The sequence below is a fragment of the Eutrema salsugineum genome, unplaced genomic scaffold, assembly GCF_000478725.1.
Source record: "Eutrema salsugineum unplaced genomic scaffold, Eutsalg1_0 scaffold_6, whole genome shotgun sequence".
Taxonomy (NCBI): Eukaryota; Viridiplantae; Streptophyta; class Magnoliopsida; order Brassicales; family Brassicaceae; genus Eutrema; species Eutrema salsugineum.
In genome coordinates, this window is record NW_006256547.1 from 6,655,166 (window position 1) to 6,725,829 (window position 70,664).

Sequence of the window (70,664 nt, forward strand, 5' to 3'; positions counted from 1 at the left end):
AACCTTATACACCGAATTCAAATTATGATTTAGCAACTATAAAGTTTTCAATTTTAGATGAACAACAGAGTTTGAACACTAACAATACGACTCGTATTCGTATTCTACTAATTCCTTCATCATCAAATTTCTCCAAACTTAACATGACGAAACAAACAAAGTAAAGAATAACAGTAAAAAAGCAAACCTGAGAGCGGGAGAGAGGAGAATTTAGCCGGAGCTCCGGTGAAGTATCTCGACGGCGTTAATCGATCGCCGTTAAATAAAGAACGGGATTGAGAAATACTGAACAACATTTTCTACTAGTGACTGAAAAAATTTGGAAGGGTCAATATGGAGAAGAAAACTTTAATGGGCCGTTAACTAATTAGGCCCATTATAATAATTATTATAGTAATTTATTAATTCATCCGTACATTGCATATTAACACAAAATTTGTTCAACGCTTTAATTACTTTTGTCATTTGTTAGAACAAAAATAATCTTTTTTTTTGAACAGAACCAAAAAAAGGTTAAAAATGACAAAAGAGGAAGAAAAAAGGTTAAAGAACAAAAAAAAAAGGAACAAAAATAATCTCGGCAAGAAGAAGAAGTTAAAGACCAAAAAAAAGGTTAAATATATTTTCTTTTTTTTGTTCATGAAATTACAAAAAACAAACAAACAGAGAAAGAGTTGTTAAACTGTTGTTACAAAGGCATCGAAGACGCGTCGCTTCTTATAACACCTTAACGACAACATCTCCGTTTCCTCTTCCTTCACGACGGCGTTGTTTAGCGACTTTGAAATGTCAACGCCGAACAATCTCATGACAACCCGGCCCGTATCCTGATCCGACCCGGATTTCGACTCCCACCCAATATACAACTGTCGATCCTGACCGTTGGATCTTCTAAAACTGATCAAATCACCGGCACAGAGTCTCTTCTCTTTAACGAACCTGCTCCAACCTTTAGTCAACACATAGCTTTGACTACTGTTCCAATACGAGTAACGGAACCTCCACACTTTCCCGTTAACGTCCTCGAAATTCAACAGCGTCCCTTTCACGGAGACGTCGCCAGCTAACGGTAACGGAAAATGTTTCTCCGCTTGATGTTTCGGTATCACTAAACGGTTTAATTTCCCGACGTCACTAGGCGTAACCGCTTTCTCAAACAGAGACTCCGCCGATTTAAACCCCGTCACAGCCGTTACAAACGCCGTCTCTTTCCTTTTACCGTTACCGTCACGGTTCCGTTTCCTCTGTTCTAACTCCTCTTTGTAAGTGTGTTTCCTCAACATATCGACGATCTCGGATTTCGAATGCGCGTTCAAGAAATCGACCTCGTCTTTGTCTCCGTTAGTTTCCGCCGTGAAATTCGTGACGGCGTCACGGCCTCGGAAACGGTAAGCGGCGACGTCGTAAGCACGCGCCGCTTCGTCTTCTTCGTTGAAAGTGCCGAGCCACACGCGCTGGTGCTTCTCGTAAATCTGAGCTCCCCATCTTCCGTTTGGCTGAGGAACTACGCCTTTGAATCTCGACGACGGGAGTTTTCTTGATTCGGCTTCTACGCCGTTATCGGAATCCAAAACGACGCTTGATCCGCTTCCCATTCTGTGTAAACTCGCCGGAGATGACGACTTTCTTGACGACGTCAACGGCGGAATCTTCGCCGGAGTGTGGATTGAATCTGTGCTCGTCGAGCTCTCGTCTACGCTACTCACAGCGTCCATTGGTTTTTGATTTGAAAAACGGAAGAAGAAAATAAAGAAATCACAGGAAAATTGTGAAATTTTGGGAATCGAGAGAGAGATTAGTGTATGTGTGAACGTGTGTGAATATATGCGTGTATATATAGAGAGACAAGAGGGAAATAAGAAAACATCAAGTGCATGTATGTATTAATATTTAAATTTTTATTTTCTTCCCTTTATTATGATTTGTATTGTTTTCTGTAAGGAGATAAGAATACTAATATATGGGGAGGTGTATGGGAATAATATGGGTTTCTGTGTGTGTGTGTATGGGAATAATATGGGTTTCTGTGTGTGTATGTTGTGGGTCAACTTAAATTCCCATGAAAGTTCATGCAAGAGACAAAAAGAATTTTTGTTTTTTAAGAAAAATATCGCATATTAACATTTCCATTGGTTTCAGCATCAATTTAGCGATTATAGAAAAAATAGATCAACAACATCCTTATTATGTTAAAAGATTATTAGATGAATGGTATTCACGTTGTGAATTTGCATTCCATTGCACTTGACATACCAATTATAACCAGAAGTCTTTGCTAGATAATTATTATTTTCTTGCAACTTCCATATTAAAATAAATCCCAGAGTTTGGTAGATAAATTTAAAACATGGAAAATTATGACTATTAAAGGGAATATTACTGTAGCGTTATATTCATGACGGAATAAAAAGGTTATGAATATGTTGTGGGCTGCATGGGGAAGTGGGGCCCGAAAAGTGAGCCAGGATAGATAAAAAGAGATTCACATGCGAAATTGAGAGATTATTTTAGTGAAAGTTCATTCCCCCTGAGCTTTGATATGCTTATTTACAAGCATGGTGTTCAAAAGAAATCGATTATTAATAATCATAAGCAACGGAGATTAGAGAATTCGTTGCTACGACATTATTCCTTTCTCACTCAATATTAATATGTTTTATTACAAAATTGAATGAGTTTTTTTTTCTGCCGTGAGGAATCTTAATGCAAGCATGAATATACAAGAAAATGCAATGGTCAATATCTTTATTCCATTCTTAGAATATCTTTCATGCTGGTAAGCATCTTTGCTAGAATGGGAAGCATGAATATCTTTTGGTATGAATATGAAACAATTGTTTGTATAGTGCTATTGTGGTGTATTTTACATTTGTATGCCATAGAACCAAAAAATCCAGGTTTAAAATTATTTTTTTTTTTAACAACTCATCTATTAGACCACATATGACTAAGGTCCTGTTCGTTTTTTTATCTAGATGGTGCATCTAGATTTTGCATTTAGATCAGCATCTAGATACAATATCTAGATATTGTTTGTTTTTGAAACTAGGTTTTGCATCAAGATGCTACGTCTAGATACTAAATTGTTCGTTTGTGAATTTAGAAAAATAGTTGGATGCAAAATATATAAAATAACTAAAAAGAATTATTATTTTTTAATAAATAATATTTTTACCAAATTAAGTTTTAAAAATACATGAAATTTTTTTTTTTTGCATTTTTTGTGGGAAAACATGACTTTTTATACTTTACGGGAAATTTTTTTACTAGAATTTTGAGTTTTTGACGGAAAATAAAGATATTATGTTTTTGGCAGGAAATCGAGATTTCATGTTTTCGGCGAGAAACCAAGAGTTTTCGTTTTAAATGGAAAATCGATTTTATGTTTTTGGCGAGAAATCGAAATTTTGCGTTTCGGCGAGAAACCGAGATTATTTCTTTTTTAGCGAGAAATCGAGATTTTGCGTTTTTGGCGAGAAATCGTGATTTTGCGTTTTCGACGGAAAAGCGAGAGTTTTTTGTTTTTGGCGAAAAATCAAGATTTTGCGTTTTTGGTGAGAAACCGAGAGTTTTGTTTTTGACGGGAAATCGAGATTTTGTATTTTTGGCGAGAAACCTAGATTTTTTATTTTTGATGGGAAATCGAGATTTTGTGTTTTTGGCGGGAAATCAAGATTTGCGTTTTTGCGGAAAAGCGAGAGTTTTTCGTTTTGGCGGAAAATCGAGATTTTTCGTTTTTGGCGAGAAATCGAGATTTTGTGTTTTTGACGAGAAACCGAGATTTTGCGTTTTTGGCGAGAAACCGAAAGTTTTCGCTTTTGGCGAGAAATCGAGAGTTTTTGCTTTTAGCGGAAAATTGAGATTTTGTTTATTGGCGAAAAACCTAGTTTTTTGGTGAAAAACGTAGATTTTTCGTTTTTGGCGGAAAATCGAAATTTTGCTCTTTTGACGAAAAATCGAGATTTTTGTGTTTTTCGTCGAGAAACCGAGATTTTTCTTTTTTGGCGAGAAATCGAGATTTTGCGTTTTTGGTGAGAAACAGACATTTTTTGTTTTTGGCGGAAAATCGAGATTTTTTGTTTTTGGCGAAAAATCGAGATTTTGCGTTTTTTGCAAGAAACCGAGAGTTTTCGTTTTTGGCGAGAAATCGAGATTTTGCGTTTTTGACGAGAAACCAAAATTTTTCGTCTTTGGCGGGAAACGGAGAGTTTTTGTTTTTGGCGAAAAACCAAAAATTAACATTTTGGTGGAAAATCAAGATTTTTCGTTTTTTACATGAACCAGATGCAAACGCTGCATCTGAACTCTCTATTTCTCAGCATCTATAATATCCAGATTTTTTAGATGCTAATCAATTTGCATCCAGATGCTGCATATGAACACAAATTTTGTTTTGAAAAAACGAACAACATTTGAATATTTGCAGTTAGATGCAGCATCCAGATACAGAAACGAACAGAACCTAAATAATAGGAGGATGCCTAAATAATAGGAGGAATGTTCAGTGAACATCTTCTACAAGTTCTGTATGACTACCTATATGAGAAAATAAAAATCTTGTGTTCGACCTCCTTTTACAAGATCAGTATCGACATCAACATTTAAAGCACGAGAGATGAAAAATAAACATAAAATCTTCAAATGACTCTTTAAAAATATAGAATGAGTTTAGTTCTGCTTTAAGAGCTGGCCAATCCACCAAAAGCTCGATCTTATAATAATGCTTATATTTTCAAAAGAGTTGGCTTAAAAGCTGTATACAAATATGGAGTTGAATAACTACGTGAAATTGATTTCCACGATCGTATATGGTATTTCATTTAATTTTGTTGTGCCATTAGCTAGTATAGTATTATAGTATCTTGTTTTTAAAAATGACCAATTGGAACACTGCAAAATATTTGAACGCCGGAAAAAAGACATTGCCTCTCTCAACAACTACAGTATAAAATTCTGATTATTTAATTAATTATCCATGTATTTTGTAAACTGCTACTAACTTCAAAACTAATTGGATACCATATTGTATGGACATATAAATACGAGAAAGTAAAAAAAAAAAAAAACAAACAAACAAAAGCATCGTGAGATATACAGATGTATTATGTATGAATGTTGTTGTGTACCCACAATTTTCTCATATTGATGAGAAGGACTCCAGAATATGATTCGTATTTGTATTTGGTAGTATTTAAAGTTTAATATTATTTAAGTGACGATATGATAGCTTTTCAAAAGGATTTGTAATTTCATATATTTTGAAAATAAGAGAATCTGTAACAGAATGCAATTAGTCCAAAAAATGAGAGAACACGTGGGAAGAAACCGGTTTAATCAAGATTGGAAAAATGAGAAAGAAAACAGGTCCACGAAGAAGAAATAGAAGGAATATTGATATTTCCTACTAATTAACCAAAAATCTGATTATATCATGTTTAATATGGACCAAATGCCGGCTATAATGATCCTAATAAATTGGTTTAGTAGAACATTCTTTTTATAAATCATAATGTGAATACTTGACCCATGACAATAAATATCCGACTCAAGAGTAAATAAATATCAAAAAGTAAAATTTAAAATATATGTCATCGATGCAATATGATGAAAAAAGCAAAAGCAAGTGTTTATCCACATTTATCTATATATCTTGTTTGAATTAGTTTAATAGCCCTCGAGATTATCTTAACTTCTTTAGTGTTAAGCATCATATACATAACACTCGATAGTTTAATTGTTGGTGCGACATAAAACTTGCTTAGTTAGAGATCTATTATAAGTCCGTCAATTAATATAATATAATGACACTTTGCTGACTACATATGTCTGCGCGAACTCATACCCTACATCTACTGTCGGCAGCCGCATTATATGCTGGAGTATTTAATCGTTGTAAAATAGAATTTCTTTATAGAGAAATAGCAAAATCATTGATACATCTATAATAGTACTTTTGAATTTTAGTTAATTATATTGGGCTATTGGCTAGTTTGGTAATATACATATTCTGTAACTAGGTTTTATGTTTGTGTACAAGGCAAAACCTTAATATGTACGTATTATTTTAATCAATAATAAAAAAAACTTCACATGATATCAAAACTATAGCCCAAATTTAATAATTTTTGAACGCATCTTGTTTTTCTCAGATTATGTACGAGTGTTACGATTAAGATAGATCTCGTTGCATATATTTTTTTCTTTGACGACAGATCTTGTTACTATATTTACATGCGCGTTGATATCTTGATAATTTATTGTCCTTTATCTTTCGTGTCTTTGAAGTTATTAAGATAAGTTTTTGGATAAGAGATTAAGAGCTACTTAAAAAGATGGAGGGATTGAGTAAAGATTATTCCGTTGCCAATTCATAATATATCTGGTTGTCAATACTGATCCAGAGTAGTTAATCTGCTTGTTTTTTACGTCATAATACGAAAGGAAAATTACACATGTTACTCTTTACTAGATGTCTTTGCTTAACGATGATTTTCCATATCTTTAATTCTTTCTCTTTAATACTCCTATAAGAGGCAGGGTTAAAAGTAATAAAATGAAAATGGTTTACAATGCTGTAAAACCGATGACATCACAAAACGTTTTTTTTTTGGTCGCCCATCACAAAACGTATATATTGGTCACCTAAACGACGTGTGTTATACATGATCATATAAATTGGAGAAAATAAATCCTCATTGATAATCAATCATTTTATTTAATTATAATTTTGCTGCCTTAAAATTTAAAAAATTCTCATTGGTTAACAAAAAAGTCCGAATAGTTGAAAAAGAAATACACTTGTCTAACGAAAGGTGTGGCAGCGCTAGGTGTAAATAAATATAATAATGTTTCTTGTTACATTCAGCAAACAAAGAAATAATTTTAGATGCGGAAAAGAAATAATTTTTAATTTTATCTTTTATGGTAGCGATCTTCAGGTTGTTGTTGATTTCGTTTTTAATTTTCTTTTTTGAAAAAGGAAAGATATTGGTATTTTGGGAGAAATGGAAACTTCGTGCCACGTCAATGTCACGCATTTTCTTTCCCACTTATGTGTTTGTGATTAGCCAACTTGTCTCTTCAGGCTGTTTAGTGTTCACATCACACGTAAGAATTAACTCCAAAAATAAGAGTTCGTACGGCTTCCTAATTATTTATATACCATCTTAATTATACTGCTAATAACAGGTTTTCAAATCCGTCGCTTACAACGGTACAGGTTGCAATGGATTTTCGTTTACTTTACATTGACCGTTTAGAATATTGTTAACAGTATGTGCAATGGCAAAGCCTGAATTTTTTTTCATTAAGAGCAAATAAAGGTATATACGATTTTATAAGTGAGAACATTGATATTAGATTTTCATAAATTACACTAATTTTTTAAAATTTGTTGGGTGCGAATGATCCTAACTTACTACATGTGGCTAAACCACTTAGTATTTGAGAGATTTTTTTATGTAAGAAAATATAGAAAATTATATTAAGTAAGAGAATATATTTCTTCTATTTTATAATAATGTATTTTATAATTTTTAAGTTGAAATATGGTGTTTTTCGTTATTGTATAAAATTAAATTTTTAACTATGTATTATTATTGTTTGAATTATGTTTAAATTAACTATAGTTATTTATTTAATTTTGATTAAATCCAATTGAATCTTTTTTTAATCTATGTGAAAAATATATAATTATATATTATTCTGAAACCAGATAAGGTTTAGAAAAAGCAAAGTATCAGTAGACATAAAAGCATGTAGATCAAAAAATTAAGTAATACGAGAGAAACCTAAAAGTTGCCTAACTATGCTATTTTGTCGAATTCAGCATCAAATAATTACGTAATATTTAAAAACATCAAGTCGCGGATTTTGCAAGATTCTACCTGATTTATATAAGTGGAAAGGTATCAAAACACGGGCCACTTGTTGTGGACCAGATATAGTTAACACCCCTATCCAAGTCATAAATCAAATCAAATCAAAGTAAGCCATTAAAAAAACAGTAATTAAAGAACAACTTAATCAACTTAATAATGACTAATTCAGCTTTTTTTTTTTTAAGAACTCGTTCTAGTTAGTTTCTCATTTGTTGACTAATTTTTAAAGATAAGAGAACGATAATTGGTCGAGACCGTGGCCTGGGACCAACCCCATTCATATCTTTTGCCATTGCTTGAGAAGCTGATAGGCACATTATTGTCAGATTTAAATTCTTAAACTTCCAAAAGTTTTAAAGTGTAAATTCACACAATGATTTAATTTACTCAGTTTTTGGTCTATAAATGCGTTTCATATTTTGTATAATACTTACACGTGTGAAAATTTTCTAAATGTTACTTTTTAAGACAAAGTGATTACCGTATATAACACTACAAGTTTGTTTCAACATTAAAAAGTCAAATTTAATAGAAACAAATGAATGAAAAATATTATTTTCATGCAGAAAATCTTTTTTTTTTGTCAAAGGGCATTCGTACATGCAGAAAATCTTTCTAATTCAGTAATTCTGAAAAGAAATTTCAAAAATATCCAATTAAATATATATATATATATATATATATATCTCTATATTAGTCGCACTACAAAAATAAGGACTGCTGCCAAAAAATTAAATATTTTATATTAGTAAAATTGAAATATAGTTTCCTTAATATTTGACTATTTGTTATAAGCAGATTCACGATGCCGACACGACACCCATGAAAATACATCAAACTTGCTATAGCAACCTTTTTTATATGGGAATTTGATTTAACTTAGCAACTTGCATATGCATATAATTACTCTGGAAATTTTATAAGGATTTTTTTCTGTTGTAAACGAGCTTCCCGTGCTCCCACTACACATATATGTCAGAACTCATAATAATAATCATAAATTATTGTAGCTACGCTCTTATTTATTTATAGTTTTATTGATAAATAATGACGAACGCGGTGATGTCACCACAAGAGATAGGGAAAGTTCAAAGTCAACTAAGTCAACGAGCTCTACGTATAGTAGGCACATATTTACCAAATATTTCACTATGTACGACACTCCGTACAAATGGACGGACATGTTTTACCTTCTTAAGGCATCACAAGGTGTTACGCTACTGACTTTTTCGAAGCTCAAAACGTATTGTTTGCTATACTACAACTCGCGGTGAAGTGAAAAATGAGAAATGACAATTAATTATAAAAACCTTTAGATTATATGGATATTTTTAGATCGTTATGCTTTTGATACAATAGAGGATTCAGAGTTTCAGACTCGATATTACAAAGAAATTTGAAATTAAATCATCGCATCATAATGAAATTAATGATCACCATGCATAAATGAGTATAACTATAACTTATAGCATCACAAGCCTGCCTCAATATGTAATATTACAGCAACCATCGTATTTGTTACACGATCTCTAAGTATAATTTTATCTATTAATCAACAGGACACTCTTACAGTCGTAAACTACTACTCTTCGAATCTTAGAATAGTCAACTCATAAGAGCTGGTGCAGAATGTGGGAAAAAAATGGAAGAATAAAATAGTAACGATATTTTGTATTTATACGTCCATAAGAAATAATTAAGAAAAATAAATCAAGAATTGACCAGAAATGCGACCTGCATAATATTTAATCCCAAATCTAGAATCTAAAAGATTCAATTCTGTTTGAACCGTTAAAACATTTGACAAACAGTTTCCGTTGGAACAAATCAACACTTCTAGGAGACGCATTTTGTAAAATATCATCATTATTTTTCCAAACTAAACTACTTGGCACTTCCGTTAAACAGAGTTAAACTAACATATACTATTTTTACCAAAAAAAAAAAATACAGATACTTTTTGCATGTGTCTTTGTGTGATATGTCCAAGTAAATGCGCTAAGCTACTTGTTAATGTCAATGGGCCAGATATTACTTCGTATCTTCAAGCCCAAAAACGCAAAGCGCTTTTGAAACTTGATATATCTGGAACTTATTATTTATAAAAACGTGTACAAGATGTACCACAGATATTGGACCGGGATTTGTAATTAGTGATAGTATTGTCATCTTATCGTAAGTTTGATTAAAATAAAGTCTACTACACACCAAACTCTATTTAGCCGTATTTTATTAGTTGAGTTTGGGCCAAAAAAACTAAGAGAGGTAGGCTGGCGATATAACAATGAATGCTCATAAGTCACTCAACCAATATATCATTAAAGCAAACTCATAATAAAATAGTCTCTCTGCTCACGATCCACATCATCAATATATAAAATTGTGACATATAAGCAAACTCATAGTTATTCTAGAACGATTTAATATAATTTTTTGGTATATTGCAATTTAACTATCAAATTACCACTTATCAAAGATAACACTTTTTTTTAATAAAGTCAAGTCGATATTGATGTTTCACATATTTGACTAACTGATTAAACTTACTTTTGTTTGGTTATTGGTTAATCAATTTCAATTTTAGTGTAATTGTTTCAAGATTTCTAATAATGCTTCTTGTTAATATATTATATTATGCCTATTATTTAGTTTTTGCTCCTAATAAAAACAAGTTTTAGTTTTTGCTTTACGATCTCAATTAGTTATCTCCTTAATCTTGTTGTGGTTAAATTGCAATGGTTCTCGGTTGTAGTCTTGGGTGAAGATTTTTGTTGTAGGCTATGTTTCTTTGGAATGTTTAAGTTTAATTTTCGAAAAAAAATTTCTGTCGGCTTAGTTTTTGAAGAATTTTTTTTTGTATCGGCTTTAGTTTTTTGGTTTGTGTTTAACGCCGATTTTGGATATCAAACTTGTATTTCATCCATGTATTTCTTTTTCGTATTTTATAATTATAAAATTACTTAGACGAAAACAAAAAAATCTGCCACTGAACTAGCCCAATCCTTGGTAGTTGGCAGATTACACTTACTTCATTGGTTCTGAATGTTTTAATTATAGTTTATAGACACCCACCTTTTGTTTTAGCTAGTGTATAAGAACCATGTGACCATGTCATGCAGCTTACAAAATAGTCATTGCTCCGCTCCGTTGTCAATGCACCACATGATTTCAACTCGACTGGAAAGTTTATTACTGACGTGGATCCAACACACACAAATAAACTCAATTATTTTATACTGTCCGCAGGCGCAAAGGTCCCAAATAGTTGAATTTAATTTTTTTTTCAAATAAATTGAATTATACATATTATCACATTATATAAGATCATGATTCAAACATGTCCAATTGATAAATAAGAGACATCCCACATCAAAATTCCAGACATATTATCAGTCAAATATCAGCCCTTTCGAAATCACAGTTTCAGTTTGACTGCTAATATTTTGATCCAGTTTGTCCAGATTAAATCCAATCTTAAAATTGTGTTCCAAATTTCAAGATTTTTTATAATTCAGCTACGTTTGGACACAAAAGGACATACGAGATTATTAGTTTTAAGAGTTTCAATTATTATTTTTTGCTTTAAATTTTTGCTTTTTCTCGTCGACGAAAACTTTTGTATTATTTCAAATTATTGAAAATAAAGATGTCAAAAATATTTGGTGGATAATAAAAGAGGGAGCAAAGAGGGGCATACATGTTCGGGGTTTGTGACCATATAAAATAAAATAAAAGTATAAAACGATAGCTTATTGAAAATTTCACAATCAATAACAAATTCATGTTTAACTCTAAAATTCTTCCCCCAAAAAATATGTTTAACCCTAACGTAGGTATGTATGCCGAATGATTATAAGGAAAGGGAAGAATCCAAAAAAATCACGAGATGATAATTTTTAATATAATTTTATCGGAAACCGTATATTAATCACTAAATCATGTGAAATGAAAGAATTAAAATTGTATAATATCATAAGTCATAACATAATTGAATCCTGATTAATAGTACGATTGAAAAATAAAAGAATCGAAGAATTATACTGGCTTGTGAACAAGTACAAGTGTACAACTAATAAAAATTTGATATCTTAACATCGACATAAAATTGTTTACAACACATACATACATTTTATCCGATTTAAATTCTAATAATGGTACAACGGCAACATCGATACAAATCACTACTAAAAATTATACTCATCTATCTCTGAAGATTGAAAATGATGTGACACTTAACACAAGTGGATGGTGAAAGACAGTGTCGGGTGGGTTGGGGTGCACTTCCACGCGCGACTTCGACTTGTTGTCCCTACACAACTCTCTTCTTCTTCTTCTTCCTAGTCTTCTTCATTTTCTATATAAGACCTTTCTTTGTTCATAATATTTTCTCTTATATTCAATACTAAAACCTCTAAAACCCTTTTACCAAAGAAAAAAAAAAACCTCTAAAACGATCAAAGAAATACCCTAGAACATCGAAGATGGGAGTTTTGAAGAGAAGAGTGTCGAGTAGTAGAGGACTTGGTGGTGTTCTTAGAGAGCAAAGAGCTAAGCTTTACATCATCAAACGATGTGTTGTGATGCTCCTATGTTGGCAAGATTGATCTTGGTTGATTCGATTGGTGATACTTTGAAGCTGAACCGGATCAAACTGATATGATTGGAAGGAGATATGGAGGAGAAAAATGGTTTAGTTTGCTTGCCAATCGCCGTCGATCTTGGGGGATGAAATGTAATCAGTTTTGATATGGGTTATATGTTTTTAGTTGGTGGGGGTAAATTTGTATATATCGACAATAAAACTTTGGGATCAATTTTGTAATGGCTTTTGCCTTAGTTCTAGCTCCCGGTGTAAAAAATTCAGCTATCCCACACATAATCTAACCAAGATCAGTTCTTATTTCTTATTTCCTTATCTCCGTGCTTTCATAGTTTTATGAGCTTATGATCGATCAGTGTATCTGGTTTATTTTAGATTTTTTTCTCTCTATTATGTGAAAATCGCATTAACTGAAACAAAAGCTAACCGTCGAAGTTAAACTGAAACAATTTTAAATGTTAAGTAGTCGGTGTAGCTATACGGTAAATAGTCCAACAAATAGAGCACGATGTCAAATTTTCAACCAACCATATATTTTATTTGATAGCAATAAACCAACTATATTTTTTTTTTGTGCATGGAAGAAAATGATCAGTCGTCTTATTAATTACATGAATTTATAGAATTTACATCGCCGATGTTAATAAGTTTCCGTTAATAAAACTCAGTTATCAAAAAGTTTATATATATATATATGAAATCATTATATGAGAGCTACAAGTTTGCATAAGACATGCTTTCTTATGTATGCTTCCGTTGTCCTAATTTTAGTCAAACTAACAACCTCTTCTTAGTTCCAATGATTAGCCAATTGATTTGTAGATAAATTAAAGTTTTGAATTAAATATTCTTTGGTTACTTGTCTAATCATATGTAATGTAATGTTGGTGCTCCACGTATGAGATAACTCTACTTTAATTTAGTTGTTTGGCCTCACATAAAAATAATTCAACATATTATATGACTTAACTTGAAACTTTAATTATCATGATGCGTGTTTGTTTAGTTTCTATTGAATTATCAAATTAAACTAATCAACTTTTAATGACTGTAGATGTAGATCAAGGGACAGAACACAAGTCACATACCATTAAAATAAAGGTTCGGGTCCCTCTTATTTAATCTGACGTGACCATTAGGTGTTAAATGATTTATGATGGAAGAAGACATGTATGATGTAAGTCGAATTTATTCTATTCGAATATAAAGTGAATTTTCTTTTTTCTTTTAAATGCGTCAATATCGTATGAAGAGTGAAGACTAAAACCGATTACAACCAATCAATGTTCAAGCGTCTTTGCCAATCTTCATCTCAATTTAATTGAAGTAATTAAGGGTTTTGAATTAGAGTTGCGATTGGGTAGTGAATCATTTACAAGGACCGTTTCAACCAGTCCAACCACAAAAAATTGTCATTATAACACACTCTATTATTATTCGACGTTATAACAAAAAAAAAAATATAGATTGCTGACAAAAGAAAGTATGAAAATGGGGTCAAAGTGTCAGGTGGGAAGAAACTGAATCTGCATCATTGTCTCATTGATATTCTGTTGTCGGCCAACTTTAACTATGCAGCCCATATGTTTATGTACTCATCCACACCTATGTATTTATTTATTTTGTCATGTTTCTATACATTTTTTTGTATGATTTTTATACATTATTGTTTGATGAGTTGAAGAGTTTCATAACTACAAAACTCGGATTCAATAAACCCTGTTTTTCATCCTGATGATGTATGTTATACTGCAATTATCCACTATATTTTTTTTTCTCCTTTTTTTTTTTTACTGCAGTCACTAGAATGTGAATTCGGGTCTCTTGTGGTTATTCTGCATTCATCTATTGATCGTTAGATGATTTTATAATATCTCTGTGCAGTCAGAAAAAAATCTATGTGCAGTAAGAAAATCTTGACACACGAAGCTACTGAGGAAGAGACAAAAGACGTTGAACGGTCAAAAAGACAAGAGGATAAGCTCGACCACGTGCGGCGGGCCAACACGGCGGTCCTACCACCGTAGCCGTCGTGGCCAGAACCATCGAGCTCTTCTCTTGTCACTTTCTCACACCGGGGTCCAGATTTATTATTGTTGTTCACTTTATGAAATTTCCAATTTAGTGCTTTACTTTCAGCACCCAGTTAAGCTAAACATTCCTACATAAGTGTCAACTATTTTGTATTTCCATTTCAAGATTTGTTTTGAAGAATTCAATATCTTGATTCTTGAAAACAAATAATCATTATTGCAGTATGGAAAATTTTCATAAGTAATTTGTGTATATCTTATTTTTTCTTAACGATAAAAGTAATTTTCTTTTATGGAAGCTTTTTAAACATAATTCATTCTAATCCTTCAATATATAGAAACCTCCATAATTTCCATTCTAATCAAGTTCAGATTTGTTTCATGATTCGGCCATTTCATTTTTCATAATTTTTTTTTTGGTCCTTGTTATTTGTCATGTTATTTATTCAAAAAATTTAGGTGTTATTTCTTAGTCCTTTTTCAATTTTCATAGTTCATAGTTAAGTTATTTTCGTAGTCCTTTTTAGTCCCTTGTTATCATTCTACCATTTCACAATAATATCAAATGGAGCCAACGTATCTTTGTTTCACATTGATGTTTAAAGTTTTGAACCAAGTTCATTGTTGCGAATAATGAACATACAATTCCTATGGTGTTTCAAACTAATCACAAAATCCAACTAGCTAGATAAAGTATATTGGTCTGTATGTAAATGCTTTTCTCTTTGCATTGTTTGAGATATTATTTAAGAAAATGGTTCGACATTATTGGTCCACATATGGACTTCCTTGTACTTCAACATTATGGACTTCTCTCGAGGTGCATTTGTGTTCTTTCAATTATCTTTGCACATGATTTTCTTTCTTTTTATAGCTTTACATATGCAGATACAATGCATAAGGAAGTTTTTTTTGTTCCGTGTGAACTTTTAATAGGACAAATTCGTCACTTACTCACTTTTATTATCTTCTATTTGTAAGCCTAATAAGGTCGCGTTTTTAAAAGATAAATCTTTTGAATGAAGTAAAGTGTTCAGATGGCCTATTAGCTCAGTTGGTTAGAGCGTCGTGCTAATAACGCGAAGGTCACAGGTTCGAAACCTGTATAGGCCATTGTTTTTACATTTTTTTGGGCCTTTTGTCAATCCGCATTCCCCACCGGCTGAAGCTTTTTCATAAAAGGAAAGCATATCACGAAACATTACGATCTTTTGGGTCAAACGTAGGCCTACAAGTTGGGTTACATAGGCCCATAAAAACTCCTCACCGTTTGTCCTTAAGTATTCGTAATCGTAAAATTGATATTTAAAGTTTCAAACCATTTGAGTCAGTTTTATTTTTGGGTCAAAGCAATAGAGTCAGTTTCGAGTACATAAATCTACAACATACCAAATATTTATCCCATAAAATCAAACATTTCGAGCTAAACATACGGCCAAACTATAAACAGCACTGAGAAATAAGATAAAGCTTAGACATAATAAAATAATCTCAAAGGATAACAGCGGCCATTCTGAAAGTGTTGCATCTTCTTCAGGTCCGAATAATTAAAATCTCGAGACATAAACCACCTAGCTGACTAATTTTTGAATTTTTTTGTTATTGAATTAATATTTTTTTTTCTTTCTATGAAACGTATTGAATTAATAGATTATTGTCAAATATTTTTCATTTCCTTAGTTGAGTGAGAGTTGAGAAAAGTCAAAATTGTGAAACCCCGGTCTCAGTGAACAACAATTAAAACTTACCAACAAAAAAGTTCATATTTTACAAAAACAAAAAAATCATATTTTAATAAGTAATGTGTAATTTGATTCATGTAATAAAAGTAAAAAGAAAGCCTTTTTGTTTGGTCATATGTTGAGATTGAGCGAAAAAAAAAAACGGAACTAAACAAAAAAGAAAGAAACCTATAGATACAAAGTGACGAGAATATGATGTAATGTGCTTGTGGTAGCAACTGTATCTGTAATAATACTAATAAATATAACGTAAGACGAAGAGAGGAGACAGTAACGGCGAAAGAGACAGCATTGCAAAGATCCCGAAACTGAAGCCACAAGAGTTTCTATAAATAGAACAAAGATTTAAGTTTTCTCTTCCCACGAAAAAGATTCGATCTACTCCTCTCGATTTCATTTGTTATAAGTGTTACATTTCCCATTAAATAACTCTCTACATCAGCCTAATTTTGGAAAAATATAACATTCTTATATTGTATATATATATATATCGGTATATGTATATATGAAAATAAATAATGTAACGACTATGATCAATGCGTACAACGTCCACTATAAACTAAAATTAAAAATATATGGAGGCGAAATTTTCCCATGCACACTTAAAATGTGATTTCGACATTACAACTGTTTTGTGTTTTCGTCATAAGTAATTGAAAGTTAGAGAAGTACTTCTATATAGTGTTTAGTTGCATAGAAGAAGATATAATGAACTTAATATTGGTCATAATAAAAAAAAAAAACTTTCTTGATTCCACACCTCCATTAATAGAAACCCAAAGCTCTTTACATTTCCTATATAAATTAAGACGATAAAATGTCTTAATTATAGTACACTATATAAACCAAAGCCCATCGCTATAAAACCCTAAACAAAGGGTCCTTCGTAGATTAAAAACATAGAAGAAGAAACCCAAACCAAATTAAAAAGTAGAGAGAAAACTCAAATGATACTAAATATTAATACCACCAACCCATAATCCCATTTTTTTGCAAGTCTAATTAAGTAGACCTAATTACTTAAAGACTTGATGACTTAATCAATCAGGTAGAACTAATTATAGCATCGATTTACCATCTTACTAGTCCTCTGCCTCTTAATACTCCCTGAAGATGATTTCTCCAAGTTATTATTGTTCTCATTATTTTCATCATTATTATTGGCACACTTCTCTATAACCGCCTTTAACGCTTCTTCTATCGAAGTCACACGATTAAACCTGTTCTCTTCATCATAGTTCTCCACGTCATCTCCATCGAAGTTTCTACAATATCCATCATCTTCTTCTTCGATTTCTCGGCTCAAGAACAAGACGTTCTTGACTCGACCACCTACGGTTGCGATCTCGGCTTTTAGAGTTCGGAGACGAAGAGACTTTAAGGCATTGATGACGTCATGCATGAGGTCAGTCCTGTCATCGCAGCAAAAGGTTGCTCTTATCACCAAGTTCCCTTCTTCATCGTTGTAAGACGAATCGACGGTCAGATCATTGGACTCTGTTGGGACTTGACACGTGTCGGTGATCAGTGATGTCTGTCGTTTTAACTCCTTCATGTGTTGTATCACTTCCGCTAGCAACGAAGCTTTGTCCGTCTATACAACCACAAGACGAATAATACTTCATAATAATTACAGAAATACCACATCTTTGAGCTATATACCATACAAAATATAGCGTTCGAAAATTACTACTATCATAAACAATAGTAACTGAAAAATATAGTTTTTGAAATATCATTAACTTATTTGCATATATTTTTAAAAGTATAAATGAAAAATATTTACTTTGAAAATCCACATTCATATCTATAGCGACACACCAAACTTGACGCACTCATTATTTTTGAAAAATGAACAATGACTACTATACTACTAAACAATGGTAAGGGTTGCATAATTTAAGATAAATTTTCACAGAACATTAATAAAAGCTAAATCTTAAATCATTTAACGATATGGAAAGGGAAAGAGTGATAATTTATAACAACTTACTTTGGTTGTATTTGGTAAAATACTACGCAACTTAGCAAGATGAGTGTTGATTCTCTCTCGTCTTCTCCTCTCAGCTTCACTGTGACTCTTTGAAGCAGCCAAAGCCTTAGCATCAATTACCTCTTGTGCGCTCATTTTCCCCATAATCTCACCATCAAACCCGAAGGACGAGCCACGACGCATGATGGGTCCAAGTGCTTCGGATAAGATCCTTAGATGGTTCTGATGATGATCCATAGATGGAGGAGGAGAGACGAAACCATCCGTTGCATAGTCAAAGGAAGAAGAGGAAGACGAAGCTCTTCTGTTGAAATAGTGTACCGGGTCAGAGTAACGGGTCTGGTTAGATTGGAAATGGGTCGGATCAAACGAAGGTAAAGATGACCAGGGGAGGATTTGTGGATGGTGGTGAAGAAGAAACTGGTCTTGATAGTCTTGTAAGTTGTGAAACGTTTGTAGACAGTCTTCTTCTTTCATTGCATACATTTTTGGTTTTTTTCTGTCTTTGGAAGAAGGAAGGAAGAAAGAGAATTGTAGAAGAAGAGACAAAAACAAAAAGGTCACAAACATCCCATATGATATTGGATACACATATATATAGTGCTATATTATGTGTCTCTTGGTATTTTTTAGAGAAAAATTATTTAATATCAAGGATTACTTTCCGAATGAATAATTCATATTATGATAATAAAAAAAATTAACCGGTTTGTACAATCAGACCGCCATTATCTTTGATAAATACACATTGAGGAGTGATGCCAAAAAAATGTATATATACATTCATAATATTTTTTGTTATTGAGAAATATTGTTGATAAATTATGATAATGACTTTGTGATTCTAAAATTTTTAATAGTCACAAAAAATGGCAACCCCGATTTAGGTTCAATAATTTCATAAGATTAATGAAAACAAAATCCATCATTTCCCAAATTTTGTAGTTAAAACCAATCTGTTTTTTTTTTTTTTTTTAAGGAAACCAATATGAGTTTGTCTTAAATTTTACCAATGTTTCATTTTCTTTGATTTAGATGTTATAGATTTTTTGTTTGATACTTTTCATTTTGGGACCACTATTTTTTTCCTTATGGTATGTGTATTATGAATATTTAACAAATCAAATGAATCTGCAAGTGCTGCACATCTTCTTTACTTTTCTTTTACGACTTCTAAATGGGGAGCTGTCATCATCTTGTGGATTTCTCTGATGGATTTGGCTCCTTATGAACAATTATGAATTATTTATTTTATCCGAAAAACTATTAATTACTATGTTTTTAAAATAATGTTTTAATGTTAGCAAATGTATCTACTTTTCTAAGCCCTCTGTTTCACAGTAATTTGGCTTCTTTTTCCACTTACTATAATCATGTTTAGGATATATAAAAAAAAAATTACCCTATTTATACGAGGGAAAACAACGTCACTGCTATGCAAACCATATCAAATTATGTAACAGTCGAATTAGAGTTATTCCGTACATATACAATGTGTATAATCTATCTGACTATTATGAATTTATGATCTGTCAAGAATACTAATCCTAGTATTTATAATTCTCAAAAAATTATATTGTATTTATATTTCTCTTCTTCTCCCATGCTTTTTTCTCGTCCATCTCTCGGATCTTCATAAGGACCCTTAGACTTAAGAGTTCATACACATCACACATGTAAATATAGTTTTAGAGGTTTTTATGTGATGCAGCGATTACAATAGAGAGAAGATTAAAGAGGATTTATATAATCCATATAATTAAATGAAAAAGGACGAAGAAGAGGACATGATTATTGTTTTCATCAGATTCTTTAACAAAAAAGTTTTCATCAGGTTCTGAAACAACGCGTTAAAAGAATTTCATTTGGCTGCTTAATGTTTTGTGTTTCAGTGGAAAACATAATAATATATGGAAACTCGAAAACTAAACTAAAAAAAAAAACAAACACTGACCACAGGACACACGGATTGTCGACCGACCAGAGACCAAAAAGACTTTTACTTTTAATCATTAATAATCCCACTCGTTTCTTATAGCCAAACCCACTTACTTTCTTTTTTTCTTTCCCTCTTCAATCTAATCTAATGAAGATTTTCTAAGTTATAGATTTGTCTTAAGTGCACCGAAGAGATTCTCTTTTTTTTTTAACCTACTCGTACATATCCTATGAATATCTTATATTGTGATCTGAATATATCTTGATTTTATTAGATTGATGATATATACATATTTTCTATGTGTTAAACTAATGTTTTGTTTCCCAAAAATGTGGCATTATGTTTCTAAAGCAGAATTTTTAAGAAAAATTGCAGAGATTTACTTGAAAACGATATAGTAATAAATATATTTAATTATTTTTCTTATATTGTAAAAAAAATTAGGAGTTAGAACAACATTTGATTTAAAACGGATAGCATATTATATAAAAATTAAATGATAAAGTAAAACTAATGAAACATGTATCAGAGTTCTAAGTATTTGTGAATTTCTCATTACAGTTGATATTGGAATTTGTTTTCCGAATCGTGTTTTAATTTTTAAATGGAAAAGAGCTACTAGTTCATAGGATTTATAAATTTATATTCAATAAATTGGAAAAATGCTAAGAAAAATAGGATAGGGTATGAAGCTAGGGTTTTGGAGTGGTGCCGTGGTGGTGGTGCAGAGTGAAGCCCACACGACGTTCAACATTCTGGGCTCTTTCTCCACGCTGTCTTCTTCTTTTGCCTTCTCCAAGAATTTCAAATCATTTTGTCTTTGAATTTACTCCTCTTCTTGTTTTTTTCCAATAATACTTCTATTTTATCAGTACTTGATTGATTTACATACATGATTCTTTTTTTGTTTTTTTTCTTGTTGAAACTTGGAACAAACCTCGCTATTATTCTGTTATCGAAAACTCTTTTACATAGGTCCTGATGAAAAGACATTCTAAAAGATTGATTTTACAATATCATATTTCTAAACCTCGCTATTATTCTATTTTTTTTCCTTTTTTTGTTAAAAAAGGAAGTTTACTCGGTTATTGCAAGCTCAAATATTTCCAATCGGAAATTTATATAAAAATAAATAAATAGCTTATAAAATTTCTCTTTTGCCATTTAAAAAATAGTTATGTATTAATAAACTTATAAATATGATGAGTTAGACATTTTGAAATTTCAAGCATATATTCATTTTTGTTGACAACAAAAAAGTTTTAATTGTTTTGCTCAATAAATTTCTAACTATATCATATAAACGTGATCACAGAAAAATAGATAATACAGAAGCAAAGCGGATACAATACATGATGAATCTTTTTTCCATGGTATGTAATACATAATTTGGTTTTTTCTTAAAGAGAGTATTTATTAAAAACAAAACGGATTGCTCCATTTATTAAAAACAAAACATGTTCAGCCATTTAAATTTTAAAAAAAAAAATCTTCCAAATAAAAAATGGTACTAGATTTAACTAACTTACAGTTAATTACGAAAAGAATGAACAATGCTGTCAATGCATCAACATCAAGTATATATCATGAATCCATATTTTATACACTGAAAAAAGTGAGAAACATCATATCAAAAGCAGCAATAATAATACTAGTTCCTAATGACGATGGACATAATCTGATCATTTTCACGGTATTTAATACTATATAACAAACATACATTTTTTGCATCTATTATATAATATTGTCACGAGACCATGCCCTTCGCCAAGTATATGCTTAAACTGTTGGTCCATAAAGTGTCACAATTTTAGGATGAAGAATAATATGATAAGAAATAATTTTTGGAAGAAAACTATAATCATTACCTTTAAAATAAAGTCAGTGTTCATGTTCAAAAGGCCTTTGAAAAAAGTTAAAATCATTTACATCTTGACAAGCATGGTTTATTTAAAAACCAAATCAGTTAGTTGCTTTGGCTTTAATTAATGTGAACTCTTAAACCAGAAAACATTGTATAATAGGTAATCAATATACTCCTAAACTCAGATATGCGCCTAGTTGTCATTTTTCATATTATTTGCAATTTGCATTAATCAATGAAAACTAAAATTGGATTTGTGTTAACATTTTTAGTCTCATAAATCGGGTGAACAATTTCAGATATTAAAAAGCTCTTTAAAATATATTAATATCCAAAAACGTTCATAAGTATTAGTCTTTTTGTCGACCCGTTTGAATGGAAATCAAAACATTTGACTTTAGTCGTCTGCCTAAAATATGCGACGTACCATACTTTCTATAACATGCAATTTGAATTTGAATTCGTCTGCCTAAGCATATAGACAGTGCCGTGCGAAGACGTTTAGAGACCTAAGGCAAATTTTAAAAATATATTACAATGTTGTAACAATAATGATATAAAATATATATAAATCTATACATAAATTCTAAGTTTTTGAAAAATATCTTACATAAATGTTATATATTTTTTTTCCTATAAACAATAAATTTTTAAAAACTAAAGAAATAATTAAACTTATAGCATAGAAAAAGTAAAATAGAAAGCAGCTCTAAAAACAATTATAAAAATCATTCAAATTTTAGTTAGAATATAAAGTTAATAAAAAAAGTAGTTATTATAAGCATAAGTGAGGTTTGAATAGCTAAACTCAGATGCATATAAAACTAAGAGGAGACATTAACCACTACAACATGAAAGATATTATGTATTTTTTTTTTTTTTTGTCATCTACCCATTTATTACATCACGTGTGGCCAGCCGGAGAAAAGCTTCGGGAGCCATTCTCGACCAGTTCGGTATGATGTATGTGGGAAAAAATTACACCCTTAGCTCGGGCTCCTTTTGCAAGACTATCCGCCCGGATATTTTGATTTCTGGAGATATGTGATAAATCGAATTCCGAGAAGCTTGCGCGAAGATGACGGAAGGTGTCTAATTCAGTTCTGAAGGATGGCCAGTCGGAAGGGGATTCAGACATGCTTACGAGATCCGAACAATCGGTCATAAAGAGGACTGAAGAAATCTGCCTTTCTTTCAAGCATGACATAGCCCATAAGAGGCAATCCATCTCTGCGTGAAGAGCGGATAGACTTTTGCGGCATCCATGTTGTCCAAAAATTTCACTTCCCCTTCCGTCCTCCAAGCTCCACCCGAGGCCACTGACCGGTCCATGATCAGTCCAGGAGGCATCAATCCTACAAATCGGGATCCGTAAGACCTCAGGAGAAGATGTCAGGGCCAGAGGTAGAGACGGGGTCTCTTGAGTTGCGTCCTCAGCATCTTCGGGTTGGTTTGCGATCCTCCAGCTTTCCGCTTCCACCTTTGCCTGGATCAGAGTATCTCTCGGGGAAGTGTCTTTTCCGTTGAAAATTTTGTCGTTTCTCGCTTTCCAAATGTACCATAGGATCCAAGGATATACATCCTTTTGTGGCTCCATCATGCCTAGCTCTTTTGTTGTCCAAAAGAGGAAGCTCATATTTTGGAAAATAGAAGTGCTTGGGAAGAGACCCGGAAGGGACGGGATGTCCGATAACGCCCAGACTGATAAAGCCTGGGGACATAGAAACAATAAGTGGTTTATAGGGTCTCTAAAGCGGGGGCAGCGCTTGTAGAGCCTAAGTGACGATAGTTAAGATTCAGACATGTAGCAACACACCCGGACAAGGATTGCCACATAAAGTGCTTCATCTTTCGAGGAGACCGGGTTTTCCATACTTGCTTTTTAAGGGCCGTGATACTTGGTTCTACCACCGCTCCGACTTTCTCGTTTAACTTTGTCCTTCAGATCATATCCCGACTTAACTGAATAGAGTCCTGATTTCCAGTGGTTCCACGCGTATCCATCCAAGGTTCGGGTTTGGCTAGGTCTCAACCCAAGGATGAGAGAAACATCCTCAGGTTGGAAAAATTGTTGTAAGAGGGGAACATCCCATTGTTTTGTATCTTGTCAGATAAATGAGTATACCAATAATCCCGGATCACGGTATCCAATATGTGGGGCCGCTCTTGCCGGTCGAGCTCTAGTGTCAGGAATCCATGGTTCACACCAGACTCTCGTGTTTAAACCGGATCCAATTGTCTTCCTTAAGCCCATCTTCAAGAGTGGTTTTGCGGCCATAATATTCCTCCAACCATACGATGGTGAATAGACGTTCCGGTCTTCTAGTGGATCGGATTGTCGGTAGTACCTTCCTCTTAGAACTCGAGCTAAGAGGGATAGGGGGTATTGAATGAGTCGCCATAGCTGCTTAGCTAGAAGGGCTATATTAAAGTCCTGTAAATCTCTAAACCCAAGACCTCCCATATCCTGAGGAATGCAGATTTTGTCCCAGGCGATCCAGTGTATCCCGCCACTATTTTGTTTTGAGCTCCACCAAAAATTCGCAATTGCACTACGCAACTTGTCAGTCACCCCTTGTGGCAATAAATAACATGACATAACGTACGTCGGAACGGCTTGTGCGACTGATTTTATTTGAATTTCTTTTCCACCTTTGGAAAAAAGTCTTGCCGACCAATTATTGATTCGGTTGCTCAGACGACCTTGGACATAGGAGAAGACTTTCTTCTTTGATCCGCAAATTTGTTCTTGGAGTCCCAGGTACATACCCATACCGCCCTCTGAAATGATTCTGATGGCTCTCTTGATACTTTGTTTTATATTTGGGTCTACTCTATTCCCAAACATAATGGATGATTTGCCCAAGTTAAGTTGTTGTCCCGAGGCTGATCCATATGTATTAATAATCCTGAAGATCTCGGTTCCCTGCTGGATATCCGCTCTACAAAAGAACAGACTATCATCAGCAAAGAGGTGTGAAACTGGTGCGCTCGCTTGAGCTACTTGTAGCCCAGAAATTTGTTGTTCTGTCTCTGCTCCATTAAGAAGTGAGATAAGGGCCTCCGTACATAGGATAAAAAGGAATGGGGAAAGGGGGTCTCCTTGTCGCAATCCCCTGGACGGTATAATTTTACCCCTCGGTTTTCCATTTATGAGAACTTGGTATGAAACCGAAGAGATACAGAACATCAAGAGTCTGACCCATCTTTCTGAGAATCCTAACTTGATCATAAGGGCTTCGATGAAGCTCCATTCTAGTCTGTCGTATGCTTTGCTCATGTCAGTCTTGATGGCCATGAAGTTTTCCCTACATACCATGTTAGTACGTAGGGCATGAAAATTCTCTTGTGCCAACAGAATGTTATCTGTAATAAGACGTCTAGCCATGAAGGCCGATTGAGTTTCCGAAATCAAGTTAGGGAGCGTCATTTTCAGTCTTTTGCACATGGGCTTCGAGATGATCTTGTAGCTCACATTACAAAGGCTAATTGGGCGAAATTCCGCCATCGCTCGAGGTTTATCTTTCTTGGGGATAAGGCATATATTTGTCTGATTTAGTCTAGGATCAAAGGATCCCGATTTAAAAAAGTCTTTCACTAATTTCACTATATCATGGCGGAACTCTTGCCAGAACTTTTGGTAAAATTTGCCTGTCATTCCATCAGGTCCGGGGGCTTTATCTGGGTTGATATCGAAGAGGGATGCTCTAATCTCTGCTTCCGAATGCTCTCTTAGCAGGAGCTGATTAGAAGACTCTGTAACTTTCTCGGTAATATACCGGAGGGCAGTTTCTGGGTCTGTGGGTTGTGACGAGGTGAACAGGTCTTGGAAATATTGGGGAGCCACCCGTCCTATGCCATTTGCATTCTCTACCCAGTTTCCATTATCATCTCTCAAAGCAATTATACGATTTCAAGTCCTCCTTTGTTTAGTGAGAGCATGGAAGAATTTCGTGTTTTTGTCCCCCGCCTTATGCCATTGTTCGCGGCTCTTTTGTTTCCAGAAAGATTCTTCCTCGCGGAGAGCGGCACAGAGTTTCCTTCTGATATCCTCTATCTCCTCCAATGTCGAGTTCTCATCATCTTGTGCTGCATCTAATTGATTTTTGAGTTTCTCTATCATTTTTTCCGAGTTTTTGGTGGAACCCCCGCCGTGGGATTCCATCAAAAGAGCCCCATCCAGATATTACTGCATCCTTAAATCCTGGTTTTCCTAGCCATCTCTTGTCAAATCGGAATGAATTTTTCCTCTTTCGATTGTCCACTTTTATCATGGCCAAGACAGCACGGTGATCAGATCCCCACATTTTAAGGTACTCCACAGAAGTGTGGGAAAACTTCGATTGCCAGACTTCATTTCCCACGGCTCTATCGAGACGGCACTTGACTTTGCCCGAGCGTCTCTTCCCGACCCATGAGAATGAGTTTCCTTTATACGGGAAGTCTAGCATTCCACAATGATCTAGCATAGTCCGAAAGGGAATAAATGAATACTCCGGTCTCCGTCGCCCTCCCCGTTTTTCGTGGTTCCCCGTTATTTCGTTAAAGTCCCCTATCATAAACCATGCCTCTTTTCTGTTGAGACTCATCCTAGTAAGTCGTTCCCACACATTTTCTCGGTTTTTAATCACCGGATCTCCGTAGACGAAAGTCATAAAAATTTTATGTCCGTCTAGAGTAGTTTCGACATCAATTAAGTGCTCATCTGAATAGGAAATAGAAACCGTAGGTTCATCCATATAAAAAAGGGCTAGACCGCCGCTTAGACCTCTTGGTTCAACGGTACAAACATGGTCATAGCCAAAATACAATTGCATATCTTGCATAAATATCCGATTGTTCTTTGTTTCTGATAAAAATAAAAACCGAGGGAAAAAACATTTATGGAGCTCTTCAAGATGATCCTTCGTCAGGTCGGCTCCTGCGCCCTGACAGTTCCATCCAATCACATTCATTTGGGCCGGTTTGCTGGTTTCTGGGATTCCCCTAAACCAGAAGAAGATGGGCCTTTGGACTTGAGGCCCTTAGCAGTCTTGTCTCCCTTGGGCTTTTCAGAGTTTTCTTCAGGAGGATTTGGGCCTGGCCCAGCAGTCTTTCCTTTTCCCTTGCCTTTTGGCGAAGCTCGGCCCAACACCAGATTTCTTTTTCGCAGTGATACTCCCAGATTTGCTGGAGACCTCGATATCTTGTGCTTCCTGCTTGTGTTCCGACCAGCTTTTCCGGCGCCGGCACCTGGACTTGGCTCCTGAGCATCAACCATTTAGGAGGACTTCTCCACCACGATGGCCTCTGTTTAATTGGTTCCTCTTCCACGTGAATTTCCCCTTCAGCCATCAAATCGTCATTCTCCGCTTGCCCTAGATCATCGCCTAGTAAGTCATCTCCCTTCAGCAATTTGTTCAATTCATCTTCATCATACAAATCGTCATCGTTAAGCCATTCATCCTCCTCTCCAATGCCTTCAACCGAGTCTGAGGGTAGAGTGAAATCAGGGTCGACTTGGGTATCTTCATCTATGAGTTCTTCCTCTGCAATTTTTAGATTTTCCTGGAATTCCGCATCAACATCATGGAGAGCTTCAGTGGGACCTTCCATAGCAGCAGTGTTAGTCAGGTCTTCCTCCATTGGATCGGGGTTTTCATTTTCTTCTTCCAGCGTTTGTTCATACCAACTTTTGGTAGAAATGGGCTGAGATGGAATCAATTTTTCGGTATGGTTCAGGTTGTGATCTGGCAAATGATGAGAAGAAGCTTCGTATGGGATGCCCGAGTCAAAAATGAGAGTCTTCTTTGCCGAGCTCCCTGCTTCGGATGATTCACCTATCTCAGCGCTTGGTCTGTTGCTCAGACCAGAAGATTTACTTAGGAGGTTGAGACGGAAAGGACGGCTGCGGACATGTTCAGGGGAAGTAGTTCCTTGTTTGGCCTTAGCATCCTGTCGAGCAGGAGGATCGGAGATTGTTCGTTGAGAGTCAGAGGACAGTTTTGGCCTTGGCGGAAGCTTAGCAGAGGGCTTATCTCCACGCGGATCCTTGAAAAAGCCAGGTTCCCTCTCGTTTTTTTTATCTTCTTTTCTTTTGCTTGCTACGAAAGACTCTTCATATCTTCTCTTTCTATATGTGTTCTCGATTAGGTCAGGAGGATCTCTATGACGAGGGGCTTGATCTTCCTGAGGCACAGATCGGCGTTCATACCTCCGAGCTTCCGAGCGGTAGTCTCTGTTTGTCTCAATGCGGCTCCATACATTTTCGCTTCTTCTCTCCTCAGTTCTTCTTACATCTTGGTTGCGCAGGTCCCTCCCATCTCTGGGAACCTCGTACCTATTTTCGATTGCAGCCGCTGTAAGAGGGCGAGTCTCCTCATGGTGTTGAACACCAGAACCTCTTTCACGATTGGGAACCGAAATATGTCCGGCCTGTCTTCGGATATTGAGGATGTCTCTTTCACGGTTTTGGTCATCCCGAGCAGCAAGAGCCAGGTTCCTTTCAGCTTTTCTTTCGCGCATCTTTTCTCTTCTTTGTTCTTCAGATAGCATAGGGCAGGTTCTCTCGTCATGTGAGATGTGTCTACATGTTAGACACCACCGTTCAAGCTTCTCATATTTGATTTTAACTCTGACAACTTCGCCAGATTGAAGTCTTGCTCTTGCAGTGAACTTAAGAGGTGCATCAGCGTTTATCGAAACTTGCACCCTGGCTGCTCTTGCATCGACAGCTTTCACTTCTCCCAGCGTTTTCCCGATGGTACGGAAGTTATCTTCAAGCCAGAAGTGAGTTGGTATCCCCGAGATCTTGGTCCAAAAAACCATATTACTCGGAAAAGATTCTCCTACATGAGGGATCCATCGTTCAAGGGAAAAGGACCAGCGGTTGAAATGGCATGGTCTCTTGTTTAGAACTCTTTGGAGGTCAGCTTCAGAGTCAAAGTCGAACTGGAACCTGGAGTTCCCCAGATCTATTCCGTGGACTCTGCCTTCTACATCCCAGATGTTGGCCTTGGGCATGAAGGTAATGAGAGCCTCCGTGCTCCTGATGTTCTGGTTAAACATTCTTCCAACCAGGCTGCGATTGAATCTGGCTATTAGATGAGAGTTATCGACATGGGGAAGCTCGATAATTTCATCATCTTCCTCTTCCATCTGAGAGATCTTCGAGTCTTCTTTGGAGTTGTCCATTTCAGTCGGATGAAACCGGAAGTAGGTAAACTAGCTTTTGAGTAAGCTGAGATGTCTTCCGTGAAGGGAGAAGTCGGGGAAAGATCTTTTCAGAAATAAACGAAACAGCCAAAACAGAGAAAGGCTTCGTCTGTTAAAAATCTTTAAGGCGAGCTTCTTGGAGTACGGGTAAAAACTATCTTAGCAAAAGCTAGAAATCTTCGATAATCTTCATTCTTTTATCATATTTGCTTCCATCTTAAGGAGAGGTCTTCAAGGAAAGAAGCTTCAGGTCTTCGTTCTTCAGGTCTTCGGTCTTCAGAGTAGCAAAGCAGGTACTCCCCAAGGAGAGATGAGGCTTGAAACTGAGCAGGAAATGGACATTGTAGGAGGAAAAGCAGGGATTCCGGTGGAGAAGAGAGGAGGAGACATGGAGGTTTCTGGTTTGGGAAGGAGGAGGTAGGGGAAAGTTGGTTATTTCTGGTAAATAATTAGGTTTGAGAGAAAGAGAAAGTAGATCTGAGACATATTTGGGAAACTTTGGTTATCGTGTCTAGAAAGATATTATGTACTTAGGGGCCCTAAAATTAATTATATTGTCTGGAGGTTTGAGGTAAATGCCTTTTGCAATACACTATAAGCACGGCTCTGCATATAGAATATGATTAGTGACTCTTTGGATTATGTATTAGTTTGAAGACCCTTAAAAAAAAAAAGAATATGTAATAATGACTCTTTACACTTGAAATATCGGCTGCGTTACTACTATTTTTCTATAACATGCAACTCAATATACGAACTTGAACTCGAATGGTAACACAACGACATCACTAATACAATTTACTACAAAAATCACTAATTTATTTTGTCTTAATTACTATGAGTGGACCTCTGAACAAAAAAAATAAATAAATAACTGTGAGTGGACATATTATATAATATATATATATATGTGTATGTATGTATGAAATTTATATGTATCTAAAATTCTAACCAGAAGTTGTCCATTTACTCGAGAATTTGTGACTAAACACAAACATATTTGTGAAAAGGTCTTCATGAGTCATGACGACACCATTACATGCAAATTACATACATATATATTTATGTGCAAGGGTCTTTAATAAACGTGTGTACATGCATTAGAGACATTAGACCATGATTCATAACAAAAGTGTCCTTCTATTTTTAGGTGTTTCACGTAATATTTTGTTGTTTTGTTCACTGGTTCATATTTGTATCCCATTGGAATCAAGGTCGAACTCCTCCACCACACTCCACACAGGAAGCCACAAGATAGCCTAAAAATCTCCTTAAGAGGTATTTTATCAAGTTTTATGTAATTTAAAAAGAGCACAATATAAGAGAAAAAAAATTGTTCACTAATTTTATGTTATAATATTCTAAATATATAGAGGGAGTTCAAACTGATTTTCGAGACATATACCTTTTATACATAGTAGTGACAATTATTTTTTTTGTTTAGGAGTCAATCTCTGATTTCGATCATATATCAAAGTCTTTCCTTCATCAAATCTATTACAAATATAAGCCTGAACTTACATATATTCTATTGTCGTATCAAACCTAATCTCAATAATGTGGTATATAACATCATGAACTATGTGTATAACATGCCCCAGCGGGCCAGCCCCACTATGCCGGGGTTTTATAATTGTATGAATATTTAATACGAGACTTTCACTAGCTGACATCCATTATATATCATATTTAAAACCAAACGAAACGAACAGGCCTGAATTCGAGTACTGAACCTAGGTTACCACTTTAGAACATGTTATGTGAGAAGAAGCTTACCAGACTTTGTATTCGAGAACCGTATAATTACATATATTCCTATACTCTCTATAAATTAAACTAGATACTTACAACAGTCTTACAATACAGGAAATTATTCAGAATAACACATTTGTTTCATCTTAATAGACTTCACAGTGTCTAATCTCAAGAGAGCTATTGGAAACTAACTCAGTTGTCTTTTTTATCGTTTAACCTTTCTCAAACAAATAAATGGCATTTTCATGATATCTTTTTTTTCCTAACAACATATTGTATCGCTTAATTCGATCCATCATAAATCGCAAGCACATTTGAACGATACTTGAGGCTAAGTAGACAATGAAAATGCTAGTAAACGTTATTATCAGAGACGTGCTTACCATGTAGTGAAAAAGGCTTTCGCCTCAAGTCTCCAATATATGTAAATTTTTTAGGACCCACATTTTCTTAAGAGGTGGTTAAGTGGTTTAAAATTGGTGTGAGTTTTTTTTTTACATAAGATGTTTTTTTATTTTTGTTTATAAAACGAGAAAAAAAAAGAAATAGATTTAAAATTGAATGGCCTAGCTATCATATCTATAGAAAGAGAACTAGTTAGAGACTTCGATTATGAGAGTTTGGTGAAAGAGTTTATTGAAAAAGAAGGAAAACAAATTATGTTTTAATTAGTTTTTTTAGATTAAGATTTTATTTTTGAATATTTTATATAATTTTAAATTATATTATATTTTTTTATTAAAAATCTCTATTTTTTTTAATAAAAAAAACCCCATTTTTTAAGTTTGTCTTAAGCTCTTATAAACCTTCGCACGGCACTGCTTGCGATAAGTTACCCTCCATATAAATGAGTTATGTTTTGCCATATCAGACGATGGCTAAACGCTTGGAAATAACAGATATGTCACAAAAAAATTTACTTACTAAACGATTTATGAGGATGAGTGTGGATGCATCTTATGTTGGTCAAACGAATTATTATTGCAAGCCACCCAAAAAATATATAAATTTAGATATTAATTACCATTTGATTGAAGGTTTTTTGGGACAATTACAAAACATATATTATTTTAACTATTTAAAAGTAATAATTATCATTTCAATTTGGTAGAATGCATGTTGTTGAACAAAAAACTAGAACATTGGAGAGAAAACAACTCTTGATTTCCTTTAGTGTTCTTTCAATTTTCTGTTATTTTCTTCTCTAGTAAAGCAATAACATATATAACATGAGAGTGGTTGACCGTGCTCTACATGATGGCGGAATTCATTATTGTCTCAATTATATTGTAGATAACTATATATTATGTGCTTGTGATTTATGTACGAGTAACTTCACATTCACTAACTACAATTCATTATACTATATATCATGTTTGAATTAATAAAGACGACATTAATCAATATCGGTAACCAAAGTTTTTCATATTAAGAATTCATTCATCATTCGGAAGAATATGAAACATTTTGTTTTATGAGTTGGAAAAGTGTAGACATTTTGAAAGCAAATGAGCAAATTTTCGGAGAAGTTGTTTTTCGAGTTGTATAAATAACATAGATGCAATATTGCAAATATGAAACGGTGACGTGGAATGAGGTATGCCTTATGGAAGCAAATATAAAGTATAATGTAAATCAGTTTGCTTGTACATGGGAGTCCTTGCACATGTGTGTATGTTTAATATAGATATACATATATATATATTTACTTATTTTTTAAAAATATTGTTATTTATATATATAGGCATAAGGAATAAGTAAGCATCAGTTTGTGGTCACACGCATGGGTTGTCTCTGGTCCCTTTGCGTTTCACTTTTTCACATTTGTGGCCATTTGTAGCCTTCTTATGTCACCCATTTACATGTATATTATATACATACATATACGAGTGTGTTTGCACTTTCTTAATATTTTAAGGTTTTTTTAAAAGTGAATATAAATTCTTAATAGCAAAAAAGTTTGGTTACGAGTTGTGAACATTATCCCGAGCGGTGGGTGCTCTTTTAGGGCTTTGATCATCATGACACCATGCTTACTCCATTCGTTACGTCTTAAAATTAAATTTGCATATCATAAATCTTAACATTTTGTGAATAAACAGTATACTGCTCGCTAAAAATAACACTTTTTCAAGTAGGCAAGTTAGCTCGTACTGCATAGATCACAACAGATAATTTAATCTATAATTACATTCAGATCAGCTTTCGACTAACATATATTCATAGTTTATAACTGTATGATAAAAACAAATACTATAATTCGCAAGACGCTTTTGTTATTTGGCCGGTATCTTGTTGTGTATAGATAGTCTTTCTAAAGAAAATGGTTTTATATAAAATCATTTTGGAAGTCATTTTAAATAAGTTGGTTTTAGTCCCGATTTCAGTGTAGTTTATTCCGAGCATTTCTTGTTTAAGAAAAAAGAATGGTATTCAAAAATAGCAACCAAACTAAAACTTCTAGAATATGGATTGGTTTGATATGACTTTGTTTTCATATGGGGTGTGTCATGTGTGTTTAATTGTTTAAAACATCTACATGTTTTTATTTCAGTTTTTTGTTTACTATGTTTGAATTCGATTTCAATTTCATTTTCATGGATATAGAACACGTATTACTATAATATCCGTGTTAGAAGTTAAACTTAATTCCGTTTTCAGGATATTATATTTTCTATGTTTGGGTTGGATCGAAAATTTTCGATTTATCTGAATTAAAAGTTCAGATAAAAAGTTTATACTTTAAACGTTGGATATGTAAAAAGAATTCATCTGTTTATATTAGGCTTTAGGGTGGACTCAGTGTCCTTATGGATTTGTAATAGATATTAGATAAAAAGAATCAAGGCAGTTTGGGCCAAAAGTCATTTTGGGCCAATTAACCATTTTTAGGCTGATATGTGTTAATACTCTTCTTTTTCCCAAATTGATCCAGATTTTGAATAACTGTTTTTTAAAGAGTATCTTAATCTTGGGTGCAAAAAGTTGTACAATTATTACAAAACAAAAGTAGGTTGAATGAGAGAATCAAATATTTTTGTTATCTTTCCCAATTTTCATTATTCAATTTTATTGAAAAAGCTGAAAAAATTAGCTATTATTTTGGCGAAAATAAGTGAATTTATTTCTTTTTAAAATACTTACACCAAAAAGCTATTTTGTTTTTAAAAATGCACTGTTTAATCAAATATTTCACAACAAATATATGGAGAGTCTGGAGACTTTATTTCTGAAAATTTGGAAACTTAAGTCGTAAAAGTTAAAGTAAGAGAAAAGTTTAAATTATAAGAAGTAAGTTTTAATCTATTTGTCTCTATAAAATAAGTCTTAATCTATTTGTCTCTTAGTAATTTATTTATTATGTTGTAGTTTCAATGGTTCATATTCCAAATATATCTATATAGTTTCCTCATATAATTCCTAACATCTATTATAAAAAACAGGACTAATCCAACATTTTTAACAACAAACGTGATATTTATATATTTATTGGCCCTTTTTTTACAGTGATACTTTTGATATTGTTTTTCCCAATCCGAAATTATACAAACTCCAAAAAGATTATTTTATTCCTATTTTCGGTAATAGTGAACCGTCACCCATTCTCGTACTTCCAAGAGGGAAAAAAAAGAAGTGAAAACGATAAAAAGAATCTTTGAGTAAATCGAAACAGAATATTCCGGTGAAAATCATCACGGCAAAGCGCAACCGCGACGAGAAAAACCAAGCCGTGATCTATCCCTATCGAATTCAAACAAGAACCCTTGCTGCATCAAGTTCCCGATCACCGAAAACCCAACTTTCGGATTCACCGATTGAATCGCCAGACATTGGATCTGTTCCTCCGTCTCGATGAAGTAATTCCTCGGCGGCGGAACGAACAATGCGCCGCCGGCTAATTCAAATTTGAGCCGCGGCATGATCTTTTCCGGTTTCGAAACGCCGGAGATGTTTACGCATAAATCGAATCCCGGTGTAACCTCCGCCGCAATCGGGAGCCGGATCCGTCGTCTCACTGCCGCGATTACCGATCGATACGCCGGTTCAGCTAAAAACGCGAGAGTTGTGCCGGAGTCCACGACGGTTCCGCCGTTACCTGAGTCGTCGATTTCCCAAACGGAAGGATCGATTCGTAATTTCGCGCCGTTAACGAAAATCGATTTCAAGCGAACGTAGTAAAAAGTCGGGGACAATGGATTCGTGAGCAACGGAGTGAATGAAAGCTTCGAAACAGCGTCGGATCGAACTCCGCCGCCGCCGTCGCCGATGATGAGGTAACTCGTCGGCGGCGGAGAGAGAGTGTAATCCATCAAGCAATACGAAAACTTGTTACCGAAACGACGACCCAGCTGAGAAGCAAACGAAATGGGCCCCCGACCCAAGCCCATGACTCCATGGGCTCCATTAAAACTTGTACCCGATACGCTCTGACCCGAGATCCGAAACCCGCATCCGAAAGCGACGCTCTTTAGATACGCTTCTCTACCGGAGCTTGTTTTCAACGTCGTCGTTTCTCTAGCGAATAAACCGGAAGTTAATGAACCATCCGCGTAAGCGTACTCGTAAGGACACGTGGAATGGATCCTGGTATGGTTACATTTCGGAGCCCGACCCGGTTCGGGTACAAGTCGGCAAATCGGGTCGTAGCAATGAGCGGGAGAGAATGTGGAAGAGTGTCGAGGGAAGAAGACGGTGCCCGGAGAATGGAGAGAGCAGTTCCGGCAGGCGGAGCATTTAACCCAAACGAGATCGCTTCCGGTGTCGGCGATTAGGAGTAAAGATTGAGGCGGTTGTCCGATTCGGAGATCCACGAAGTATTGACCCGACCCGGAAGATGCGCCGGAGACCACCGGCGATTTGACGAAGGGGACTGGTTTCCGGCGGAGAGAGAGAAAATGGAGACGGCGAGTGTCTAGAGCCAGTGATTGCGTCGGAGAAGGAAACGGAGATTTGCGTAGTAACGGAAGCTTAAGGTACTCGTCATCATTGACGGCGGCGAGATTCACCGGCGGGAGGAGGAAGAGAGAGAGGAAAGAGCAGAGGACGATAAGAGGCAACATTGAGTGAGAGAGAGAGAGAGAGAGATAGAGAGAGAGAGAGAGAGGAAGAAGAGGTTTTGGTTTATTTATCTGTGTAGTTTTTAAGGGATGAAGAAGAAGAAGAGCATATAATATACGGTTTGTGTACGTGTATATTATACGATTTTGTCAGTTTGTGGTCGAAATGTTAAGTACATTGTAACGTGAAGACTGAGAGATTTCTGTTTTGGGGGGGGCATCAAAATAAAAGCTTTGGCTTTTGCAAGAAACTCTTAGCTGTCTACTAAATGTGTTTTTGTTTTGTTTCTTTGTTCCTTTCTTTCACTTTAAACAGCTAAAGCAAATCTATTTATATTTTTACTACTTTAGTACTTGAGGAGTGTGATAATAGTATACTAAACATTGAGTTTATTTAGTGTGTTTTGAGTAATCCAAAAATGTTGTCATTCACAGAAAACGTTGTTTTGTAGTCTTAGAGGGTTGGATAATATAAATTGTTATTATGATAATGGAGTAATTAATAATTATACAATACAGTAGTAATAATAAATGTAGATCTCGTTTGGACGTGAAAAGTACTATACCCGAGAAATGGACCCTGTTTGTTAGGTGGTGGCAGAAGTACTTAATTTCCACACACAAAAAAAAACTTGATCATTTTTCTTTATATGATTGCATAAAATAACAAAAAATTGTTACTATTACTTGTTGTTATATGCTAAATATCTAGAGAATAATTTTTGTTTTTTGTACGGTACGAAAACATTGAAACAAGCTTTAACCTGTATATTGTGATGAATTTATATGATATACAATTGATTAATAATCTAAAACATTAAAGAGTGAAGAAGATTCGGGCGATACTTTGCATGGCTGCACATGATAAGAAACATGTGACTTTTAAAGACAAACCACAATTATTTTATCTTTTTTTCAGTAGTTTGGGAGATTACAAATTTATTGCGAATTTATTATCTAAGAATAGTAGTATATAAATAACAAAAAAAAACACTTACAAAAACTGAATTTTACAATAGTCTATAAAAATCACTGTACTATAAATCATTTCAATATGACAAGTATGTGTGGATACAATGATACAGAGAGACCGAAGAAAAATGTAAATAATAAACTCAGTTTACAGATTCTTCATTGTTATTATTATTGTCTCCTCCACTTTCAGTTTTGGCTCTGCTTCTAAGCTCTTCAAATGCTTTCATGCTTTCTGCATCAAACCCTCCAGCAAACTGCAAATTTCATCCATACAAAAGAAAAAACAAACATTTTCAGTTATACACTTAAAAAAATTTAGAAATCTGGCCATAGTGTTTGTTAATTCTTGTTTGAATGCATTTTCTTTTTACCTGATGGACTCTAAAAGCAAATCGAACACCTTGGAGAAGCAAGAACTCTCTGTTAGGATCTTTATCAGATCCACTCACTGAATCAAGCTCGTAAGCTACTCGTTTCATGTACTTCTTCGCCAGCTGGACCGACGAAAGCTTGATCTGTGATGAAGAAAAGAAAAAAAAACAGAGCATTTCAATGATTCGTTTCACAGATAAAAAAACAGAGTTTTTTTCAGCATAGAAAGAAAGAACAAAGTTTTTACCTTTCCTACGACGCCAGAATCAGATAACCAATCAACTGGAATTCCGAATTCTTTGTATCGTGAAATCGCCATGTCTCTTGTACGTAAAAGTGCGTATACACTTTGTTCAACCCTGTGAAAAGCAGAAATCAAAACATTAATAAAGAAAGATTTGGTGTGATACTGCTCTGCTTTCGTGTTGATAACTTACTTCTCTAGCAACTTGTACATCTTCTTCAAGGCTGGCTCACAAGGGAGATTAAGATCATCGACAAAAGAAGTCACTTGCTTCTCCAATTTCATGAGATCTTGATACTCAAAAGCTGCTTCTCGTAGCGCATCAGCTTTACCTTCTGGCCAATCAAAGTGTTTTAGAACCGCCCTTTCATCAACCTACTCAACAAAACAGTGATTGATTCGTGAGTTAAAAGAACCGAAAATAGCGGTTAGAAAGAAATATTGAAAGGAGGAGTTAATAACCAAGAAGGAGAGCTCTTCATCTAGCCAGCTCACGAACGCCAAGAGATCTTCTATGTCTGTGAAAGAAGCAGCTCGAACTTCAGTTGCTAACGACTGTACAAAGTCACCTTGTGTCTCTACATCCGCTTTTACCTGTAATCAAGTTTCAAAATTTGATTTTTTTTAATCCCTTTGAACCAACGTTTATATTGAATCTACTGCGTAAAAGTGTGAACTTACTGCTAAGAGGAACGTTGATCGATTTTCGATTTCTCCAATCATACTGCTCCTAGCTTCAGATGAATTACCAGTTCCTGAAGAGATCAAAGAAGGTGCACCGTCTTTCTTCGCTTCACGTTTCATCAATGACTGATAAAACTCAACTAACTCAGGAGCTCGGTGAACTTTGTTCCCGCTTCCACCTCCTCTTCCAAGTGCACCAGGAGGAGGCGGTGGTGGCGGTGGCCCACCACCTGGAGGCCGCGGAGGCCCACCACCAGGCGGAGGAGGAGGTGGTGGTGGACCACCACCAGGTAAAGGAGGTTTTGAGGAAGGCACATTGGTAGTTTTACCACCAGATGATCTTGGAGGCGGTCGTGGAACTCTAGGAGGTCGTTTCTCAATGTCCACAAGCTTCATTTTGGTCACGGCTTGAGCGTTTTCGCTGGCTTTAGTTTCGTTACCATTACCATCGTTAGACTGATCACTTGTGGTCACTCTCACTGAAGGAACCAAAACTGATTTCTCCTTCAATTGAGCAAGCTTGGGAGGCAAAGCCACATTACCTCCAAATCTCTCTGCTCTCGCTTGATCAGCTTTATGCTTAATGTGCTTCTCTCTCTCAACCGCCAGCTTATGCCTGTCTTTGTACGCTGGATACTTCTCATCCAAAACGTTATCAACGGATTTAGACATCACTTGAAACGACGCTGCAACGGAATTCAAAGGCTCACCGGGAGAAGAAGAAGCTTGTTGTTGTGTCCTGATTCTTGGAAGATTCGGAGTTTCAGGGGTACTTGGACTTTCTTGATCCACTTTACCAAACGTTGTTATGGCTACGGATTCTCCTGCGTTTCTTATCATCAGAGACTCTAAAGGACCTCTCTGTTTATTCATGCTCACGCTAAGTCTTCCTGGTGATCCACCATAGAATGATCTTGAAGGTGATGATTGAACGCTAGAATCGTCTTTGCTTTTGCCCCATCTCTTAAGCTTCTGAATCAGTCCTGGTTTCTTGCTAAAGCTACTGAATCTACTTGTGGAACTGTCCATTGAAGCGTTGTCGAAATCATCGCTTCCAGGAGATGAAGGTTGAGAGAAGTTGCTCTCTACATCGGTATCTCCTTGGCCACGCTCAGAGCCAGCATACTCTAGCATCAACCGTTTAGCTTTGGCTTGGGATTTGGGGCTTAGGTTCTTGCTTAAGTCACGAGCAGAGATTTTACCAGCTGGTGTCTGGTAGTTTCTTAACTCATACCGTAAACAAGCATTGACCCAACGGAGATAAACCAATTCCTCAACTTCACTAAACCTATTCATCTGAAGCCCTTCCACTTGCTTTAACAAATCCTCATTGTTATGCTTCAAATTGTTTACCTCTTCTCTTACTTTCGCCACTTTATCACTCTACCAAAAATAAAAAAAGACAGAAACTTTTAATCCAAAGAAAGAAAGAAAGAAACTTTGATGCAATGGAGTAATCATTACACTTTACCTCAGTCATGTTTGAAAGAGCTGAAATTCTTGCTTCTGCGGAATCGAGTTTAATGGTTAACTCTCTCTTTTCGTGTTGAAGCTCTCTGTTTTTTCTCTTGAGTTCCATAACTTCCACTTCCAATCCCTGTACAGCTTTTAGCTTCCTATCCACTTCGCTGTCTTTATTCATCGCTTCTTCTTCTTTCATTTGAAGACTCGAGACATGCTGCTTAAGCAACAGTAACTGTCCTTTGGTCTGGTTAGCATCGAGCTGGATTTGCCTCTGCAACTCCTTAATCTTGTTTCTCGCAACTTCAAGCTCCTTTCTCACAACACCGTTTTGCGTGATCTCTTCTTGAAGCTTTTTCCTCTCGGCTTGCAGAGAATTAATAGTGATGTTCAGCATATCAATCTCAACAGTCTTGATCTTAAGCTGTCTTTGTAACTCAACGATATCCGATTCTTGCTCTTTGAGACCATAATACTCAAGCAATTCTCCTTCGAGTTTCACTTCTCTTTCTTCTAGCTCCTTAACCAATTGTCTCAGCCTCTCAAGCTCACTATCGTTATACGCCATCTCAGTCTCGTATTCCCTCTCTTTCTCTGCTTTCTCCAAGCTATTATCATCACTAGGCAATGGATACTCAATCTCACCAGATAAAAGATCTTCAAACTCGGGTAAAATATCATCATCATCTAAATAGTCCGAGAAACTACCACGAGTCTGATTGATTACACTGTTGATCAGTTTCACCTCTTCTTCTTCTTCCTCCTCCTCTTCCACCTGCAAACATTATCCGATTTGTCAACAAACATATCAATTAAAAAAAAAACAATTTTGCAGAGTACACTTACATTCTTATCATTGAGATTGTTGTTGGGACACACGGCCTGTTCTTTGTCGCCTCCTTTGCCATTTTCTTAGAGCAAAATGCAGAAAACAGAACAAAGTCAGAGTCCACAAATGCAATCAAATAGAGAATCTGATGGTTTAAGAAAAGAAAAACTACCTGATGGTTTGCTCGGTTTGGAGGGTTTACCGTTGAGCTGCTTAACAGCAAATGCTGCAACGGAAGCAGCAACAACAAACCCTACCCGCACAATCATATATTAGAATCTTGAAACTGTCTCATCTACAGAAGCGAAAAGAAAACCTCCTCCAAAGTTTTAATACCGGATAATTAACTCAATCCATCGTTCCCTCCAAGGAAAAAAACTTTAGTCCAAATCCAGTTCATGAACCTTATAACATATGGATAAACACAGACACTTGTTCCAGTAAGAGAAACTCCCAGATACTGACAAAACTTTAAACAACTATGTCCACCCAAGAAAAGAAAGAAAAAAGAAGACACTTATCATCAGAAATTCGATCTTATCAGCTTTATGGACCTCTCAAGTCTCTCATGCATCAAAAGCCAAAAATTTTAGCATTAAATTAAAATTTAACAACCAATAATAATAATGGCTGTATTTAGCACAAGACAGATGAGGAAATAGACATGTATGGTAACAGATGGGGTCTTAAAAAGCCATGACCAAGAAGCGACATACATTTGTGATATCTAAGCAACCGTAAAAAAAAGCTCAATAATTTATCCTTTTATGTCCATGTTGGTCAAAGCAGAAGATTATATATGTCTCTTGTGTCAAAGCATTTTACCAAACTAGACGGTGAACTAAACACAGAAGATGATTAAAGATAAGACATTCATTTGTCACGCCACCAAATCCAGACCAATCAACTCAATACAAAGATTAGTGATCTCAAATTGGTCCGCTCCACAAAATCTTATTAACAGGGAAAAAATGTGAGACTTAGATTCTGTAGTGATGTTTTGGGGACCAGCATCAAGTAGAGGTGTGTTGCCACGCTACGTAGCAGTAACCAATTATAAGAAAACAGAAAGGCTGAAATTTAGTTACTAATGCCAATATTTATAGTTAAGTGGTAGAAAATTCAGCCAAACGAGAAAAACAAGAATGGCCTTTTCATTATCTTCTTAAAACCCCCTTTTTTTCTCAGCCTTAGATTTTTCACATGTTTTTGCCTTTTTAGCCACTATCTTAAAAACAAAAGTTTTGTATGTGTGAATGAGAAGAGATGACAGAAATCAAGTTCTTATATAAGATTGTAAGAAGAATCTTACATGATATGGTGTGGAAACTCATATTAGACCTTCACTAGATTCTGATTCTTTCTTTTTTACCAATCTGCACAAAACAGTTAAAGATTAGAATGAAGATAAAATTTGATTTAGACATTTGCCAGTGAGGATCAGGACAAGTGCTATCTATTCAGCATTACCAAATATCTGTTTTATTGTATGGCAGAAGAATTTTCTGGTGTCAACAGCTCACAAAGGATACCTCTCTCAAAAAAAGACAAGAACAGCTTTAATTGTTTCTTGTCTGGTGAAAAAATTTGGAATTCATCAAAAGATAAACTGAGAATTGCGTAGATAAAAGAGTTTGAGAAACTTTCTTTTCTATAACAAAAAACGTAACTCTAAATATGACCCAGTACTGATATGACTGTAACTATGAAAGCGAAAACCTAAAAACAAAAACTGAATGTCTCAAGGAAGAATAAGTGGATTCAATCAAACCAATTACAATTAGATTCGATTTTTGAGCAAACCCAGCTCGTGAAATGGAAGATTGAAATCTTACCAAATTTTGAAGTCAGCGAAGAAGAAAAGACCCGACTCACTTTCAGTTTCTTGATGTTTCTTCTTGCGTTGCTGATAATGTCGATTCTTGTTGCTGGGGCTTTGATATACTTGAAAAGATTCCATTCCATTAACGATTTTTGTAAATTGCTGTTCAAAAATTTGAATTTTCACAGACTTGGGTTCTTTTGCTAAAGTGTGAGAATAGTTTGTAAATGATTAGATTCTAGAAACTATTCTCACTTTTTCTTTTGAAACCAAGATAGTATTGTTCCAATTGAAATGAAGATTTTGAATTACAGAGAATCAATTAAATTGTCATTTCCCCAAATAAACCAACAAAACCAAAGTATCTGGCTTTTGGCTTGACTTCAGATTTAAACACTCATTTGACAAACATTCAACAAAACAATTTTGTACAATCTCAAGATTCAAACAGAAGGATCACAAGTTTTTAAAGAACCGTGTCCTCCATTGATTCAAGAATGGTCGTTCCATTTCCATCTTTTTCCCGCCTCTTCAAGAACCTTAGCTCTAGCTTGGCTTGCCTTAGCTTCATCCTCTACCCAAGTTCTGCATTTCAACCACCTCATTATATATAAACAACATTTGTAAATAGATCATAACTGGTTAAAAGCTTTTCCAAAGATCAAAACTTTACAAACTGGGTCGTTTGAGTTATTACTATAATAACCATTACCTGAGAATCCGAAGAGCTTCGACTTCAGCTTCGAGGATAGATCTTTTGTCAAGCAGCGATTCAAGCTTCGACTGTAAATCACTCATCATCTCTTGTAACTTGCTGTGCTCAACCAGATAAACAGATTTATCAGTAGTTAGCCTTTGAGACATCTCGTCGATATCATCTCTCAAGCTACGAAGCAACTGTTTCTGACAATCTATGGCTGCTTTTTCTTTTAAACGCTCGGCAAACCACTTCAGCTGAGCAGTTTTCTCTTCTTCTAATTCATTGACACTGGAGAGATACAGCTCTTCCATCTCAACTCTTCGGGATCTCTCTACCTGAAGCTTCTCATCCCAAAACTGCCTTATTTCGCCTTTCTCTACCAACTCGGATCTGATTTCTTCCATCTCAGCTTTCCGCGAGAGGAACTCTGCTTCTAACCTTGATAGCTCAGCTGAAACAGCTTTCGCCATTTTACCGCTTGTTAATGCTACAGCCGCTTGTGCTTTTGTCACAGGTCTATTTGGCTGAAACCTCTTGATCCTACCTGTATATTTTAAATGAAAAGAAAACTCAGTTTACTTCAAAAACTTTGAATAATGCCATTCAATATAACTGAGAGGTAGACGAATGATACCAAAAACGTTTCTGATAGTACTCTTGTCGCCGGTCAAGGAGTCCAAGAAGAATCCGAGTGCTATATCGGGATTGATATTCTTCATATCTATATAGTCTACCTTTGTCCTTGATATCTGGACTGTAAACAAGTCAGGTTTTTAAAATAACTGACAAAAGCATCACCATTATGCTCAAGTGTTATAAACTTTTATCACACCTCTTCCATAACTTCTGGGAGGAAATCACACTCCAATTGAGCTTTCCAGTTTACCAAGTCGAGTCTGGAAACAAAACTGCAGTCACCATATATGTATAACACAATTAGCAATCAACGAATAAAGAAACAAACACAATAACAGATGAAGAAATCTTAAGCCCATTATACCTTTCAGGATTAAAATTAATGTTTCCAGTGTCATGTCGAGAATCTTCCCCGGATAGCTTGCTGAAAGTAATGCCTGCCTCTGCCAATGCTGAATGGCAAATAAAAAGAAAAACAAAAAAATCAATAACAGAAACGTAAGTTCGATAGACACAAAATAGAAATATCTTTATCGATTATACCTTGTATGTACTCGAAGTCAGGGTCTGTAGTATTCACATCTTCAAATGCAGGTACTGAAGAGCCAGCTAAAGCTACCGCTGGCACAATCCTGTGCTTTGGATTTCTAATGGCAACAAAAAAAACCATATATTTATCACTCGTTTGCCACAAACACTAAGACTTTTATCATATCCGGAAAAATTGTTTACTCCAATCATTACCTCTCTAATAACAAATTCGAACGAACTAGCCATCTAGAATACTCTCGTCTGGTACACAACTCGTCTCCCATTACATCGTCTTCAATTATCTGAACAACTTAATTACAAGTGACATGTTCATGATCAGAGCTGGACATAAGGTTCAAATAATGCATAAATTCAAGTTGTTGTCTGAGAGAAAGTTTCTCGAAATAAACCTTTAGTTTCTTTAAAACTGCTATTGCTTCTTGTTGAGCAGCATCCACGGGAACTGGAGCGGTGATATGGTGAGCTTTTACGGTTGATGCTAAAGTAAACAGGGGAAACACGAATTAAGACTTGTTTCAAAGCAATTATAGCAACAAGCTATGTATTCTTCAAAACAAATATTGACCAAAAATAAGAACGTACGAGGGTCAACAGTATCTGAAGCATCGTCAACACTTTCGGAGATTGCCTCAGAAGCAGAATTCTTCTCATCGGTCAAGAGCGAGGTCGTTCTTTCACTCTCTTCATTCTCATTCTGATCCAAATCCACATAATGCAGTGGATTACTAAAGCATAACCTAAACCCTGTCAAAGATACACAAAACCCTGAATCTCAGATTAAACCATCAAATAGAATTTATATCACCCAGGATGAAACAAAAATAGAGTTGAGAAATTGTTTTGACCTTTTCTCGAGATTGAGAAGTAAGCTATAGTAGCTAACAGAACGGCAAGTGACGATCCAACACCAGTGATTACAACATTCCGCCACTCTAAACCCAGAAAAAAAAAAATCAAAATTTTCAATCAATTTGCAACACGAAGGTAAGAAATTCTTCAATTCGCTCACTAGACTAGAAGAACCCATTATGTGGAAAACGAGAAAGACACTAACTTTTTTTACTTTTCCAATGAGGAAGAGGAGCTTCATCTTCAATAAGAGCCCAACCACCATATTTGTCTTTGGAAGCTTGAGAGACCCATGAGGTACCGGAGAGAGACGCCACGACGCGTAATCTCGGCGGTTTGTGAGTGGGAACGAATAATGGGAGAGTGAAACGATGCCTTACAAGTAAAGGAGCGAATTTTGGGAAGATGAACGATGAATTTGGTGACTTTCTAATCGAAAAAGAGCACATTTCCCAAGTTAGGGTTTTTCTTTTTCTATTTCTTTTCTGGGTGGATGCTTCAATTCGAAGAAGTAGCGAGAAAAGATGGGAAAGAGATGCTCCTGTGATGTGATAGTGCGAGTACAGTGCCTAACCTTCTGAATCTCTCCGAGGGTTTAGTTTGCGTTTATTTTCCGGTATAGCTTTAACCGTCTCGGTTAAATCATTATGCTCCTAAATACGTGAGGTTGGCGGTTTGCCATGCCATGCCATTGCCAAGGGTTTAATTTGTGAAGTTTGTGAAAGAAACACGAGTATGTCATTGCTCCTAATCATTATGCTTCAGAGGATTATTGAGATAAAAAAGTAAGGAACACGAGTATGTAATAGCTAAAGTTTTAAAAGAAGAATTTGGAGTCATCCATTTGTAAAAATGATTAGTCAAATTATTTTACTCTGGAACTCTTTTTATTAAAAAAACCTCTCATTACAATCACATATAGTATATCCAACATATAAGAGCTACAATGATGTAATGATCGGTTCTCTCTGTGTTTTTTTTTTCTCACTTTTTAAACCATGTGTTTCATATTCTTCTTTTACTTGCCCAATTTTTTAAGTCACAACTCTTTTTAAAATTCCAATTTAACATATGTCTCTCAATTAAAGGTAAATGCTTCTGCAATTCAAGTCAAAGTACCTCTCTCTAATCAATATGCTATCAGGATTTAAAAGTTTTTATAAGCTAATCGTGCTTCCAATACCAAGACATTGCGCTTTTCCAAAATTTTACAATGAGAATTCTTTTTGTGGTTCAATATTTATAGTTTAGTATATTGAAAACAACAACAATGATTAAGTAAGACAGTGTTAAGCAAATTTTCCTTAGTGACAATCAAATCCCTTAATAAACTTTAGATTAATTCACTATACAGAGACCAAATTTGGAAGAAAAAGGGGACAAGTGCACTCTCACGCGGACGAGGAGGAGACTAAGGACAAGATGAGATATGGAGAGTTTAGGGATTGATATAGGAGGAGAGTATGGTTTATTTTTCAGAGCATCAGTTTTGTAATAGATGTGTTAAAGGCACAAATAAATAAATGGTAACAAGGTGATGCTCTAAAAAATAAACCATAATAACAAGGTGAATAGCTGTAAGAAAGCAAAATAAAAATAAAATAATACTCTTGTTAATAATGAATAGGCTTTAAATTCAATGGCTGCCTTGATCTATGTGCTTCTGCATCCTACTTTCCACATTAACCCTCTTCCCTTTTTCATCTTGACATATCTAAGTATTTTTCAAAAGAGAAGAAGAAGAAGTTAATACGTGTGTGTATAGGTTATGGGAACAAAGGCCACATTTACTTTCTTATGTGACAGAGACAACAACATATAACCAAATGTCTTTCTCGTTACAGTCCCTCGATTTATTTTCCTTTCTTTTTATTTATTTATTCTTCTTTCTTTCTTGTAACGTTTGCTGCTTTGAGCTATAATGAGAAACCCATTGACCCCCAACGACCTCTCGCTCTCTCTTCAATAAATAATAATCCCATAAGATAAAGAAACCCAGAGATAACCCCCAAAAGAATTTACACAGCAAAATCACAAGCTCTTCAGTTTTATCCTTATTTCCTCTGTTTTCCGCCCACAATGTCTTGGATTCACTCTATGTTTTTCCTATTTCTCGTTTTCCGGTGGTGCATCGCCGGAGAATCATCATCGCCTGAGGTAACTGACGATGGAGCTCCCATGGAGAAATCAGAGAGAGAAGCTCTTTACTCAGCGATCCAAGGATTTTCTGGTGATTCTTGGAATGGCTCTGATCTTTATCCTGACCCCTGTGGTTGGACTCCTATTCAGGTTTTGTTTGCTTTCTTGTCATTTTATTTTTATTTTTATGGAAAACTTCTCTCGTATAAACTTTGATTTCTGGTTGAAACCATGTTATACTTTTGTAATTTGGGTCCAAAAAAAACATATTGTTTTATTGTATTTTGTTGAAGATACTTGGAAAGAATTTGTTCTGTAGTTGTCTGAATAATTCTGTTTTAAATTGTCTGTTCACTTTGAAAATTCCATAACCAGTAACTGAAACTTTATAGCTTCAACGCATCAAAGTGCATATCCGTTTACGTATAAGATCTAATTTTTGTTTCTTTAAATGTATTCCAATATGGTTGGCTTCAATTATATATATATACACATTTGGCCGGTTGTCCCTACCAACAAATTCCTTCTTTATTCTTTCAATAATTTGGAACTTTTATTCTTTGTTTTTTTGTTTGGATTTTCAGGGTGTTTCTTGTGATCTCTATGATGACTTGTGGTATGTCACGGATCTAACCTTAGGTCTTATTCACGAAAACTCGATTTCTTGCACCGCAAGTTTGAAGATAAAGCAGCAGTTATTCGAGCTCAAGCACTTGAAATCACTCTCGTTCTTCAACTGCTTCACGTCGCCGATAACAATTTCTAAAGAGGATTGGACAAGCTTGGGAAGTAACTTAGAATCTCTCGAGTTCAGATCCAATCCCGGTTTAATAGGGGAACTTCCTGAAACAATCGGAAGTCTCACAAAGCTGAAATCTTTGGTGGTTCTTGAAAATGGGTTCAATGGAAAATTACCGAGGAGTGTCTGCAATTTATCGAGCTTAAAACGGTTGGTTCTGGCGGGAAACTTGTTCACCGGAACGATTCCAGATTGTTTCAATGCGTTTAAAGATCTATTGATCTTGGATTTGAGTCAAAACTCTTTCTCAGGGACATTGCCTTCATCTATCGGAGAGACAGTTTCATTGCTTAAGCTAGACGTAAGCAACAACCAATTAGAAGGGAAGTTACCGCAAGAAATCGGGTTTTTGAAGAATCTGACACTTTTGGATCTGAGGAACAACAGAATCTCTGGTGGGTTATCTCAAAACGTCGAAAAGATTCGATCTTTAGCGGATCTGATTTTATCAGGAAACCCAATGGATAGCGATGACGTGATGGGGATAAAGTGGGAGAAAATGAGCAATTTAGTCATTTTGGATCTTTCAAAGATGGGTTTAAGAGGTGAGATTCCTTCTGGTTTAACCAAGTTGAAAAGATTGAGGTTTCTTGGTCTGAACGACAACGAGTTAACCGGCACAGTCCCATCAAAAGAGCTTGAGACTTTGCCTTGTCTTGGTGCTCTCTACATCAATGGAAACAATCTAACAGGAGAGCTTAGATTCTCAAGAACGTTCTATGAGAAGATGGGAACAAGATTTAAGGCTTCAAAGAATCCGAATCTTTGTCAGTATGATATCGTTTCAGAATCTCGGCATTATGTTCCTCCACTTGGATTGAAGCCTTGCCAGATGAAGAAAACAGAGGGTAATTTGGTAATTCTACAAACGTTGAGCAACCTTAAGAAGAATGATGAGTCAAGTTCATCAATGGCTCTGATGGTTACAAGACATGTGTTGTCAAATGGGTTCATGTGGGATTTGCTTTTGGAGCTTTCTCTTATTGTATTATTGAAATAATTTATAATTTTTTTGTTTGTTTGATGGTTAATAGTATCGATGTGTTAGTTGATAGATTTTGATGTCGGTTACTTAAGAGAAGAAAATCAAATCCTTATGGATGTAACAAGTCTGATTTCTTCTCTCTCTGTCATAATTTAAACAATTTGTATATGTTTGTTAGGTTATTCCTTCTTAAAACTAAAAATCTCGGATATTTTCAATTTAACAAGCTCTACAAGGTTTTTTAATATAAGTTTCGGATTAAACGATTGGTACTTGTGACCATAAATGTTAAATGCTTTAAATTGAACCTGCAAAGCATATATCCAAAGATAGCTAACTTTGGTGTCTCAGGACTCTATCGCTGGCTTTAAACAGACAATACAAAACAAACCAAACAAAGCCTTGTATTGCCTGGAATTTTCTGACTTCGTAAAGAGGGAGATTTAATGACTATTTGTGAAATTTTGTTATTACTTTATGAAATTTAAAAGTAGATACTGATGAGTGTCAATTAAAGATGAGACAGTTAGGGGTTTTTAGTATAGACTGAAAATCTTCTTTTACTTTTTACTTTTTTTTTTTTAAGTAGGCAATAAGCTTTTTACGATCATTTATAGCTTTCCTTTTCTTTCGTAGCCTCTGTGTCATAACTGCTTAAGTTATTATTTGTTCATAGGTGGCGGCTAGTGTACTTTTCTCACTATTTAGTAGTATTTACTATAACTCAAAGATGAAGATAATTATTTGGTTGTTTATACTCCATTGCAAGTGCAACTACTAAGTAACGAGCAAATTGGTTGTTTAATGAAATATTTCGTAATAACAAAAAAAAATCTGCTTAATACTTCATAAATTGACTACTCTTGAATACTCCTTATCATTCCACATGCTATGAATCAAAACCAAGATTAATTTATAGTAAATTTCAATCAAAACTATTAATCCAAATAGGTTCTTTTTTTGTTCTCCACCATACATTAATCCAATATGTACGTGTTCTTGGAAAGTAGAATTAAAGTCAATGATGATAGTTCCCTTTTACTTAAATGATTCTTACGAGTTACAATGAGCCGTACGGATAAATAGTAAAGTTATAAATGAGTCTGATTTCTCTTTTATTTACAATTATGTAACTCATCTTCTTGATCTGGCCATGAATTTAATGCTCACGTCCTTATTTTCTTGGCTTGTTCATACTGTAGTTAATAAACTTAGTTTACGTACTGAGTTATGGAACAACTTTTTTTTTTGTTTTTGTTAGATAACTGTGGAACAATTATCGTCTTGATTTGATTGATATTGTTGGTTGGAGATTGGAGATACTAATTTTGCAAATAATAGTATGCACTGCAGCTCTTTTGTTCAGTGTCATAATAACATGTCTAATAACTCAAGTCACAAAGGAAAAGGTCCGACAGGACTATTAACATAATAATATGATATTTTTCTAATTAGTTAGTTGGTCAAAATTTTAAATTATTTTAAATATTTACGTTATACATTAATAAGATACAGAAGTTATGATTTTTGAGAGCAATGTAAATAATATCACTCCGGAAACCTAAATACGTAATAAGTGTACTGACTATATATCATTTGCTGGGCTTTGCTAGGCTTTAATAAATAATGCTCGTTTAGTTTCGGCCCAATTATAGTAAATCCTCTCTCCTTCATTTTTTGAACAGATAGTCTTATCAACTTTCTTGCTCCGTCTCTCACTCTCTCCCCAAAACCCAAACAGCACATTCTAATAGCATAGTTTATGTAACTACTATTTAAGATGGTATGCTAATTTAGATTTACTAACCGAAAAACCAAAAAAAATGATTTTTCGAGCCTAATTCACAATTTCTCCTAAAACCAATAATAAAAACTCAGTAACCCCATCATTTGAAGCAAAAACTCCCAAAATCACAAAAAACTTGTTCTTAATCTAATCTTTAGATTAAGCAAAGAGTGTATATAACAAACCTCATCAAAGACAGCACCGATCATTTGAAGACCAACGAGTAGACCCGAGGGACCTCCTTCGACTAATCCACAAGGTAATACAATCGCAGGATGCCCCGCGAGATTCACATTGACCTGCAACAATCTCACATTGGACGTATTTTATGTAGCCTAAACGTGAAAAGCATGAAGGTCCTTTTTTTGTGCGTTTACTTTCATGCTTTGTTAGGTGAAGGGAATTAATTTGTAATTTAACCTTCTATATAATTTTTTAATACAAATGTAGGTGCTTAGTATATTAAATCATCTTATATTTTATGTTCTTGCAATTGCATTCATGCACTATTTCCATGTCCTATGAATAACACGGTTGTATCATTAATCATTAACACCACCTTGTTTCATATAATATGATGTTTGAAATCATGTACAATTATTACGAATATTTGTAAAATCATCAACTATCTCTCCTGATACAAAGGTTAAGACAAAAAATAAGGAAAATTGATTGATTTCTGTCTTCTTATTCTTAAAAGTCAGAACATTTTTATATAACAATAAAATGGTAAAACATCTCATGAACCAAATGGAGTATACAATATGACGTTTCTGTTAGTGATAAATCTGAAGTAAACCGTACGAAAAAGGAAAAAAATGTCCTCCACAGGTACCAACACGTATCTTAATAAAGAGCCACAAGCATTACAAGCTCAAATTAATAAATTATTGGTACTTAAAAAGATTAAATAAAATGAAACTACCTGGAGATGGAGTATAAGTATAGATCACTTTGTTTTTTCTAGAATATTTCAGACGAAATCATGTGCTAACCCATAATTATGCAAACATATTAGTATCCTGTAATCTAGTGGTCCATGCGAATATCTGTCTCCGGTGGAGGATCAAAATCCAACGGCTCAAAATCACGCGTGTGCAATGTTTGACATTTCGTCTACTGCATGAAAGTCGCCACCTGGCACATGCAAATAATAGTATATCTTTTGGTCACTAAAATGAATTATGCAGATGATTTTCCTTGGACGATATGTTTAGTTGTTGTAACAGAACAAAGTTATGAGTTAATAAATCATCTAAATATTAGTTGCCATAAATAATTTTTAGAAGAATTAATAACTATTTGTTATGATGGATTAATTGTTTGGTGACCCCAAATAACGGAACTGATTTTCCAACCCCTTTTTTATAACCATTTGTGTGAGTGTGCAACTGTGCATGTGACCTAGTAAGTCACCTATGATGATGAAGATGAACTCTTTGTTTTTGTGATAAACTTATATTATTTACGCAAGCGATCATGTAAACAAAGGTTGTATAAAAATAAAGATAGTAAGATAGAATTACTTTTCGTTCACATCGAAGACGCAAAGAATCATTTGAATTCGCGCCTAAACTTTTGATTATCCATTAACATCAATGATACACAATCACGTATTATTTTGGTGCTCACATAATGTAGATATTAATATATATATATATATATATATTAGTATAATATATACAAAGCGTACATAACTATATGATTTTTCTTTATTTTACCAAAAAAAAACTATATGATTTTTTTTGAAAAATGTGATTTATACATATGAATATATATAATGTTAACTTTCATATACTACAAATGGTTAGTAGTTTAATTTTACAGACAACTTGAGGTAATCACATACACCATCCTCCCCACGTATAGTCGAACTCGGCATTTCAAGCTTAGTAAATATTATAATTTTTTTTTTTGTTTTGTTCACTTTCGTTGACCCTAAAAAATTTTCAAAATATTCTAAAACTCCATGGCTTGCGCGTCACTTCTCCATTTTCTTTGCTTTTCTTGTTTGACCGATTTACACATACAATTGTGCACACCTACATATATGATATATTTTATACTGCACACAATATATGTATATAGCCATATAGGTATATATTGTACATATATCCGCTCAAATCTTAAACCTTCTAAGAGTCCAAATTCTATATAAAACCCTAGCTAGTGGCTATAAATCGCTGTCTCCTCCTCCTTCTTCCCTCTTCTTCTTTCTCCGAAATATTATATGAATCTTTCTCACAAAACCATGTTTATGACTGTTTATTTCCTCATGTTCCTCTTGGTTTTTAGTTCCTGCAACGCCGCAGCGAAGATGGGACCAATTAAGGTTTCTGAAATAAAAATAGTTCAAACAAGATCAAGGCCATCAAGACATGAGTTCATGGAGGGTTTTAGATTCAAAGGTCGTGTGTTCCACTTTTGGTCTAAACGGGTACTTGTACCACCTTCAGGACCTTCCAAGAGGCACAATTCTGTGGTGAACAATCTCAAAAACTAATTGGTTTCCTTTTTGTTTTTCTTTTTAAAAAATTTTTGTTAATTGATTTTTTTGACAGCCATAAAAAATATATTTAAAGATTCCTGAAATTTTATTTGATGACCCTTTTAATTTATGTTTTTTTTTTCTTATTATATATTTCATTCACATTTGTAATATCTCGTTTGGAAAGGATACGTATATAGTATATACATCTCCTTTTCCCGCACCATTGTATTTGTATATGTATCTCTTTTATATATATCATAACTCTTTGTAAATAATAGGATTATCAAAATGGATGGACTAATCTAACTTCCGGATTAGAGTTTTTAATGAATAGATATTTTGTGATTATATATTAAGTGATTTAACTCTTAGCCATCAAACTCACGGTTTGATCTTATATTTAAAATAAACACATTGGTTTTCAAGGAATAACTCAAAAAGAATGTCTAATGTATTTAATGTTTGAACGTTTAGCCTTAATTTAACTTAATGGTAGTTTTGAACTCTATAATGGATAAGCTCAAGAAAGGCATGAAAACTAATTCACGAAACTCGTATAATTATGAAAGTGGTTATACAATGCTAATAAACAGCTACGCTACGCCAACGCAACCAGCGATTTATTACACCTCTGAATAAGTTATCTAAGGGCGTTAATGAAAGTTTATGTCATCCCAATTTTCTGGTCCAGGAAACTTTCCAGCTTGTAGACCCTCATCACATCTTTCGGACTTTTACATATTTTCTTAGACGGTTTGAAGTTGTGTGCTTATGTGAGCCTTAATTGGAACCAAAGAATGATTGTAATTTGTACTCACTAGGACCTTCGAAATTGACCGATTAAGCTCGAAAGTTAAGAACACCACGAATTACAACGAGTTCAGGATTCAAACTCTTGAGTCCTTATGTTTCACCGGTAAAAATGTCCCTTCTATTTTAAGTTTATTACAGAGTGAATAACAAGCCTGAAGCAAGTGCAAGACCATGATTTGAAGTACCTGTAATATCTACTCAAAACTTTCCAGCCTTTCAAACAAGTTTTTTTAAAGAAGTTTTTTTGGGTTAGTAATAAATTTACATTTTACAAACGTTTGCATTATGATGATCCAGTATTGACATATGTGAAAAGAAACAGGGATTTCATTAAAAACATTGCATCTAAATAACAATTTTCCATAGTTGATATTACATCATTTAAACAAAAACCCAAAATCAAAACACATACTTAAATTTCTTGGTCCAAATATTACCTTGTTTAATCATACTAATATATGTTTCCCTTTAAACCCTTAGAAAATACACACTAAGCTCAGGCCCACCACTAGACCCATCAGGATTCATCATGTAAAAGGCCTCCGAATCTCTGGACCCGATAACCCGCTCGAACCGGGCTCTCATATACATGAGCTCGCCTTTCTCGGACCCCACCGCTTCATTCCCATCTTCCGCCACCGTCGCCGTCGCCGCCGGCAAAACTCCGGCACCCATCGTAATGGGTCCCACAGCCTTCAAAACTCTCCACTCCGCCTCTCCACACTCTTTCTTCGCCGCGTAGCCGCATTTTTTGCCGTTGCAATAGGTACGCCACGTGGACTCTTCAAGAAGCTTCTTTGAACCCGTCTTAAACGCTGCCGTTTCGAGCGCGATTCTCACGAGCCCCGAAGCCATTTCCTTGACGAGAACGCTCGTTGGAGTCGGTAACTGGATCAAAACCGCGGGTAAACGGGTCGGATCATCCTGTACGGCGAAATACACGTGTCCACGACGGTTTCCGAATAACGTACCCACTACCCGGAAACCCAGACCCGAATTTGAGAACCCAAGCGCATAACGGATCCTCTCGATGGTTTTTTTCTTCTTCTTCTTCGTTATTTGTTGAGTATCGAATTGATCCGGTCGGGTCGGGTCGGAGGAAAAGTTGAAACGGGTCAAGATCTTTTGTTCGTTGTTGATGAGATCGTCGTCTTCTTCTTCTTCTTCCTCGTCGTCTTCTTCTTGAACCTTCTTCTTCTTCCAGTTGAAGTAACGTTTAGAGAGAGAGAATGAAGAGTCGAGAGAAGTGGTGGATAAAATTGATTTCATTTTTTTATGATCTTTCTAATGAAACTGAGCTTCAAGTTGAAGTTTTGGAGTGTACCTCTAGTGCTCTCTTATATTGGTCTTTAATGGAATTTTTTAATGTTTGTGGGGATTGATTTGATTTACACTAATTTAATTTTTAATTACATCTTTTTATAAAAAGATGATATTTGACCTTTTGTATGATTTTATTAGTCTGTCATTTCGACTGTTTCTTCAGTTTTAAAATATCTTGACTAATTTCACGTATGAGTATTTTGATATATTTGTATATCGTGATTTCAGTATAATAATATCACGTATGATTCCTTATTCAAATGTTAAGACTTGAATTTTGACTTCAAATTACAGCGATAAATGTGAGAAATTCATTTTCATTAATAAATCTGTGTATAAATTGTGACATGGGAGAAAAGATACGGCACTTGACTATATGAACCGTCCAAATTCAGTTAGAAGCTTAGATAGTAACCAAACTAAAGTTAATTGGTCCGGTCTTCTTGGACTTTACTAATTTATAGATTATCGTAAGCTGGAATTAGAATTTAGAAGTATTGGTCTGTAGGTCTAGGCAAAATAATCCGTCGATCAATTATATAAAAAATTAAGGGATGTGAGAGATTTTCTTCAGCTAAAACTTAAAAGAGAAAGATGGATGTGAAAGAAGATAGACGTAAGAAAAAAAGGAAGAGGTGAGAGACTAGAGAGGAAGGTGAGCAGCCACCACCTAACCCTAGATTAAGGGACTGTCTTCATTGGGACTCATGAATAAGACATATCACACACCAAATCGGCATTTACATTTTGTCTTTTTACACACACACATGACACATATATCTTCTTTTTGACATCTGTATTTTACACACACATATTATTATTGTTATTCAAAATCACTTAAAATCTAACGAAATAGTTCCTTTATTTTAGAGATAAAATAGAGAAATACATTAGAAATGCTTTTAGGAGTTCACAATATATACCGATCATTCATATGGTAATTTATCCACAACTAAAATACTAGTTCCAAATGCTACTATATATATTATATAGTTGGTATTTCGAATCATTTATTGTTGGTATATCGAATCCTAACTAACATAAACATATATAAAGTATTAGTTTGGTTGGATTTTTTATAATTTTGTTTTATCTAAATGACTGTAATGAAAGTTAAAACTTATTACGTTCATAAAACTACAACATCAAAAACGTACCTCCCCCTCCCCCAAAACATTTCAAACAGAAGTCGAGATTTCTCACAATCAAAAGTCGATTACAGCAAATAGGTAGGTATTTATTAGTATATGTTAACATATAGATTTAAGGAGACAAGAAGGTGTGCGATGGAACTCAATCAATGTCTCGTCAATAGTGGGGGCTACAGAGTTGACAATTTACTTAGTCTACCCATTTTCACTCGAACACGTATTAATTTGTTTATACAATCTTACCGAAAACGCAATGTTTCTTGTTATAGTAATATTTGAGGTCTCCAAGAAGAGAAACCCTGTCTTTTATAGATACATGAACAAGTGTTTAAATTATATATTGAAGTCTGATTGTTCTTATTCACTGTGTTGGATGTGAACTCAATATCCATACGAAGTTTTTTGTATTTTGTGATTTATGTAACAATACTCCCTCTAATAGACGGGTTATTTAGCAATGAATTACTTTATGTGCTTATAGACATCTGACTCTTTTTGTATAGGTTAAATGTTGATCACCAAATTTGTATTATTTTTCCACTTTTAAATGAAAACCAGAGATTTTATTTACAAAATTTATACAAATTCATCATTGTCACATCACGGGAAAAATAAGATGGGACAAATTACGGTAACATCGAACCAATCAAACGTTGTCTGTGTTGTTTTTTTCCACACACCTACACTGCACCAACAAGCCTGCTTTTCTTTTCTTTTTCTCTTAATTTCTTTACATTATAAACCCTATTTAACAATTTTTGTTTATTTAACAATTTTTGTTTATTTAACAATTTCTTTACACGCCTTATTCATAATTTTATCAAATTTAACGTTCAAAATTCTTGACTTTGTGAGGATGATAGGCTGGAATTTGGTGTACCATTTTTCATTTGGTGTCAAAAAGGACTAGTAGGAAAGCATGCGCACTTATCTTATATATCCTATGATACAAAGCTTATAGCCTTTTTTTCTGATGCAACTAGATTTTGTGATCACTTAAAATATGGGAACATTATAATAAATAGTTGACATTGATTTTTCCCGGACTTAGCTATAAGTCTATGACTACCGTAAGGATTAAGTATTTTTTTTTTCTTCGCACCAAAAGGTAAGTTTATGTATTTAAATATTGTTATCTACTGTATTTCAATAAAAGAGATATAATGTATTTTGATTTATTTTACGCCTTTATATTTTTTATTTTTATTTACTATGGTTTTAATTGGTAACTTTGGTTAAAGGTTCAATCGCTCATCTGGTTACTAATCGTACAGAAGGATGAAACTGATTTTTCAAATACAGTGGAAGGAACGATTTGATTATTGAAGCTCAAACAAGGCAGTTAATTTCTACTTAATCTCTTACATTAAATGCGTAATTTAAAGTTTTTATCCAGCAATTCAGTAAGAGATTGGTACACTGTTTTAAACTTTTACTGTCAATTGAAGACAACAATAGCTGGCCGGCCAGCTCTGCCGTCCACAGCTCCACAGCATTATACTCTATAAGTGTCATTTCAATAAAATTGGTAATCTAAAGTTAAGTTGGAAAATAGTACATAAATAATGTTTTTATACTTTAACTATTGGTTATTGTTTTTCTTGTTACATCTAATTCTGAAAAATGTGACGGACCAAACATCTTAAAGCAACCAACTAATTGTACTAGTGCATACAAAACTAACCAAATACGACTTTTATGAAAACACATCAAAAATGTAAGTCAATTAGTTGGTTGCTTTTTGATGTTTGGTAAATCAATATAAACAAAGTAATTTTACCAGTTGGTTTACTTACCGGTTCTCTAGACAACTAGAAAAAGTAAAATGTAATTTAAGAAAAAAAAACATGATTGGGGATCCTTGAATGTTCGTTAGATTTGTTCGGGTATAGCAGACTGAAGTTTGGCTTAACGATATACCAAACCAACGACAGTATCGACTGTCGTTTCATCGGCTAAATCTAATTCTTTGTAACTACTCAACAAACCTTTGCCAACGTGGAATGCGACACACTAAACAAATCGGATACTTAGGGCATGTGCAATGGGAGAGACCTTCATGAATCTCTTAACCATTTTTATATTATTAAGATGTGTTTAAAGACCCAATTAAAAAACTTGCATTTTTAGAAAGTGCAATGGGAGAAATCCAATTAGATTTCTAAAAAAAGTTTATAATAATAATTTATTTTAAAGAAGGATTTATAATAAAAACTTTTATTAATACAGACTTAATACAAAACATTAATACAAACTTTTATAAAAAACTTATAATAATAATTTTATTAATACAGACTTAATACAAAAACATTAATACAAACTTTTATAAAAAACTTATAATAATAATTTTATTAATACAGACTTAATAAAAAAGCATTACAACAAATAAAACATACATTATTACATAAATTTTCAGTTTTTATTTTATTAAACTGTATATTACATGAAAGAATTAGGGGAAAAATTCTTTTATTTCACCATTTGTAAAAATACAAAGAGTGTAGAAGTTTAATGTAATAATGTTTTTGAAACCAGAAAAAAGGCAATCAAGCCTGAGGAGAAGACAAATGTTTTCAGAACATAGCTCTCCATGAATACCAAACTGAAACCAAAGTGGAGAAACACCAAGAAACACTTAACGAATCAAGAAGAACTTGTACCGGCACAAAATGAAGCAGGACCGGTTTAGCTTCTGCAGGAACTTTTCCCGCAAGTTCAGGGGCTTTCAAGAGATGTACATTGGCAACAGATGCAATCTCAAACACTACATTGCACAGTCTTTCTCTTGAGCTCATATCCAGAAGGATATCTGATCGTCCTCCTTGTTTCACAAACAACCCGTGTTTCTCAGTGAGATTCGCAGGATGTAACGGTAACGATTTCAGTAGCAAGACAAGACCACTGGCTTTACCGATGTGTGAAGCTGCATGATCCGCTGCTGTTGATCCTCAACTTCTCTTTGAGCATCACGGATTCTAGCTTCAACTGAGCGTTTTAGCCAAGGTTTACTGATGTTGTGCTCTGATATGGCCCAAGACAGAGCTTGTGCAGTGGAGTGGTTTATGGGTTTTTTGGTGTAGAGCTTGTCGATTGTTTCTTGCCACCAAAGTAAACGCATCAAGCCGATTTTGGGATCAGATGCAACATCCATGGCTCTTGCGGTTTCCACGTTGAAAGCTCGGAGCGCAAATGCGGCTTTACGCATCTCGGGTGGGAGCTCAAGTAGACAGAGGTAGTGATAATAGTCATAGTTTCGTACTTGTTCTCCTCTCCTGCAACCATATAAACCACAAAACAAAACAAAAGATCAGTTGATATTGACAATGGTTTACGTAAACAGTAACCAAAAATCAACTAGAGCTGATACTCCAACAATCACCATTCAATTATAAAAAAGTCGATAAGTCTCACTATTTCATAGATTCATGAACAAATAAAACTCATGCAGGAATTATAACGAACACCTGGTGGACAAAGCACTCAGCATTGGTAATTAACAAAAAAAACGATACCTCTAAACCTTTTTATTCAACCATATCATCGGAGACATAGAATCTAAACCCAAAAATCTAAACAAATTGACGAGACTCTTCGCTTACCTTCGCGAGGAAAACAAGGATCTCGAAGCTTTAATCCATCCATACTCGTCGATTCCACCAAGTGGATGATGAGAAGACATCGCCACCTCCGTCTGAAACACTCGGCGACGAAGAATCCCGATGGAATCGATGAGTCGCGGTTCGACGGGGAGAACGAAGAAAGGAGAGAAAAAATTTTGTCGGGTAAAAAAAAAAAGAATGAGGACCCAAAACATAATTTTTTTCTTCTTGTTTTTTTGACCAATGAGTTTTTGACACGTGCAGCTCGAAAGACGTTTCTCCTAGCTCCAAATTTAGAAACGTCTCTCATTATTTTTTGTGTTTTTCATTTAATTAATTAGCCTAAAAATGGGAGAGACGCTGCTTAAATACTCCGTCGCACTTGCTCACTAAAACACACGTTTTTGCGTTGCGCGAGTCAAGAGCTTAATGTCAAACTATTTACAACTTAATAACGTCAAATTAATGGCATTTAAAGAATTGGAATAATGTTATACATCGTAGACGCCAGTTACTTTAATATAACTTATAGATGTCAAATGCATGAATATTAATTCTTACCTAACTAGTAACTGTAGTACTGCATTGCTTATCTTATGAGGCACTTTTCATCGTTTCACGTGGTTCACGTGAGAGAAAGCACTAATTCATCAGATTGTTTCGTTGTGTTGGCCCAATCCATACTATAAGCCCAATCTTGATTCAAAGTCTTGGGGGTTTATAATGCATACCATTTGATTCAGTAATGTTCGAATTTAGGGTTGGTTCGAGTTTTCGTTAGGTCGCTATATGTTTTCATTATGAGAGTTTTCATAGTTGTTAGTAACTCGTCATTATGTTATCATTATGTGAGCGTTCATAGAAACCTATATTTTAATGTGGAAGTCTTTTATCCCAATGGTTAATAAGGGATTAAGAATTTATACATTAGTTATGAGGTTCAATTTTTGAAAAATATGAAATTATGGAGATTTTTGATTATGCAGATTGTTGGAGCCAAGCTTAATCTGGATAATCAAAAATGATGGAGTTATTTTCTATTACTTTAATATATATATATATATATATATATATATATATCTATTTTTACTGTTTATTTAAGCTAAGATGGCGGCCGTCTAGTGCAGCGGTTTAGTTATTACTGTTGACCATCTGCGACTCCCATAAGGTGTGGTTTAATAGATTCACATATTACGTCCGTTGAACATTTTACGAATTTATCAATCTTATTAAACTTACGAATTTTTTTTTTCTTGTTGTTAACAACAAGTAAATATGTCATACCTAACAACGTTTATACGTACCGAAATGTGATAGCTAGTAAAATTAAATGATCCTAACAACGTTGTTCTTCATACATACCGATATGTGGTAGCTAGTAAAACTAAATGAATTATAATGATGTTCACGTCAACATATTATCTCAGAACCTAAAGTATAACATTAAAGCCAAAGTGGTACCTTGTGATGCCTGCGAAAAAAAAAAGAAGTTAATAAACGATAATAATTGGTTCATGTTTGCTGTGTTGTCGAATGGAATAACACATGAATATGACTTTAAAGTTGCATTTGCATGCGACAATAATTGGTTCCTGTTTTGTTTCTGCTTTTCTTGTATGAAATGTGAATTTTTATCCGCTTAGGTGATAGTGATTAGAGTATAGAAATGCCTTTAGAATTCTACGTTTTCTTTTTGTGACAAGTCGGCACATGAATAGTGGAATATTGGTAACCACTACATTACATAGGTTAAAGTTTTTTTTAATTTAGCATTATCTAGCTAGGATAAAGAAAGCTGTTGACCGAGAAAAAAAACCATGAATCTAGCTAAAAGGTCGATAAATTCTCTTATCTGTATGGAATATTTGTAGTACGATTTGATTTTTATTCGACTTCATAAAATTTCCCGCATCTATGCGTTCTTACCTAATTTATATATCACAATAAAAAATTTGTTTTCTAGTAGTTAATCACCAAAACAAGCGATTGAGTCCAAAATATTAATTAGAAAATCCGTTTAGATCCGGTTCATTGGTCTAGTAGTTTAGAAATTAACTTGTTATGTGGACATTAGGTAGGATTTGACTTTTAACCAGTGAAATTTTGATTTTGTTACTAGAGATACTTTATAAAATGTTTCATTCTAAGTTTCTAAAACACATGTGGATTCCGGTTCCTTTTTCTCAAACTATAAAATAATTTTATAGTTAAAGAGCACACTGTACTGTGTACTCTATTTCGTTTAACAGGTACATTGATGGTTTTGATTGGTAATATAGTTTCAATAAGAAGTTTATTGCTATCTAGAGAGATAAATGTTAGAAATGTAAGAGAAAATGGTAAGAAAGAAGTGTGGTTTTGTTGAAACGAAAATAGAATTCATCTTCCAACCATACATTTTAACCATTTATTTTATCCACATCCAACTAAAACCATCTATCAAACCCGAACATGTGATATGATTATATGTGTGTTTGTATAAAATTCTTATAAGTTGTAATAATAGATGATGATCTGAACAAGATATTAATGTATCATAATTAAAACTATTCAACGTAGGTGTAACCATTGTCACGTTGATATATAGTCATGACTCATGACTTAGTAAATTGAGTGTGGTTTTTGGTTATGGTAGCCGTTGCTTTTTTTTTCTTTTTGTCCAACGCAAGTCATTAACCTGAAATAAAGTGACAAAGGCCCAAGTGAGCAACGGCCAAACCCTCTTTAGCATGGTCGCGACATTCTTAATCATCTCACATCATAATCGATAATGTTTTTGTTGGATATCACACCATAATTTTATACATTTGTTAAACCAAAGTATCATATTTTAGTATGTGTATTTGTGTCAGCATCGTCTAAAAATCATGGATGACATGTCACTGTCTCCTGCCTCCTCTCGATATTTGTTTCTGACTCATCTTCGTACGGAAACTAAGTAACCATATATAGTGGAAACTATTTCGACAAAAACAAAGGGAATAGCTGGAAACTGAAACAAAAAGTTGTCAATGCGTTTATAATTCGCGAACGAGCGAGGTCTTTATAAAATTGATCAAACGTTGGAAAGGAAATATAAGGGCGAAGGTAATTGTTTAATTATTAAATTCAGAGATATTACACAGTCGACATAGATAGATGGAGGTACTATTATTACAACGCTCACTTCTTTATTATGTGGAGATTACTTTTCTCGTGCATCTTTTGTTTAATATACTAATTGATAACCGAAAGTAAAAAAATCAAATTTACAATAATCATATGGAAGCCAAAAAAGCTAAACTACATGTAAAAATTTTAAGTGAATAAATAATGATGAATACTTCAACATATCTAAAAGAAAACTTGGTTTCTAAATACATCATAACTTTCTTAGAAGCATTCGTAGGGGGGAAATATAAATCCTTCAACCGATTTAGAAAAGCTTACTAAAAATTTTGAATACTTTGTGAATATCTTGTACGTGGCCTTAAAAAGAAAAGGATGTACTTTTTAACCCTTGAGTGGTACTCGTCCTCTGCATCGAGTCTTTTGGTTACAAAATATGTAAGGAAATATAACAATCATGATGTGTAGTCATTTTTTCTTGGACCCTAATTAATACGAGTGAAGAACAAAGAATGGAAACAATCATTATTCGTTTTGTATGTTTACGTGTAAACTCAGAAAATGACAAATAATTGCAAATTGGGGTAATAAATTAAACTTATGGTGGGACATTCATACCGAAGCGAAGATGCTCTATAATCTATTTACGCTATGTGTGTGTAAATATGCAATAACAGTTGTCGAGAAAAATAATGCATTTGCAGTTCAATCGGAGCATTGATGGCCATAGCCTTGTAAGTGGGTGCTTCACTTTACTACAACATGTGCATATGATTATGAACATTCAACTAATACTTTTGTAGTTAAATCATATAATACAAAAATCTCTAGGGCTATTTAAAATGTTAACAATTTGTTTTCTACAATACTATACCTCGTGAATATATAAACTGGAAATTTTTAATTTTTTTTTTTTAAATCGTCATATTTTTAATAATCTATATATGTCACATATATATACAAACAAAGTTTGACCCATTTAACTGAAACTGTTTGGAAAGAAACAGATCGTTCACATGAAAAAATCAAATTTGCATGAGTTGCTACAAGAACTGAATTTGATTTTTTCCTCAAATAGGGGTTGTTTGTTTTGATATCAGCAACGACACGATAGCGACGTAACATGTTTCTTCGTAACGGATACATGATCACAAGTCGGCAATAAAATCATGTCCGATTAGTTATAACCATTTCAACGTTGTAGCAACCAAAGTTAAGAGATGTGGTATTCTCACACGAGTAGAACATAAGATTTTTTTTTAATCATGCATGTATATATACAATAATATCTCTTTGTTTATAGGACCCGAGCCTCAGCTTGTGAATCCTTATCTCGACTATACGTATACGAACTTTTTTTTTTCTTCATAGTCCTTGCTTTGAGGAATATGCAAAATTCTAACAAAAATTTTCTCTAAATTGTAATAATGCATGGTCTTTTATAGAGCATGCAAAAAGGAAACAATATCTTGTTTTGACACCATCATAAGTTAAAGTTATAAACAAACTCAAGAAACTTCGGAACCAAAAAGAACTTTGAAGCTTTGACTACCGAAGAAAAAGAAATCCCCTTAATAAAGTTTTTATAATGTTTATTACATATGGCCCTCCAGTTTTTTAGTTCATAGAAACCCAATCCGACAAAGCAGAATAATGGACACTGATCTCACTAGCTAGGAGATATACGCTATTTTATTATTCTTGACAATAGTTGTTATCATGTTACATCAGTTGATAAAAAGTTATATTGGCTCTAAAGAATTTTTTACTCTATAAATTAAAAGTTCGGATTATTCTTTGAATATAAAAACAAAAAAGGAAATTATTAATAATTTGTAAGCAAAAAATCCCGCATGTAAAGAATATAATTTTCTTGGAAATTTATCAATATAAATATTTGGCCATAGGAAAATCATGTGGCCAATTTATGTTAGCTGAAAATTTAAATAAAGTTATGGAATAATTTTCCGAATCAGGCGACGACCATTCTCTATCAATTACTTGAAAAGAAAAAGTTTGAAGAATATAACTAAAAATACTAATATACTTTGTTAGTAAAACCCTCTAGGGTGCCGAACACGTAGATTTAACTGGTTAACCATTTATTGGAGAACAACAGAATAATCATAATATCAAATAGCAGACATTAATAGTTTAATTATTTTTTAAAAAGAAATACCATTTTTATGATACAGTATTTTTTTTATAGAAAAATTCCATTTATAAATTAGTTTTTTATAATTTTTCTCTCTTTTCATTACTACATTATAATTTATAGAGACGTTATAAGACTTTATTAAACCATTTAATGATTTTCTTTTTTGTAAAACACTATAAACATTTTTATAATCTCATCTATAAATGTTTATAATCTTTTGTTTTTATAAATAATCTTATAACTACGAATAAAAGATTGTATTTTCAAATATAAACAGTAAATGATAGTAGTATAAAAATAGATATCATAAAATAGTACTTTTAAAACTACTCCTTTAATTTACTAATATTATTTATCATAATAATTAAAAGGTAAGTTGTAGTATACTGATGGTTCTTTTGTTTTTATTTTATTTTATTTTAATGCATCCAAAGTAGATAGTAAAAACATTTTTAAAAACAGTTAAACAGAAGAAATTATGGAAATTTTAAATAAAAAATAACAGAATCACGTTTTAAATTTGACAACATTGTATATTATCACTTTAAACCTGTTTTATTGAAGAAAATTTTATGTTCACATTCCGGTTTGTGATTGAGTAGAAAAAAAATTCTACAAATACAAGAGAACTTCTTTATTTATTAGGTCAATCATATTAACCCGTATTTATAGTATTATATTGCTTAATATCTTTAGTCATATACTCATGTTCATGTTTTCTTCAATTTAATAACAAAAGCAACTGAAACGCACTATCAGTCTATCTCCAAAGCTGTTATAGAATCACAAAGTCTCCCGAGCAAATGATTAGTGTTTAGGATCTGGTTTGGCATAAAGCTGTGAAATCTACAATTGTTTTCGTAAAAATTATTAACTAGGACAATTCGATTAATATATTCATCTCCCCCTCTCTTTCTTTTGCAATGTTTGATCGTCATTCGTTGGACACGTAAACGAATAGACTTTGTGATTTAAGTAGGCCAGTGAAACATCAGCAATATGAAACTACGAAAGTAAATTCGAAAAAATATATAGAAAAAGAAATCAGATTTTTTTCTTATACATATTATTATTTTTTGCGAAAAAAGAATAACAAGTAAAGGTTTAAAGCACAATTCAACGAAGACTATCTTTTTCTCGATACTTTAACCAAAAAAAAAATCTTTTTCTCTAAGAAAGAAAAGACACAATCTAACCCAAAATCGTTAGCATCGAACTAGCAAGTGCCACGTTCGAAAAGACATTCCATTTTTACTTTTCTTTAAATAAAATGTACTATTAATTTTTTTTGAAATTCCTTAAGAAAGAAAATCAGTATTTAATTAAACATATAAGGTCAGTGGAGCCATTAATATTTCCGGGAGAGCATATACATCAATATACCAACTTTAATTATGATTATTGTCATTAGATGGTGTTTATAATATATATAATATACTATTAAGTGATACTTCATATGATTCTTTGATGAATAATGTTACCTTATGCAGTGACTCGTATGTTCTTTTTCCTGGTAAACTAAATACATATTGAATAATGTAGGCTCTTTAAGAATTTTTTTTTTTGAATCAGATTCAAAGTGGACTTTTTAGCTTTTGGGGGCAACACCTCTCTCTCAACGTAATAAGGGTATGGTAATTATTTTTTCATCTCTCTTTTTTTTTGTCAAATATTCATGTTTTTTTTTGTCAAATTGTTCATGTTCTCTCTCTCTCTCTCTCTCTCTCTCTCTATTAGGAATAGATGATAAGATTTTTATTTTTCATTTCCCTTTTAAAATAATATTTTCAACTTAAATTAGTTTGGACAAGCATATGGTAAATGGTAATTATAATGATGGTTGTCTAATATATATGTTAGCTTCAACTCTAAATCTCTATTGATCTAAGATACCTTTTGTAACAGAAGAAAAAAAAATTGTGCGGGTTTGATTATTTGGTCTACAATGGATAACATTATATTAATAAATAGAGTTTATCTGTTTATGTCGACTTGCAAAACCCAACAATAAATATCATAAATGTGGAACTAAGGAAGTGGGTGTGAGTCGTATGTTGTTAAGGGAAGAATCCTCAACAATCATATAGTATTTCAGGAGTGTTAGTACCTTGTGTCAAAATTCTTTATGATTGTGCCGAATGTTAGACGACAAGTTTTGTTGATGATAATATTAGTACAAGTTGGATGCCAAGATGGTCTTATTAGAAGTGGTAGACTAACGATTTAATTGGTTTTAGAGGAAGATTATTGGGATATCAATCCTAATTCTATATCAGAAAATTAGATAATGATTGTCTAGTTTTTAAGTCAGTTTCGACTCTTATTAGTATGGGTTTTTCTGTTAAATGTGAATCTATGACTAAATTTGTGTTGATTTGGCTGATTAGTCCAAAACGAATAATATTATATTAATAGTATAGTTTTTCTGACTTCTATTAATATACATCATTTGTTAATGATTTAGAAAACTTCATGTTTGCATTATGATCCTGTTTAGAATATTGATTAATTTCGATACTGAACCCAGGTTATGGTTATACATATATAATCGTTGTAAAGGTAAGTAAATCGCAATTTCAAATTTCTCCAACCTATTTAATAATTTATTATGAGTGTGTATGTTTGAAATACTCGTCCTAGGTGTTTTATATATATATTTACCACAGTCCTAATTAAGTGTTTATATTTTCGGCTTATTTGAGTTCAACCACTAGTCCAACCTCGTGTTGGTTAAATTATGATAACATGATATATAATACTATATTACTACTATTATTATCATTATTATATTGTAATGATTATCATTATTATTTAACGTACCACGTATGACAACACATTTCTAAAGAACTCGGCGTTATGTATATATAAGACATCAGTATATTTCATTTCAGTAGATATGATGTATATACATAATACATGTATACATACATGTCAGTGTGGTGTAGAGAGTGAAATGGCTTAATTCGAATCTGTTTTTTTTTTTCTAAAATATTTCTCAATCAAAATGTTTTTTTCTTGCTCTCCTATTTAGATTCAATCAAAACATAAAAAGATAGTTCTTTCAAATAGGTTATCTATATAAATTTAGGGTAAATTAATAAATGTAGACATATTCACAGACTAGATGAATCTTGATCCTTGAATTTAATTTTTAATAGCTTTTATCTATGTGTTTTTGTCGTAACAATCTTTTGCCTCCCATCATTTTCGAAACATTATTTAGTCCTTTTCCACATGATGTCCGTAGGTATATATATTTTCTTTAGCCAATTCTTTTACCAACTGTTGAATTGAAGATCGATTTTAGACTTTAAAAAGTTTCAAGGTTTTCAAAAGCTCTCTTTCTTTCTTATTCACTCGTGTGGAAATCGAAAGGTCATAACAAACAATGTAAGGTACGCAAGCAAAGCGAAAGGTCACTCGTTTTCTACATTTGCCTGAAAACATCTCACTAATCTACTATAAAAACTTATTCAAACTTTATTTTAACGTAAAAAAACTTGTTCAATCTAGCTTCAATAACATGTAATAGTAATTTATGCAAGTACAAGTACTCATCGTAGTAACTATTTTTGTATCATGGGTATTTAAAGATAGTTTCAAAAGAAACAAATTTGTGTTTATATACATACAGCTGTGTTGATTAGGCTGATTCTGAAGAGAATCTATAGAATAAACGTGTCGCTATGAGGCATAGCTTTGTTCTGTAATGTTCTTAGCTTTCTGTTTTGGTGTCAAATCCAACCACTTTTTCACAATAATGTTTCATTTCTTTTTTTTTTTTTGCGAGCTACGTTTCCTCATTTAATTCAGCGAATCACACAAATAAATATTCAATGTCAACAAAATAGACAATTACATTTGACTCCATGTTCAATTTAGCTATTATCATGATAATTAATATGAATATGGACCAGCAACAAAGAAAAATATGCTTTGCTTTTGTCACTTTCAGAAATGACTTCATTTCATTTTCTCCATGCTGTGGCGTCAGAAACATGCTACGTGTTCGAGAAAATAACACTTTGTCGAATACTTTTTGCCAATTGCATTATCGCACGGGTTTCATGTCTTAGAATGCAAACTAATTTTCGAATTTGCAATAACCAGTTTGTCTTTGAGGACAAATGTATTAGATAGGAGTATAGGACACATAACTTTTGCGGCAAATGCGCAGTATATCCATACAAAATTTCTGAACCGAGCGAAAAAGTTTCTAACCCAAACCAAAATTATCAAATTATCTTATTTCGAACCAAACCAAACCCACACTGTATAAAACTGAATCGAATTAACCAAATTCATTATAAAGAACTACTAATTTATTATATATAATAAATTCTTAAAAGTTTATCATTTTAATTAATTTAGTTAACAATTCCTAAATTCAAAAATTCTAAACCAAATTAAACTGAACTATAATATTTGATTTCTGAATAGATTTTTTTCTAGAGCCGCAAAATTCCAAAATCCAACATTTTTGAACCGACTAAACAAAATTACTGAATGCCCACCACTGTGTACACATGTATAAATGTATCGAATAATATTTATCAGTTTATGAGTGTGTGAAGTTGCAGAAACAATTAAGTTGACATTAGTTTTCTTTTTTGAGGAAAATTTATTAGTTACGATATGAATAAAGTATATACTCGCTCCAACTTAATTTTCCCTCCATAACAGTCCCCACTTCTTTCCTTTATATACACATCACATTACATGTGAATTTCTCAACTCTACACACCAAATCTCTATATTCATCGTTCACTCTCTCTCTAGATGATGCCTCCTAATGAGCAAGAATCTAGCTTTCCGATAACACCGGGTGCAAACCGAGGCGAAACAAGTCCGGTTCAAGAAAACCGGTTTAGCTCTCCAAATCATGTAATTCCATGCCTTGGCGACGACGACGATGGTCCGAGTCACCAATCAAGACAATCTTCAGTTCTACGCCAATCTTTACGTCCCATAATCCTCAAGGTCGTTATGTTTATATAATCCATAAAATTTTCTTTAAACTACGTACCAAACAAATTTTCTCATTTTTTTTGGCTTCGATTTGGGTTTGTAATGTAGTTTGAGGAGTTAACGTACAGTATAAAATCACAAACCGGGAAAGGAAGCTATTGGT

General features: G+C 34.0%; 12 protein-coding genes, 1 non-coding gene and 1 pseudogene across 13 annotated transcripts in view; 6 read left to right on the forward strand and 8 right to left on the reverse strand.

The window, feature by feature from the left end:
* Window positions 1-307, reverse strand: part of LOC18012711 (methionine aminopeptidase 1C, chloroplastic/mitochondrial) — a 2,181-nt gene extending 1,874 nt beyond the window's left edge. Inside the window, exon 1 of the mRNA XM_006395567.2 lies at window positions 188-307. Coding sequence (XP_006395629.2) covers window positions 188-296 — 109 coding nt within the window. The 5' untranslated portion in view covers window positions 297-307. The remainder of the gene's footprint in view (window positions 1-187) is intronic.
* A 307-nt stretch (window positions 308-614) lies between these two features.
* LOC18012712 (AP2/ERF and B3 domain-containing transcription factor ARF14) lies at window positions 615-1,806 on the reverse strand. Its single transcript, XM_006395568.2, has one exon. The coding sequence runs from the start codon at window positions 1,713-1,715 to the stop codon at window positions 678-680; it is 1,038 nt and encodes a 345-aa protein (XP_006395630.1). The 5' UTR covers window positions 1,716-1,806; the 3' UTR covers window positions 615-677.
* Window positions 1,807-12,288: 10,482 nt separating this feature from the next.
* LOC112083535 lies at window positions 12,289-12,787 on the forward strand. Its single transcript, XM_024151672.1, has one exon. It carries the CDS (start codon window positions 12,362-12,364, stop codon window positions 12,482-12,484), a length of 123 nt encoding a protein of 40 aa, XP_024007440.1. The 5' UTR covers window positions 12,289-12,361; the 3' UTR covers window positions 12,485-12,787.
* Window positions 12,788-13,971: 1,184 nt separating this feature from the next.
* On the forward strand, window positions 13,972-14,605 carry LOC112083389. Its single transcript, XM_024151113.1, is given in 3 exon segments — window positions 13,972-13,989; window positions 14,410-14,576; window positions 14,578-14,605. Coding segments are annotated over 3 exon segments (213 nt in total).
* Window positions 14,606-15,552: 947 nt separating this feature from the next.
* TRNAI-AAU lies at window positions 15,553-15,626 on the forward strand. Its single transcript has one exon. It is a non-coding gene; the product is annotated as a tRNA-Ile (tRNA).
* A 1,357-nt stretch (window positions 15,627-16,983) lies between these two features.
* On the reverse strand, window positions 16,984-18,780 carry LOC18012771 (transcription factor AIG1). The gene is made up of 2 exons (XM_006395569.2): window positions 18,249-18,780; window positions 16,984-17,849 (listed from the first exon to the last, which is right to left on the reverse strand). Exons 1-2 carry the CDS (start codon window positions 18,732-18,734, stop codon window positions 17,310-17,312), a joined length of 1,026 nt encoding a protein of 341 aa, XP_006395631.1. The 5' UTR covers window positions 18,735-18,780; the 3' UTR covers window positions 16,984-17,309.
* A 15,697-nt stretch (window positions 18,781-34,477) lies between these two features.
* Window positions 34,478-36,216, reverse strand: LOC18012772 (aspartyl protease family protein 2). The gene has a single exon (XM_006395570.2). The coding sequence runs from the start codon at window positions 36,058-36,060 to the stop codon at window positions 34,693-34,695; it is 1,368 nt and encodes a 455-aa protein (XP_006395632.1). The 5' UTR covers window positions 36,061-36,216; the 3' UTR covers window positions 34,478-34,692.
* A 799-nt stretch (window positions 36,217-37,015) lies between these two features.
* LOC18011696 (protein CHUP1, chloroplastic) lies at window positions 37,016-41,188 on the reverse strand. Its single transcript, XM_024150930.1, has 9 exons — window positions 40,795-41,188; window positions 40,640-40,704; window positions 39,804-40,568; window positions 38,330-39,715; window positions 38,111-38,242; window positions 37,842-38,023; window positions 37,652-37,763; window positions 37,404-37,547; window positions 37,016-37,286 (listed from the first exon to the last, which is right to left on the reverse strand). The coding sequence occupies exons 1-9, from the start codon at window positions 40,889-40,891 to the stop codon at window positions 37,173-37,175; spliced, it is 2,997 nt and encodes a 998-aa protein (XP_024006698.1). The 5' UTR covers window positions 40,892-41,188; the 3' UTR covers window positions 37,016-37,172.
* A 1,511-nt stretch (window positions 41,189-42,699) lies between these two features.
* LOC18011697 lies at window positions 42,700-45,668 on the reverse strand. The gene is made up of 11 exons (XM_006395573.2): window positions 45,387-45,668; window positions 45,178-45,264; window positions 44,915-45,076; window positions 44,722-44,810; window positions 44,525-44,613; window positions 44,324-44,427; window positions 44,145-44,232; window positions 43,977-44,052; window positions 43,779-43,893; window positions 43,157-43,688; window positions 42,700-43,029 (listed from the first exon to the last, which is right to left on the reverse strand). The coding sequence occupies exons 1-11, from the start codon at window positions 45,628-45,630 to the stop codon at window positions 42,936-42,938; spliced, it is 1,680 nt and encodes a 559-aa protein (XP_006395635.1). The 5' UTR covers window positions 45,631-45,668; the 3' UTR covers window positions 42,700-42,935.
* A 1,525-nt stretch (window positions 45,669-47,193) lies between these two features.
* LOC18012679 (piriformospora indica-insensitive protein 2) lies at window positions 47,194-49,227 on the forward strand. The gene is made up of 2 exons (XM_006395574.2): window positions 47,194-47,470; window positions 47,905-49,227. Exons 1-2 carry the CDS (start codon window positions 47,261-47,263, stop codon window positions 49,117-49,119), a joined length of 1,425 nt encoding a protein of 474 aa, XP_006395636.1. The 5' UTR covers window positions 47,194-47,260; the 3' UTR covers window positions 49,120-49,227.
* A 3,807-nt stretch (window positions 49,228-53,034) lies between these two features.
* On the forward strand, window positions 53,035-53,393 carry LOC18013174 (protein IDA-LIKE 1). Its single transcript, XM_006395575.2, has one exon. The coding sequence runs from the start codon at window positions 53,121-53,123 to the stop codon at window positions 53,391-53,393; it is 273 nt and encodes a 90-aa protein (XP_006395637.1). The 5' UTR covers window positions 53,035-53,120.
* Window positions 53,394-54,520: 1,127 nt separating this feature from the next.
* On the reverse strand, window positions 54,521-55,494 carry LOC18012647 (protein MIZU-KUSSEI 1). The gene has a single exon (XM_006395576.2). It carries the CDS (start codon window positions 55,461-55,463, stop codon window positions 54,663-54,665), a length of 801 nt encoding a protein of 266 aa, XP_006395638.1. The 5' UTR covers window positions 55,464-55,494; the 3' UTR covers window positions 54,521-54,662.
* A 3,747-nt stretch (window positions 55,495-59,241) lies between these two features.
* On the reverse strand, window positions 59,242-60,347 carry LOC112083390 (annotated as a pseudogene).
* A 9,965-nt stretch (window positions 60,348-70,312) lies between these two features.
* The window catches only part of LOC18012648 (ABC transporter G family member 21), a 2,653-nt gene continuing 2,301 nt past the window's right edge, over window positions 70,313-70,664 (forward strand). Inside the window, exons 1-2 of the mRNA XM_006395577.1 lie at window positions 70,313-70,513; window positions 70,610-70,664. The exon at window positions 70,610-70,664 is cut by the window's right edge and continues 747 nt beyond it. Of these exons, the coding sequence (XP_006395639.1) occupies window positions 70,313-70,513; window positions 70,610-70,664 (256 nt within the window). The remainder of the gene's footprint in view (window positions 70,514-70,609) is intronic.

Bases quoted from the DNA above. Each gene is read 5' to 3' on its own strand.
- LOC18012772 (XM_006395570.2), bottom strand. From the start codon at position 36,060: ATGTTGCCTCTTATCGTCCTCTGCTCTTTCCTCTCTCTCTTCCTCCTC.
- LOC112083535 (XM_024151672.1), top strand. From the start codon at position 12,362: ATGGGAGTTTTGAAGAGAAGAGTGTCGAGTAGTAGAGGACTTGGTGGT.
- LOC18012712 (XM_006395568.2), bottom strand. From the start codon at position 1,715: ATGGACGCTGTGAGTAGCGTAGACGAGAGCTCGACGAGCACAGATTCA.
- LOC18011697 (XM_006395573.2), bottom strand. From the start codon at position 45,630: ATGTGCTCTTTTTCGATTAGAAAGTCACCAAATTCATCGTTCATCTTC. The intron at 44,233-44,323 runs GTATAATCGATA...TTTGCCATTCAG, and splicing joins TGACTTCGAGTACATACAAG to CATTGGCAGAGGCAGGCATT. The intron at 44,053-44,144 runs GTATAATGGGCT...TGGTGACTGCAG, and splicing joins ATTAATTTTAATCCTGAAAG to TTTTGTTTCCAGACTCGACT.
- LOC18013174 (XM_006395575.2), top strand. From the start codon at position 53,121: ATGAATCTTTCTCACAAAACCATGTTTATGACTGTTTATTTCCTCATG.
- LOC18012647 (XM_006395576.2), bottom strand. From the start codon at position 55,463: ATGAAATCAATTTTATCCACCACTTCTCTCGACTCTTCATTCTCTCTC.
- LOC18012771 (XM_006395569.2), bottom strand. From the start codon at position 18,734: ATGTATGCAATGAAAGAAGAAGACTGTCTACAAACGTTTCACAACTTA. The intron at 17,850-18,248 runs GTAAGTTGTTAT...GTGGTTGTATAG, and splicing joins TTTTACCAAATACAACCAAA to ACGGACAAAGCTTCGTTGCT.
- LOC18011696 (XM_024150930.1), bottom strand. From the start codon at position 40,891: ATGATTGTGCGGGTAGGGTTTGTTGTTGCTGCTTCCGTTGCAGCATTT. The intron at 40,569-40,639 runs GTAAGTGTACTC...TAATGTTTGCAG, and splicing joins ACAATCTCAATGATAAGAAT to GTGGAAGAGGAGGAGGAAGA. The intron at 38,243-38,329 runs GTAAGTTCACAC...ACTTGATTACAG, and splicing joins GATCAACGTTCCTCTTAGCA to GTAAAAGCGGATGTAGAGAC.
- LOC18012679 (XM_006395574.2), top strand. From the start codon at position 47,261: ATGTCTTGGATTCACTCTATGTTTTTCCTATTTCTCGTTTTCCGGTGG. The intron at 47,471-47,904 runs GTTTTGTTTGCT...TTGGATTTTCAG, and splicing joins GTGGTTGGACTCCTATTCAG to GGTGTTTCTTGTGATCTCTA.